This window comes from Rhipicephalus microplus, chromosome 1 (genome assembly GCF_043290135.1).
Source record: "Rhipicephalus microplus isolate Deutch F79 chromosome 1, USDA_Rmic, whole genome shotgun sequence".
In the NCBI taxonomy this organism is placed as follows: domain Eukaryota; kingdom Metazoa; phylum Arthropoda; class Arachnida; order Ixodida; family Ixodidae; genus Rhipicephalus; species Rhipicephalus microplus.
Genome location: NC_134700.1, coordinates 266,690,279 through 266,751,226, shown reverse-complemented (window position 1 = coordinate 266,751,226; position 60,948 = coordinate 266,690,279). Strand labels below are relative to the sequence as shown.

The 60,948-nt window shown below is 46.2% G+C and overlaps 1 protein-coding gene across 1 annotated transcript; it reads right to left on the bottom strand.

The window, feature by feature from the left end:
- Positions 1-2,213: 2,213 nt before the first annotated feature.
- Positions 2,214-33,367, bottom strand: LOC119187694 (transcriptional repressor NF-X1-like). Its single transcript, XM_037435775.2, has 12 exons — positions 31,580-33,367; positions 30,634-30,795; positions 29,186-29,442; positions 26,363-26,498; positions 22,946-23,248; positions 21,552-21,875; positions 19,562-19,761; positions 15,853-16,095; positions 14,900-15,084; positions 13,116-13,317; positions 3,632-3,777; positions 2,214-2,691 (listed from the first exon to the last, which is right to left on the bottom strand). Exons 1-12 carry the CDS (start codon positions 32,859-32,861, stop codon positions 2,448-2,450), a joined length of 3,684 nt encoding a protein of 1,227 aa, XP_037291672.2. The 5' UTR covers positions 32,862-33,367; the 3' UTR covers positions 2,214-2,447.
- Between the last annotated feature and the right edge of the window lie 27,581 nt (positions 33,368-60,948).

Here is a 60,948-nt window from a genome sequence, read left to right as displayed (position 1 = left end):
TTACTTTTTTTCCATTTCAGGCCTTTCCTACTAAGCTGGGCAACTACCCATGTCAATATTGACTTATTTGCTATTCCAGAAGTACCACATGTCAGTCTAATATACTTCCATTTCTCTCTTGAGCTGCTTTTGGTGGTGTTCACAGTAGTTTAGAAATCTCAATGCATTGCCATACAATCAAATCCATCATGTGGTTCCATTCAGTGAATGCTTCATGAATTTTGCTCACCAAATAACTTACCAACTATGCAGCTTCAGATAAGCTTACAAATCCATTTCTTGGAATGGGAACATAGTAGTGGCAATATGATACAACTTGGACAAGTGTCACGGAGACATTTTCAATCGCAGTAGGGCCCATTCCTAATTTATACTGCTAAATTGTGCCTTTCTATCGCTATCACAATCCGGCCGACATCTGCACCCTCTAAAATGTTTCTACAAGATCAACAAACAATAGTTATTGGCTTCCAATGACTCGCAATGACCAATTAAACATCTCCCACGAAAAAAAAAGGTGAGGTTTTATAACATTATTTACAGAGCATATAAGACAACTTCAATAGGTGTTTAGGAGTGAGTTTGAGCTCAACAGAACTTGGTCTTAATCAGTCGACCAAGTATGAGCAGTAATCGTCAAACACAATAAATATATTAAATTTGCATTTAGTCAGATTTAGCTGTTTTTGCAATGCCAGTATAATATTAGAGCTGTGTGAGTGGCAAGTTTTTGGGTGCGAAGCGAAATTGAATATTTTATTGCGAGCACAAATCAAATAAATATGTTTTTTAATATTTCTAGAATATTCTTTGTATACTTCGAAGCTAAATCGCAGCAAAAAAAAAGTCAGGAGAGGACTTCCAAGCATATTCTTACGAGACAAAAACACGTAGGTGTTTCTTTTCACCAGGTCAATGAAGGACTGGCAGGTTGGTGTTTCAATGTTGTCTTATCAAGGCGGATGCAATACAGAGACTGAATTGTATTTATGTATACGATTTGGTGCAACCAGTGTTGCCAAGAACACTTTTGAATGAAAAGCGAAGACGCCAGTTCCTCAGCTTCTCCTTTTCTTTCAACTTCTGTGGAAGCCCAACTGTTGTGGTAAGCAAGGGTGTGCTCCCTTTAAGCCCACAGTTACAAATCTGATTTCTAAACGTCATTATATAAAAACATCGGAAATTTTGAATGCTAGAAATCTTCGGTGTCCAATTTTTCCGACTTCCCGCCTAAACTCAGGTTCAAAATAGCATTTACCTCTGCCACGTCTATATTCTCCACATTGAAACCAGAGTTTTTTACAGTAATTATATTTGTGACCGTAGCACAGCATAAAAGATAGCTCTGCCGCAATACGATAGTATGATGAGGTGGAGCATATTAAAAATCTGAAGAAGCCACTTTTAATTTGACGTTGACAGTCTTCGAAAAATTGATTGATTGATTTTGTGGAGTTTAACGTCCAAAAACCATTATTTGATTATGAGAGACGCCGTAGTGGAGGACTCCGGAAATTTCGACCACCCGGGGTTCTTTAACGTGCACCCAAATCTGAGTACACGGGCCTACAACATTTCCGCCTCCATCGGAAATGCAGCCGCCGCAGCCGGAAGTCGAACCCACGCCCTGCGGGTCAGCAGCCGAGTACCTTAGCCACTAGACCACCGCGGCGAGGCGCGTCTTTGAAAAATTCAGCCGTAGCAGAGACTCAGAGTGTGCTTTGCCACAGTACGAGACTGTAACGAGGTGAAGCATACCAAAAATTTTGAAATTTTTTTTTTTTGTCAGACCATGACTGTTTTTGTTTGCGAGAAGTTCGAACGGATTCGAATAGCAAAATTGGAGTGCGCATTGAATAGCAAATACTATCTGAAAAATATTTGAAATTTTGAATATTCGCACACTCCCACATAATATATGTCAGTAGTACAAGTGTATAACGGACAACCTTTCTCAATGTTAGCAGTAGTATTTTTTCTCTGACTTACAATGAACAATTATCAGCTTGCTAGGGTACAATTAAATTCAGTTACTAAACATTATTGGCAGTTAGCAATTGCACATTTCGTCTCTTTCTTTGTAGTGTACATTCTGCATTAAAACTCATAGTTGTGGATTATCAACTAGCCTAAACCTTGCTCAGTTACAAAACACCTAGCCTAAAGAAACCGTGCTTATGGAGGTATCTGCATCAGAGTAAGACCACAGAAACTAACAAAAACAGTTTATTACAAGTTTTCCCAACATAAATAAGCTTCACCGGAAGAACACTGTTCAAAGTATGAAAAATGATGCATCTCAAAACAGCACGTGAACTTGGCAGTGAGCATGAAGATATGCAGCTGAAGCTGCCCGGCATCACAGTAGGCATCGGGTTCTTTGTTTCGTTGTAAGCTTGTGGAGCGGCACTGTGTTTCCTCCTTTCTGCACACATCAAAAACTGTAGCTAAGATCCGGAGGTGAAGTTGAAGTAGTCAAATGTAGTCGCAGCCGGTGCTGCCTCTGGCTGTGCAATGGATGTAGAATGTCCTTGGCTGGAATTCAGTGGCAACAGCATGCTCGAGCTAGCGACCGGGTCGATGCGCTTGCGGCTCTGCGGCAACGGTGCGGGCCCTTTCCTTTGTGGAGTGGGTGCGGCCTCTCTTTGAACGACTGCGACTACACTGCCACTTGGAATGCGGCAACGATCCCTGCAATAAAGCGATACAACTGACTGTTTCACTCAATTTCTTTCATGATTTAATTTTAGTCACATTTCAGTCGGAGTTTATTTATTCTGTACTATTCATACTTTGGCAACATTCAGGTTGCCTTCTATTAAAGGCCAGTATACATACTTCCATGTCGCCTACGAATGAATGTCTAGCTTGAAAAAAAAAAGGAGAAAGAAGCTAGAACGATGTTATTAAAAGCAAGGCTAACTCAGTTACAAAAAGTCATATCATACATCGCAGTACAGTTGTACATCACTTCGCATCAGTGCCTCACACAAAGTGCTTGTGAATGACGTTTCAGATGATTTACGAATCATATTCAATTTTTCAGATGTCACATGCTCGCTGTGTTGTAAAACATAAAATGTCTGTATGATTTCAAAGTAAACTTGTTTAGCAGCTCTCCAGTTGTAATACTCGCTATTGTACCATTCTGGGCAACGCCACAGATTAATGTTGGTCGACCGTAATGGCACAATTGGCATGAGAGCTTCACGATATTGATCAATGCAGTGCTATGGCCCTACATTTTTTTTATGGCTTTCAGCAAACTGTACGACTCCTTTGAAATGAACTTAAACGGTGCAGCATCAAACTATAAGTGGTCGCTAGCTGTAAAGTTCCACTGTATTCATTTTTAGGGATTTTTTTCTAAGTGGAAGGCGTTTTCACAAACTGCAAAATTATTTAGACATTTGGAAGAAAACTTTCCTTTATCTGTGGAAAAAAATAAAAAGATTCACGACGGTACTTCGTAAAAAATGCCTAATTTAAATATAATGGAAATTCTGTGTGACAAAGCAAAGTGTAAATTTTACCGACTAGTCATCCAAGAGGTTACTGGCACATCTCTTTTCAATGTGCCTTTACGAAGTCAAACAAATGAACAAATAAACAAAGTAAGCACAACACTCACTTGTAGGCCGTTACGACCACATTACGGAAAGGTTCCTGGTCGTAGCTTTGGGTGTCGCAGCCAAAGAACTCGGCAAGCTCGTGCACTGCTCTGCGCTGCTCTCGGTTCATAGACGGGAAGCAATGGCTCCGGAACTTTTGCTTCGACTAATAGCAATGAAAAGAAAGGATGAACGACAATCAGCACCCTTTCAAAAAGATCGCGCTGACAAGTATGCAATGCATGCTTAGACGCAAGTCCTCTTCAAGTGTCTCATGGAGCACTAAAACTACAACAGCTGTGCTTCTTGCTTGTTTTAAATGCGAATGCATTTCTTAGTCGGACTATGTCAGGTGTCTATTGGGACCTGTCCACCCTTAGCAACGGCTGCAGGCGCGCCTGCTTATCCTCCCCCCTAGCAACCGAAGCATGTGGTGCGAGAGTGTAGGAGAGAGTAGGTGCAGTGCTTCCCCGCTCCTTCTCTCATCGTTCACTCTCTCTCCTCCCTGAACCCCATTTTTCCCTTCCACTCGCGCCTCACTTCCGTTTGCTGGCTGGGCGCCTCTCAAGAACATCCGGAAATGTGCGCTAGAGACGCCGCTGTGAAACCCCAACGCCGAGCCGAGTACGCTAGTGCCCCACTCTCTCGTCCGCTGGCTCCTCACTTTCGACCGTTCGCTGGCTGCGCGCCTCTCAAGAACATTCAGAAATGTGTGCTCAAGACGCCGCTGTGAAACGCCGAGCCGAGAACGCTGTTTGTTTTGTTCACTTCGTAGTATTTTTTAACCATGCACGCTGGCTACTAGAGCTAAAGATGCATACCGCAATTCTCATGACAAAAAACGCCACGTGCGGCGAACAGCGGTATTGGCTGCACAATGTAAGAAAAAAAAAAAGAAAAACATTATTTTTTTAACGCTGAGTTCTCATGTTCCGAATGCCGTTATGGACGCTGCGCAATGCATTCGCATTTCCTCACAATTCCCTTCGGGGAGGTGGGGGAATTTTTGAAAAATAATAAATAGTTGGCCGTACATGATGGCTTCTTGGATGTGACATCCATGTTGTTGCATGATGTCCTTTCTGGTGCCACATACATATAGTCACGGGCTCGTCCAATGAGGAAGAACACTTCAAGTGAATGTTGCGACGATTACAAACACCTCTTTTTCTTTTTTTTTTGAGAATATTACCATGCTCATAAGCATGCGCAGAGTTGCCCATCAGAGTGGGCGAAGTTTCATCACTGTGCTCCTCCTTTATACCAAGTCAATGCATGGGGCGATTTAGTTTCATGGGGGCGAAAGAGAGGATGCAAGTACCCATAGTACATTTCTTCAAACCAAGAGCTTGCATCATGCAGAAATGCATTCCATACATGCCTGGACGGCTGAGTTTGTTTGAATGCAGCTTATGTGAGCTAGGATGGCTGAATTTTTAAGATACAGTCGACTGCCGATTCGAAGTCGCTTAATTGGAATTTTCAATTAATTAAAAGTCAACAAGCAGTCTTATCAATTTTGCATGCATGCCTATACAAAAAAATGCTTGATAATTTGAAGTTAATACCCCGTAATGTTGGGTAATCAGAAGTTATTTTTCAGTCGAGAGCCTCCAGGCGACTGTCATTTTTCAATAAAGTGGAAAATCTTTCATGTGCCAAGACCGCGAGGAGAGCTGTCGAACCGCGCTGTTGTCGCCATTGCCACTGCCCGCAGTGCCACGCATCATGAAGCGGCATCGCATTAATCACATCGGCTAGCTAGGTCTTTCGTTGTGATGTGTTGAGTGCTTCAGCCGCGCCCTGGGTTGAAGTCTGGTTGAAGTTAGAATAGCGTGACTGGACGCTGGCAAAAAATAACGATCACACAGACATAGAGCTTTGTGTATGGTTGTGTGTTATGCTCCATTCGTGTCAAGTTGCACTCTTCAAACATAGCGTGATAAACCAACTGGCCTGCCAATGCACTGTGGATCGATTCTGCACGTGTTTCTACAACTTACTTTGGGTGTTGTGGTGGAGATGTTCGATAATGGCAACTCGCGACCCCTCCCAAATGTTTGACCTGTGCACGAAAGTCAAAAGTCTTGAAAGAAGTTCATCAGGGAGGCACTGCCAAGCAAGACATCGCACGAAAGTATGGAATTAAGCCTAACTCACTCTCGAATTTCATCAAGTGCAAACAGGTGATCTCGACAACGGTAGTTTTGAGGCCGTTCTTAGTGGTGTCCGTTTTGAAAATTGTGGCGGTGCAGACACCTCCTGTAATGTTGTTTGCGCTGCGTGGCGCATGTGTCTCACCCAAAAGCCGCATTTTGCGTTACAACCAGCGGGCAATAGATGGCGTTGTGTTCGCATTGAGCACCACTATTATCATCATGGTTGGTAGAGTGGTAGTGCCGGCGGTGACCCCTGGCGGAAGGCAAGCCTTGGTGGCAGGCGAGAGTTGAGCAAGTCTTCTCTGCACGTGGCGGTTGTCGCGAACGGTTGTCTCTAGCGTGGGTCCCCGGTGCTCGGCACCGTGGGCCGCGCTTCGGGGGGCCCTCGTGGTAAGTCAAGCGTTGGCGACGCCACGCCGCCTTGGGTGTGTTATTGTGTTTGTCATGTTATTGTATGTTTGTCGTGTTATTGTGTTTGTCATGGAGTGTATGGTAATATACAGTCGAACCCGGGTATATCGAACTCGCCAAAAAACGTTTATTAGTTCGATATATGGCATAATTTGATATAGGCCCGGTATAGGTTTTGACACAAAGGCACATAACAAACTAGAAGAAAAGTACTTTATTAATATGGTAGCTTACTTGCGTGCCCTACTGTGAAACAAAATGGTCCCGGATTTTTTTCTGTGTCAACGACTCCGCTGCCTGCGACAGCACGCACGCCTCCACGTTGTCCAACGAGTCGAAGCAGCTGAGGCCGCAACCTTCCACATTCAAGCAATAGCGCCGGACCAACGCAAGTGCACTAATCACTTAGGAGGATGTAGGCAATGGGCCGTCGTCGATTTCCATATTGCTGTCGCTTTGGCTTGTGGTCGGCACGACATCTGCAATGTAATCCTCATCCTGTGATTGACCCATGATGGGGACATCATCGTCCGCACTGACGAACTCGTCGAATGTCGATCCGTCGATAGCACCCAAGAACTCTGCCAGCTCATTCCAAACTTCGGGGGAAACACCTGCGGTGTCTTCAGTGCTGTCAGAATTTGGGGTGTCATCACCAGGCATGCGGATGCCGGCATGCCTAAAGCAGTTCTGGATCATCTCCTTCTTGACATCTGCCCACGATCTACTCAACATAGAAATAGCTCCGAGCAAGTCGATCTTGAGCTCCCTGCCGACACGAAAGTTCTGCAGCAGCCTCTCCACCAGGCGCATCCGATAGCCGGCTTTCATTGCGTGTATAACGCCCTGATCCAGTGGTTGCAGTACAGACGTAGTGTTCGGGGGCAAAAAACGCAGCTCGATGTTGCTGAAGGTCGTACTGCAGTGGTGCGATGAACAATTGTCCACGAGCAGGCACACCTTGCGATTTTCGCCTACCAAATCATCATTCCACGACGATAGCCATCTGCTGAAAAGCTCCCCGGTCTTCCACGCTTTTGAGTTCGCTTGGTAGGTAACTGGAAGCGACAGCGCATTGCGAAAAAACCACAGTGCCGTGCTTTTCCCGATAACCAGAGGTCGAAGCTCTTTCGATCCGTCTAAATTAGCTGCCAACAGCACGGACACACGAGCTTTGATTGCCTTGCCGCCGCTTGTCTTGTCCTCATGACACGCAAGTGTCTTGTTTGGCAACATTTGCCGAAATAGAGCGATTTCATGCGCATTGAAGATATCTTGGACTCTATATCTTGCTGCGATATCTCGCCAGTTTTTCTCGAGCCATTTTTCTACGCTGTCCAGGTCCGCCGCTCTGCTTTCACCTGTAACAGCTTTGCCAACGATGTCGTGCCGTTCTTTGAACCGCTGAAGCCAGCCTGAACCGCCTTGGAAATCATTCCTGCCAAGCAGAAAAGCAAGGTCCTTGGCTTTCTGCTCGATCATAGGGCTGGACACTGGGATGTTTCGCGACCGAAGGTCCACAAACCACGTGTAAATGGCCGCTTCAACATCCTCGTACACAGCAGCGCGCACACGTCGGGCGCCACGGGCACCTGGCTTTTTGTCCGACTTGACCCTGATGTCTGCCTTGTTATTCAGGATAGTACTCAAGGTGCTCCTTGGAATTTTGTATGCGGCGGCGACGTCAGACTTCTTTTCACCGCGCTCAACCTGATTGATGAGTTCGAGTTTCGCGGCGAACGGCAAATTTTGCCTCTTTGCGCAAGCCATGATGACAGTGCGCCAATACAGTTCACAGAGCACCAACAGGCAACATCACAGACCACGCTGAATCGGCAGCAGCAGGCACACAAGCATAAAGAAAGAAAAAATGGCACTCACTTCTACCACCTCCACGCCTCGGAGAAAGCACGACGGCCTCTGATTGGCTGTAAGCGCTGCGAGCGGGCCAAGATCATTTCTTGAAGGGGGGTGTTCGCCCGCGCACAACCGGGTCTAACCAACTTTTTCTAGGGTGGTGCCAGCAGTTTTCCCCGCCATCACGAGGGAAATCCAACTTGCTGGGGCACTTTTGAGACACATGGAGTTTGATATATCAGTTGTCGTTGCTGTTTTCGTTCGATAAAACAGTAACTTTTGCTATATATTCTCAATGTAAACTTACCGTGTTTAAGAATTGTTCGATATACAGGATAATTTGATATAAACGGGTTCGATATAGTCTGGCTCGACTGTAATGTGTACGGATGTCCTAGCATGTTAATTACAATTGATGTATAATAATTCGGCAGATGATATCATCGTTCAAAAGTAGTTAAATAATAGTATGTTGTTTTTTTGCTTTGTACCGACCGCGTCTGCTGTGTCCTTTCATTCCAATAGCGTGGCGTGTCGCTCGCCAATTCGAGACCCCACACCATTGACAGCAACGTCGATGAAGGCAGTCCACTAACGAACAGGAAAATTGTGCAGGTCGTTCGGCTAGTGGATGATGACATAGAAATGAACCGCCACTGAGAACTACCAATGTTGCTGCGGGTCTTGCTCTTGCGCTGTGATGTTTATTGAAAAAGACAATGCTGAAGAAGCACATCGAAATGTGTAGTGCTTGGAAAACTTGCTAGCCGCAGCGAGGTTCGAAAAGAGAAGATGACAAACTATTTTCTTAGTGAACTGCTAGGTGTGAAGCAAGTGCAGTTTTTTGTGCCTCTTGCTTAATTAGAAGTTTGTTTAAAGTGATGTTTTTTGAGTTACAGTCAAACCTTGTTACTGTGTACCCACTTTAAGCGTACTAACGATTAAAACGTAGTTGTGAGGAATCCCCGACGAAGTCTCATAGACTAATGCATTCGCGGACCGCTTAAATTAAGCCATAGTGTTCGGCCCCTGCCTTCCGGTTAGTGCGTACTAACTGCATATTGCGATAACACTTTGCATGACAAAATTTTACTGCTCCGCTGAACTTGCAGACACAGCCATGTGCCGTGAACGGTTTTCAGTCACATTGATAAGTGCGGAGATCAGCCAATAAGTTAATACGAGTTGCGTGCGATTGCGGCGATGACACTGCGAGTAACCATCGGAAAAAAAAAAACTAAGGCAAGGTGGCAACCACCGACAAATGCGCTGGTATGACTTATCGTTGGCGAAAAGCCTTATCACAGTAAGCATCCATGGTTATCTCCTCAGGCCATGCTTCAGGCACGCGTGTGGCGTAGCATCGTAGCATCACTTAAGGCCTACTGCACGCGCTGGGCCGCCGATCGCTCCCGCTTCGTTTTGAGAGATTGTGTTCAAGCGCGCACCGCTTTACAGAAATTAAAGCAGCTTGCTGTCACGAAGTTTAGCGTTGTGGATCGCGGGCACCGAGAAACCTTGCTGTATTATGCCAACACACGCACCATACATCGGGTGTAGTGCTGTTGTTACCATGCTGCACACTTTTATTTAGTGACAGCCAGAATGCGCCTCCATCCGCTGCCAGGACTGCTAGAGCGTCGCGGAGAACACATTGCTTGAAAAGCTCTTCAGTGCCGCGTTAACCCAGCAGGCTACTTGCCAAATCTATGCAGCAAGCAAATCGGCAGTCACGGTGCACGCAGAGTGAGCGAAGCGATGCACGCAACTAGTCATGCAGTAAACGATTTCGCTCTCTGCGACTGTACAGCGTTTTAACTCTCTAACTTGCAGATCACGAATATTGTAGACCCAAAGAAAAACTGCTCCTGTTCAAAAGGCACGCATAAGATGAGTTGGTTTCGCTAAATTTAGCAGCAAAAGGACATATTCTCTTGATTCTAGTTGGTAAAGAAGAAGACAAAGAGCGCCAGTTGATGCTTCGTTCACAACAATGTAGCACGTGCGGTTCGCTGACTTCTCCACCCACGACAGAATTCTGCCTCACGTTCCAAAAGCTTCAAGAAGGTAAGCAAATCGATATTTTTTAAACACGTAGAAGGAGGTATCAGGAACCTGCGGTATGATTTTTGTGGTGCTGTTTAGCTGAGACACCGAGAAAGCAACCCGCTATCCAGGTCCACAAAATTGTTGAGCTGCCAGGCAAGGGTTGCGGAACACCGCGTGCGCGTTGTAGACTGGTATGATTGCTGCACGCTTTGGTTCGTGCACTTTTAGCATTGTAATTATTAACTGCTGCAACATTTTTATTAAAAATAAAGCCAGAGAAGCTATTGCATATGCAGTCAGAGCCATGAATACTTAGTAGTTTTTCACCATCAAAGCTTCGTGCCACAAATACAGTATGTTTCAAAAAGGAACGATACGAGTGTATTTTCATAGAACTCACTGATCGTATTCATTGCAGGAATGGATAAAGCCATCTTCTATGGAAAGTGGGGCATGAAAAAGAGTTGTGCTCTTGTTCCACTGCGTCCAAGTTGGTTCAAGTGATGAGGACACCAGGGATGAAATTGTGCACGCTAATATTACAGAAGCGCGACCAAGCCAGGACTCACTCAGGAGGTGCAAACAGATGGACGGACTGACAGACGCGCGGGCGGACAGACAAATAGACAGACAGATGGAGAGACAGACAGACGGACGGACAGATAGACGAACGGACTGACACTCGGACGGACAGACGCTTCGCCCCACTCACCATCATTCCTTCCCTAGGTATGCTGTGATTTTTTTTTTTTTTTTGAGCCCCGCCTTTTCACCGCTAACTGGCAGATCAACAAAATTCTTGACCTCCTCTTTTTTAATTTTTTATGAAACATAATGAAACTTGTTTTGGTGATTCTGTGGTGGTTCTAGAGAAAAGTAAACCAGCAGAATACATTTCCACTGTTTTTTCTTATCTTGCCAGTTAAAGGTTTAAAAAAAAACTGCGTCAGTTTTTGCTTAGAAGCAGACCGCGGAACAACTGTATCACGGACAGCCGATTGTGTCCTCTCTGTCCACGCAGGAAGAAAAGTTGTTTCTTTCCTCCATGGTTCTGTCGCTGTACCACGCTGCATATCCCGAAACCCGCGGTGGTTTCGAAATACTCATCGGCGTCTTGATCGCGTGCTATTGAGCGGTTCTTCGAGAGTCAGAAACTTTTCTGTACCTTGGCAAAAAGAAAGAAATGGCTTTGCGGTGGGCATCTTGGGCAAAATTTCCCGTGGCACTGTGTTTCTACTTTTGTTGGCGGCGATGACGCATGTCAGGGGATGCAAATTTGTAGCTGGTGGTTAATGCGTAGTACGTACGTGCGTAGTTATGCCACCTTCCCGGCAGGTGCGTATTATCGGGGTTTCAATTTACCGTGAGATTCGTATTAACGGAAGTTGACTGTACCAAGTATGAATCTCATGCACATAAAAATGGTACAAAAAGGCCATTCAAATTATTCACTGTCTAACAAAATTAGTCCGAAAATACTGCTAAGACATTCCGGCAACCACTGTCCCAAAAGACAGAGCCTCTCTAACAGCTTCTCCAGCTTTATATACCTTACTGAGCTTGACAGGAAGGCTACACCTAAATGGAAGTACCGTATTTACTCGATTCTACCGCGCCCTCGATTGTAACGCGCACCCGATTTCCACCGCGAAAAAAAAAAAAAAAAACCGTAAGACATCGATTGCAACGCGCACCCGTTTTTTCTCGCTGGCCCGCATGATCACACCACTCGAAAAAACGACTCCTTTCGGGAGCGTCTTCCATTTAAATATGAGGTACGGGCGAAGCTTGTGCCCATCTGACGTGTAACAGAGCATTGCCGTCACTGTAGTTTTACCGTGGACCGATGTCAGCACGCGAACTTGCTTCGCCCCCTTCTTCTCGACGGTTGTGGTGCCAGGCATGTCGAAGTAAAGAGGCGTCTGATCGGCATTCCCGATTTGCCCAAGCAGGTAGTCGTTGTTGCGCCGCAAGTTTAGGACGAACCTCTGAAAACTGTGAAGCTTTTCATCGTACTCCTCCACAAAACTTTTCGCATATGCATGTTCCCCTTCGGAGGGAAAAGCCTTTTCTCTTCATGAAGTTAGTTAGCCAGCACCTGCTCGCTTTAAACTGGCTCCGCATTAGACCTTTTTCTAAGACTAATTGCATAGCCCGCACTTGGAGCAGTTCTGCCGTCACGGGCCGCTGTGCTGCTCGCTGCTAAAGCACATACTCGCCGAGCAGCTCTTTAATTTGCGGAAACCCACCCTGCTGTGGTCCACTGAAGCCTTTGCGTAAAGTTTTGCTGTCGAAAATCTTCTGCTTTTGTTTCCGCCGGTCCTGCACGCACGTTTCGGGAACTCCGAACAACCGCGATGCGGCCCGATTTCCGTCCGTTTCTGCACACGCGATGACTTTTCTTTTAAAAGCGGCATCGTGGTGCACTCGAGTTTTTGGAGTCGGCCATTCCACGCCGTCGATGCTAATGCACTACTAGATGACGAACTCCTCGGCACACGTACGAAGTGCCACACATGAGAAACACATAGGCAGAAATGGACGACACGCCATGCCGACGCACGTAGGGGGCGGCCATTTTAGGTTTGCCGATGGCAATAGATTGGCCGTAATTTTTTTGTTCGTACTCGATTCTAACGTGCATGCGATTTATGAACTCGCTTAACCGGAAAAAAGGTGCGCGTTAGATTCGAGTAATTACGGTATTCATCATCCTCACTGTGTATGTTGCATTTTAGTGTCGAGCTATGCCGAATAGAGGTAGTATGACGTCGATGCGCTGTCACAAGCTGGTGCACGATATGCATCGTAACTGATGAGACATTGCATTCCGTGGCATTCCATATGCTGTGGAATAATTATATGCTACAAAATGGCATATTAAGAGAAAATGCACCAGCAAGGTGAATGCATGTTGCAAGAGCCAGAAGCATGGGTCTGGTCCAACATCTCAATGCTACTGGTTAAGCCAGTTCAAAGCTGCAGACCTCTGCATGGGGACAGTATCATGAGCAAGAGCCGGTATTACCTGTCGTGCCATTTGCACCAGCTGCGTCAGAGTTTGGTGCACCGAAAGCATAAAAGATGGGTTCTTGCGGGCTTCGTCCTTCAGGAACTCAGAGTAGCATGGAGGACCTACTCGGTTTGACACATCTGCATTCTGTATGTGCAGGGCATTTGCCAATCGTCGATTTCGCTCCAATACGGCACACTCTTCGTTGCAGTCCAGCCTGGGCCAAAAAGAAATCAAAACAGTCTTTCATTAGGTTCACTTCTGATCATCTCTCACAAAGAGCTCAAGCTAGTCAATCGCCAAGTGAATTCAGGACAGGCGACCAACATGATCGCAACACAATGAAAAAGACATACAGTAGACTCTCAGTAAACGGGAATCTGTTAAACGAAACTACTGCCTAAACAGAACTATTGCCTCTGCAATGCTTGGTTCCGGGCTTATATTCTGCACCCATTTTGACCTCTCAGTAAACGGAACTCCTGTTAAATTAAACATATTTTCCCAGCCCCTTCAGGTTCCGTTTATTGAGTCTACTGTACATGTATGCAGTACTTTTCTCCGTTTTGCTTGTCTGAGATAGAGTGCAGTAATAATGCAGTATTTTGCACTTGTTGCTACAGCATCAGGATGCTTATAGCGCACAGAAAGACTACAAAAAACACTGAATGAGTGTCCAACCTTCTCCACCCTCATCTTTCCATGTGCTATAATCCTTCCGAGATGGGCAAAAACCTTGACAGAAAACATCAGATTCACACAAGGTGCTCATTTCACTTCAACAAAATTACCTAATCCAACAAACAATGAGATTCATTTTAGTTGTTTCAAGCAAAGAATAAAGCCTCTCAAACAGTTCCTCTTTCTTTGCCACTATGCTTTATGTGTCGTATGCACTCGTGTAAGGGCTTAATTTTTTTGTTTTCCGTGGTTTTGACAGGGTGTGACCCTTCTATGAATTTGCGAAATTTTTGATTAGTTTTCTCTACACGTACGGAAAAACCTATTTAATTGTGCCCTATATACCTCACAGTGAGATATCTGGCGTCTAGCTGCGGACATCCTCGCTAGATGTCTTCATCCATTTGGCTGCTTGGGCTCGGCTGCTAGGGCTTATTCCCCGGGTACCTCATTCGAGCCCTATGAACTGGACCCCGCAACCCACTGCTCACGTACAAGGAAATTGTGCAATAGGGTACTATTGCTCTCAGCATCACTGGTATCCACCCCCTGCCCAGGGTCTGGATAAAGCGGGAGAAAGAATTCTAAGCCAGCTCAGAAACAAACACGTTGCTGTGCCCGGTGATATTACAATATTTTGGCCCCCCAGTCACCGGCAGGTGCAAGCACTGTGGGTAGGCATCTACCACATGGTGCAGGCCTGTCAGCTAAACACAGCCATTTCTCTCCTCCATGACCCTACGTGAGAAGACTGGGAGGGGACGCTGCTTAGCCGCTCCGACCTTGGGGCCGAACAGGCACTGATTTCCCAAGAAAATGACGCCCCGGACTGAGGATGTCACCAAGTCTGTAAGGCCCTTTCGGGGGCTCATACGCTCTTTTTTATAATAATGTTTTTCACCACCACCAGCACCAGATGGTGCCGTGTGATTGAAGCTCACAGAGAGTGCCACCTGATGAAGCTGCAGAGCAGCTATTGCCATCTGGTGGCTCTCACGAAATGCGCCGTGGCAAGTGAAAGCACCATCACTGCAGAATATGGAGCATCTTAAGAGAATTCTGTCCAGCTTTTGTTATGATTCCCACATCCCAGCAGACAAACAAGCGATGTTACATGCCTGGAAGGCCTGCTTCGGGCTAGGCTGACTGTGCGACTGATGTCGACGCTCTCTCCAAGCTGGATGTCCTTGATCTTGGAGGCCAGCAGAGATGCCGACAGCTGGTGAAAGCTTGACTGCTGAGCCTCCGAGCTGCCGCAGGGAAGCTTCTCCAATCGTCGACCACATTCACACGAGATGCTCACCTGTGAATGTGAATACGACACTTTGCTAAAGCCAGTAATTGCTAGCTCCAAGTTAATGGCCAAGAGGAATGTTTCACAGACCCTCACAGTTGCACTAGAATTCACTGCCACTGTGTTTTGATAACTTCCTTCTCAACTGTCCAATTTGTAGGAGAATGTCTAGCATTTGCCAAGCAAGCCTTGCCACAAGTGCTACATTGTTACTGATTAAAAGTTCTGATGCTTGGTGCAAACACTGAAAAGATATCTTCTCTATCCTGCAGTGGTTCAAAGCCAATGACTGCTTGTACTGCATCATTGGTTGCACCAAATATTGTAAATAAATGCACTTGCCCTCTGCACTGCCTCATTTTGGATAAAACAACACGGGGAACACAAAATTGTGGTGACCCTTCAGCGCTTCACCAACCTAGCCAAAAAAAAAAAGTTTTCATGTTTTTATCTCATAAGAATATGCTCAGGAATCTTCTGCAGCTTTCTTTCCGTAATGCGACTTCCAAGTATAAGAAATACATTTGAAAAATATTCATTTCGCACTCAAGCTTCAGCACTTAAACTGGCTACTCACCCAAACTTTTGCTATTCACACAGCTCTAGTGCAGACACTATCGTTTAATTAAGTAGCAACTGTGGCTATGCTACCACAGCTTGTGACATTTCTGCTGTCAGTTTTTAATAACTATTTAAGCAACTGTGGCACTGCTGCCACAGTTGCTACATACTTATTACAAAGCGATGGCCGCCTCTAGCTGTAAATCCAATTCTCACCAATGTTTTGCAAGTAGAAGCCACTGAGCATGGGGTGCCTGGATGGCAGGGCTCCCCACAAGGGTGACCACATGATGGCCGCGGTGTCACGCAAGGCTGGGTGCACGCCTGCGCAGAACCCTGAGGACGGCACTCGCCATCGTGGCAGGTCTGTTGGCACTGGTGCTGGCCGCAGGGCAAGTCACGTTGACACGGCCGCCCACATGACAGGCCTTCCAGAAAACAGGGCACAGCCCGGCGTTTCTGCAACCGAGCCACAAAAAAAAAGAACAATGCCTGATGGCTACTGGTGGTCAGTGGATCCACGGTTTCTAAAATTAGTGCAAGCATTGCAATAAGGAAGGGACAACTGCAAATTTACAACTTTGTTAGAGCTGTAATTTGATGCGCATAGCCACTGGTAACCTTATTTAAAAGTATGAACAAGCTCTTCTGTCAGTTGCAGAGTCTCAATCACAAGTGGTTTAGTCAATGTGCCACAGCACTTTTCAAGAAAGGGCAATCTATTTGTTAGCACAAGCATAGCTGTTGTATTCTCTATGCCGAGAGTCACATAATACTCACTGGCTGTTCGCCCTTCTTGTGGCTGGTAGACTATCGTGCACATGATGTTACATCTCTGCCCTTTACATATATGCACATTCTTTCTATCTGCACACCCCATTGAAAATAACCTCTTCCAAAGAAAAAAATATAATTGTAAACAACTACAAGAGAATCTGCAATAGTGTGAAAACACTATCTTAAACCATCACACTTATGCAGAAAACTCCAAAAATTTTTTTTTTTGAGAGGGTGACTGAGAGGCAAAAATCACAATTATGAAAAGAAGATGCAGAGAGGGTGAGTGCTAGTCCTGTTTATGTGTTCTTTTCGTGGTCTTGTTTTTTTGGCATTAAGTCTACCACTGATACAGAAGGACCACCAACAGACCAACCGCAAGCACTACTTATTATAACTAGGCTTGTGCAAATATTCAGGCACTTTGCATATTTGAATGAATATTACAGTATTTGGTTTGGTTTTAATCTAAGTTTAAACTATTTGAAATGAACAAATGGGCACACATTAATATGCATGTAACTCTCCTGTAAAGGTGGTCTCATTGAAGTGGACGGATGCTATGCTGTAAATCCCCCTACCCTGAAAAAAGTCTGCACTGCCGAGAATCCCTACTTGAAGTCTAAATGAACACGTACTAACGCCCCATCGATTCATTTTTTAAGTTTAAAAGCTTGTGTACTGACTTACATGCTGTAAGTCCACTAAACTTTCAAATTTTACAGGTTGTCGCTTGCATTCTACCGACAGTAAAATCCTGCTACTATTCAAAGTTGCTTCCACTACTTTTGAGCCAAGATGATTAACATTTTCACACAACTTGTTTCAATCAAAAAGATATATGTATTGTGCAGGTTATTTGGGTTGTGACAAATATTGTTATGTTGCTTTATAACATAAGATGCCCATCATTTAAATTCAATCCAAAATTATTTAATAAATTAACTACTTCCAAGTCACTCATTATAACCTTTTAATTTTTGCTGAGCTTGTGTTTTCGCCATTTTTCGCCATCGCTGGCATATTCATTACTGTGCAGAGCTTGGCACACCAAGCCTTTGACCCAACACACGACATTATGAACTGGCCAAGACACGGACGAACAGTTACTAGGGAGGTCGTAGTTGCAGAATGCTTGCACATAAAAGGCCAGAAAACAACCCCAAGGTTGTAAAGAGAAATATGTGCACTTTTAGTTCGTGAACAAGCTGCCGCAAGAATTTTGCGAATACGTGCTATATTAAGGAAGTTACAGGGGCTAGAACATTGCGTTCAGCTCGTTTCAAGTTTTTCGCGCGGTCTCGCCACGCTTCTCCTTCAGCAGAAGGGGAAGGCGCGGCCCGTCCTCGTGACTCCGCCCACTTCAGCAATGTGACAAGACGTCAGCGATTGACGTCATCGACGAACTCGATCAGTCGCAACGCACTTTCACTTGCTGCGATGCATGGTTGTTTTCCCTTTACCCGGTGCCAACTACAGTAAAACCTCATTAATTCGAAGTCACTAGGGCCGCGAGAAATCTTCCAATTAAGCGGGTTTTCGAATTAACAGAACATACAAAAAGTGGGATGCAAGAAACTTCAAAGTAGTCGGTGCTCGTTGTTTGCTGTGCCGGCTAGCTAGCGGCTCCAAAGGTTATGTTTGCCAGCAATACCTGGTCTTAATTTTGCCGCGAACATGAAGGAATGGTGGGCCACGCTGCTGCCACCGAAAAAAAAAAACAAAAAAAAACGGCCTTGATCGATTAAAATGTGCGCCTGCAGAAAACAAGACATCTTCACTGCAATACAGTAGTGACACGCGGCCAGCATGTCGCCTGCTCCTTGCTGTGTCAGCACGTCATGATGCGACCATTTGCACATTCTTTCTATTATAATTATGAATTTAATTATGGCCAGTATGACAAAGCTCACAATGTGTTTTGGCTGGAAAAAATGATCTTTGAAACTTCCGAACATAGTTTTCGAAGTAGGTGTTGCTGGCAAGAACTCCGCCAGCAGTACAAAGGCGTAAATAGCCGGAGCAACCGGCAATCGGAGGTTCGCATACATCGCGACTTCCGCTAAACTGCTTTTTATTCATTTCTTTACAATCCCAGAAAGAATGGGTAAACCATGACCCGCTGACGTTGCGAGAAACATGCGATAAGCTGCCCGCGTGTCACTGCTGTGTTGCAGTGAAGCACAGCTCATTTTCCACAACCGCACGTTTTAGCTGACCACGAGGCCGTTTTTTTTTTTTCTTTTTTTGTGCTATAAGTAGCAAGACTGGGGTGCTTCGGCTGCCAGTGATTGGTATCGATACGTTGCATTGTCTTGTGGCAATTAATGGCCGTCGCTTCCGCGGATTCACGGCGAAATCGGGATCTGGCACATGGCACCCAAAGTTTTCGAATTAACCGGACTGGAGCCGGCCACCGCTTCAAATTATCCACCCAAAGTTGCATTGGAAAATACAGGACCCCAGAAATCCTTCGAATTGAGCGGGACTTCGAAATAACTGAGTTCGAATTAACAAGGTTTTACTGTATTTGCAGCACAAAATTGCGTTCCAAACCCCAGACATGAAGTTGGCCCTATTTTTCTGGTGTTCAATTTTTTGGGAGCAGACTGCCACGCCATCTGGGAGTAGCAACACAAAACACAAATAATGCACTTAATAGTGAGTGTGCCTATCAACAGGTGGTGCGACAATATGCTCACTCCCAAAGACTGGGTCAGTGAAATTTCCTAATTTTAATGCATAGAGCCTATGGGGAGTTTCGCAGCTCGTATGATTGAATAGCTTTGTCGTAGCTGTGAGTGGGAACAGGAACTCTCGTTGACCTCACTACTGGTAGTTGAGACCTGGTCTAGATGAACCGATGAGCTGCGTGCTGCGTCGTGTGGCCGAGTTGTCGTCACTGCGCGTGCAAGGAGATCGGTCAGGCGTAGGAAAAGAGTGCGGGAATTGTTTTTCAAAATGGGGGCTTGGCGCGGCACGCAGCTCTGTAATATTCAAAAAGTGTGATCACTGCGGTCTACTCTACGAATTACCGAGCTTGTTTGAGGGGTGTAAAAAAAAATGTCGGAGCCTGTTCACTGGCCCTTTAAAACTGTTGCGACAAACCCTGCAATGTAGTGAAGAGGTTTAGTGATTTGATGCTAACCTCATGATGACCGAAGCACCATTTTTCAGTGAGCGTGGCGCAGGGAGGACAGTCTGGGTCACTATGGCACGTGTGGGTGACAGGGTGTCCACAAGGGTGTTCCCGGGCACATGGCTGACCACATTCGGGAGGTCTTGTCCCGCACGCTATGGGGGGACTTAGCGTGACACTGCCACAGTGGCAGCTCAGGTCCTCAAAGCCTGTTGAGAGTAATATGGAAAGCATTTCCTCATTTGCACGCGAGATTATGTGTGAAAATAATTGACCCCCCGGCCACGTGACATTTATTCTTTTCTTTCTATTCTCACAAAGGCTCCAAGTACAGGCAAACCTCATTATAACATACTTGTACCTTACATGAAATCGAGTTCGTTATATAAAAAAAATTGTTATAAAGGCACATTCTTAACACTGTATCTATTGCCAAATTATTCTTCATTCACTTCTTTATAACTGCATTAGATCTGGGTTCGCTATATTGAGGTTTCAGTGTACATGCAATACATATCGACACGGCGTTTTTTACTGGTGGATATGTAGCAGGAATTTTGCTTCGTGGCGACACATCTGAATTTCCCTGGTCTATTTGGAGTGGGCTCATGCTTTTCAGTGGACATTTCAGATCAGCTTGAATCATACCAGATCGATCTCGCATGCTCTAGTATTGAGGCACAGATTCATGTGGAAAACAGCCTGCATCACATCCATCGTCTTGTCTTGTGTCCGGCGTAGCTTTCAGTACCTGTCTGTTATGCTCGAAAAGTTCCTGTACACTTTTTCACATAGTGTTTCTACTTTCAGAATGAAATACACGGAATTTTCACACCTGCTCCAGGATTGTGGCAACCACTTATCAAGATCGACCAGTAAAAAAATGCCGACAGTTATATTACTATAAACTGCCAAATAAATTACTTTGCTATATCACAAGAAGAAAATCTCATTACTTTCAATGAAACAGGCATCAAAGGGGGACACAAAAGGCAATTATTAGGTCGATATGCATTGCTGAAACACCAGTTCAAAAGCCTCCTAGTGTTTGTTTTATGCCAAGAAAAAAAAGCCCAGTTTTATCGGTTGAAAAGCTGAACAGATATTTGTTGGGCAATTTTATATCTAAATAATATAAGAATAGAAAGCTTCCGATTTCTTCACTACACACTAACGATGCTCCTCTCGTGTATCACTGACTTGCTTTGAAATGTCAAATAGTAACTCTCTATTATTTAAACGGAGAACTAATGATGGCACGTTGATTGAAATATACTCTTTAGTATCATTTCAGAATTCTTTGCTTGTAGGTGTAAAGAAGAAATCCCTTGATGTATATTAAAAAAACATTGCAGTCACACTTGTCAAACTCATGCATACTTTACGATGTTCATGGCAACTGCTTTTGTATTTCATTTTGTTTCTTGGCTGCTAACCTTAACAATTGGTGCTTATTTTTCTACGTTTGACCATAGTTCGCCAGAATGTCGTTCTCTGATGTATGATTTTATAGAAGGTCCCACACTATCTCTCGAGTTTGAGACCTCCATCTGTATTTATATATCTCTAATGGAACTTATCAAGCATACTTCAATAATAAAATCTTGAAACTTGTGTAAGTCCACATAACAGATACCTACTAACTTCACAGAACAGAAATCTCTTAAGAATGTCGTTTAAGTGGAATAAATCTTGTAGTTGACGGGAGGTACAATTCTTTCTGAATAATAGTTGGAATCAGCACTGTGGTAGAGTGGCGTAGATTTGACACCGCTTGTGCCTAGACATTTGTCTCAACGAACGCTGAGTTTCACACTTCGCACACAATGTTGCTGGAAGCTATGCAAGTCTTGCCGTATTTTCTACATTTAGCTTTGCAAAAATGGCCCCACAAATAGAGCCACTTGCGAATACCTGCCAAGCACCTACTAATGCTGTTTCACTGTTCACTATGGAATGACAGACGAAAAGCATTCCACCAGCAAGGGCTTGCACTCACTGACATTCCAGCAGGAAGGGCAATTTCCCCTGTGGCAGGGCTCCTCGCATACATGCTGACCACACGAAAGACGTTTGCCGCATACAAGCGGGCAGCGGTGCTCGACGTCCACACAACACAGGGCCAGGCACTTGTGGCGGCCACACTGGCGCCGCTTCTGACAACGACGTTGACACAGTTCGGGCTCCTGCCGCTCCGGAGAGCCAAGCTCGACACAAGGAAGCTCGCGCGACGTTGCACCACATCGGCATCGCACGGCACTTGATCGTGTGCATGGGGGGCAAGCTCCCTCGTGGCATTGGGCAGCGCATCGGTGCCAATTGCCTGCGAGTAGAGCTCTACATTGCAGATTACAAACATTTTTTTAAATATTTTAGAAAATATTTAGCAACAGATATTTAAAAAGACATTTGTGGCTATGTGGCTATACTCAAACTTGTTTAATCATAGTTTCAAAAATTAGTAAAGCATAACTTAACTCAGGAACTGTTAAAGAATTAACATTTCGGTGAGTTACAACTTTCGATGAGTTGCAACTGGTTAGTCATCTTAAATGGGCTGTGCAGAAGACATATTGCGACAGAGACTGTTTACAATATCCGACATTATGAAGAATCAGCATCCACAGTCTTGTGCGCACTCTTGCTTGGGGCCGCACGACTCATGCCTCTTGTTCACAGGCACAAGTCAGTGTGGGTTGGAGCTGCGGAGAAGAAGAAGGTGCGTTGGCAGATGAACAGTTTTTGTTTTGGAACGCTCTAGCGGACTCTTTCATTTTTTCGCACATAATTTTCAGGGCACAAGTTCGCCCATAATAAACTAGTTTTTGACGTTTCGTCTCTTGCACCCGTTACAATATCAGCTTACTAAAGAGATTATTAAAGCTTACAACATAAACAAAAAAGGCACTCAATGTGTAAGCGCACCTTCAGTATTACTCAATAACAACGGCATTTCATTTCTGAATATCTAATGTAGTAAAATAATGGACATATGATCACCTTTTTTCTTTGCTCGTAAGTGCATAAAACTGTTGTCATCGATGCGAGGACATGTAGGTGAAGGTTACAGTTTAGTCATGTATGTGCTTTTTATTCTTGTTTGCAAAACAGCACTGTCATGTGTTCCTCAATGCCTTGTGTACTCGTTTCTTGTGCTACCTATTCAAGACGCCGTAGTGGATGGCTCAGAAAATTTCGACCACCTGGGGTTCTCTAATGTGCACCTAAATCTAAGCAGATGGGACTCAAGTTGCCATGACGGGAATCCGATCCCGCGACCTGTTGTGTCAGCATCCGAAAGCTTTAATAACTAGACAACCGTGGCGGTTAATGGTAACCGTAAATTCAGGATATGCAAAAAAAAGAAAAGAAAAAATTAACAGTGAGCTTTACCTTTTGGACCACACTGGAGCAGCTTCCCACAAGTATTTCCGCATGTAGGCACAGGGTCTGAGCATGAGAGCCTGGGTTTGGCTCCCTCTATGCTAGCTAATCGGCTCTTGCCGCATGGGCAGTGTGTTACTGAGTCCGGCAGGAGAGGGCAGGGGCCACACTCGCCAAAGTGGCACTCCTCCTCGCACATGTGGAGTCCACAATGCAGGGACCGGCCACAGGGATCACCGCACGAGAACTCGCTAGATGCGTTTGATTCCAGTGTACAGAGGGATTCCCGCTTCTGCTTGCCGCAGAAGCACTCTGCGACAGCACAATCAGGGTTATCACGTGAGAATCCAATAGCATGTTTCAGATAACTAAGTGGAGATATTGCTAAAAGCCTTTCAGGTAGGGTAAAACAATGAATATAAGTAATAAAATGTGCCCACTACAGAAGAAAATAAAGAAAAAACATTTCGGCTACCAAAATAACAAACAAAACCACACTGTAGCGAAAGTTCAGTCGCACTTGCAATTTTTTAATACGGTCAGACCCACTGATAACGATCCCAGATATAAAAAACCTGTTGGTTATAATGACCATATTTCGGTGCTCTAATTATTTTCCTAAGCTACCTTTTGAATCTTAGTCCACATACAGCGAACAGTTTTTAAAGCCCCCTATTTTTACAATGAGCACTTCCAGCAAGGTCGTGGTAAAAATATGGCGCAAACGAACCGAAAAAAAAAAAAACAAGTTAGAACAGACACTTTAAACCATGTGACAGATGCGTGCTTGCGCGTACTAGGCTGCAGTTTACTTGCGACGAATATATCGTAGACCCGTGACGAAAACCGCACGCAGATTTCGGACGCTGCGAGCAAGGTCGCTCACTTTCCATGTGTTTCTTCTTCACAGGCAGAACGAAAGTGAGAGAGAAAAAAAGAAAAAGAAATAGGAGGCAGCATGAAGACTTGCAGCCAGCTTCCGCACAGAAAACTTTTTTGGCGTAGTTCTCAGCATCTACGACTGCCGATGATTGAACAACAACGTCTTCAAATGCAAGAAGCAGAAAATTCCAGAAGCGATAACTTTATCGCATAAAAGTTCACTGCGATGCTCAGCTCGCCAACATGACAATGTGCTACAAAAGGTTTTCCGCATTTTGGTAATGGCGGAGACCGGTCAATAAGTAACAACGACTTCCATGCGGTCGCGGTGGTGCCTTAATCAATAGGCATGAGCAAGAGCAATGGTGAGGTGGCCGGTGGCGATGAGTGGGCCATTTTGACATTATCACAGTCATCTGCAGATATCTGCTCGGGGGAGTGACGGCGGTACAAGCGCATCATGCCAATGCTCAAAAGTTCACCGCCACCGCGTCGTGCAAGGCCACTTGCACGCGCTGCCTACAAAATTCGTCTTTGTTGTGTTAAACGAACAGGCTACTTGCCGCACCCGAGCACGATCTTGAGTTAAGCCTGCATGAACAATGCACAAATGTGCATATGCATTGGACTTATTACAATACGGCATACGACGGCAAAAGCAAAGTAAGCGTCGCGCTGTACGTAACTAGGCAGCAGGTATAATTGGTTCAATGTGGCGGTACCACGCTTCATTAGAAAGGCGTGAGTTCATTGCGAACGTGGTTTAATTCCCTCGTGAGCAAACAGGTGTCGCTTAACACGCGGAAAGGCCTAACTTGTCAGCGGAAGAGTTGCTAGCACTTTTCAATAAAAATACCAAAAAAAAGAAGGGTTTGGTCGCTAAGTGCACGTTTTTATGGGCAAGTTCATCTACATCGAACTACTAATATAACAACTACTTATCACAGTACTTTCTAGTTCTTATAAATGGGTTAGACTGTACTGAATTATTGTTTTCATTGGTTTCTACAACATTTTAATTGCTAGCATGTTTCACAGGTTGCACCATGCATCAAACATAAAGATCTTTGACTGAATGCATGGCTGAAGACTGCAGCATAGTTTTCCCGTTTGGCTGGAGAGGTGGAGAGGGGAAGAAAAGAAGGCTAGATAGTAAGGACTAACAGTGCGTTGAGAAAATGCAGTAAACAAAAAGACGAATGTGGCATTGCTGTGATCACAATTTTAAAGTATGTCGGTACGAGGATGGATTGATATGTGGAGTTTAACATCCCAAAGTCAGTACAAGTATCATTCCAGCATTATCCACATGCCTAGAACAAAAAAATGCGGCTACCAATTAGGGCTGCTAAGGTGTGTTCCCCCTTCCCACCATGACTGACACCTTTGGCTATATGCAAAAATCAACAGTTATCAGCTAATGTTAGATAGCTTATACACTTCAGGCCACAGGGGTAAACAAAAATTAAGAATAGCTTCACATGTGGTCATTAATTACTCTGTGGCAGGTTATCCTAACGAGACAGTATACAGTAAACTCTCAGTAAACGAAAGTCTCTTGAATGAAAGTGCTTTTTAAACAGAACTCTCACTTATATTATTGGTTCCATACTTGTATTTTGCAACTCTGTTTCTGTCTCAGTGAATTGGATCCGTTAAATGTAACATATTTTGCTGGTCCCTTCAGGTTGCAAATAATGGGAGTCTCCTGCATAGTATATTCTTTTTATTGATCTGTATCTAGATTGTATAACATTACTGTCAAAATTATCTGACAGTTTCTTTTGTTTGTCATCGTTGCAAGCAAAGTCACAGTGACGTGTATAAGAATAAGAAAGGTACAACTGTTTGAAGCAAGATGTACATGTTCAGCTAAGAGCACAAGAGTAAGGTAAAATTAAAGATGGTAAGGCAATTTGAAATTATACACTGATCAAGACTACAGAAGTAAAAAGGGAACCTCGACAACTACAGTGACAAAATTTCCTATAGACAAAAAACAATGATCTCATCAAGATGCTTTGCGGAAACAAGAGCAAATTTTTCCCTCTAGCAAGTGTAAAATATGTCTGGCCTTCAGACCAATTACTTGAAGATGGTCATAATGGCACTTATAAACCAGTCCATAAAAGCGTGCTGTGCGTTTCTTTCAGTGCCATTCAAATGTGTATTCCAGCAAACTATCCAAAGTATCAGTGATTAGTGTTAGGAAAGGCACCATACTTCCCCGTGAAACTCTATTCAAGCGGAGAGAAGCATGGTATGTCCACAAAAGCAACTCCAGCATGCAAGTTATGCCATCATTTCTGGTGTGTCCTTGCTGGGACAGTGGTTCCCGACTATGAAGCTCGGCAAATGCAGCTTTAAAAGTGCGAGTTCGGAAGCACACTGACGTGTGCAATCACCACTTCCTCCAGTAATCACAACGAATTCTAAGTATTTCGATATTTTCACGAGATACAGCGGTTTATGCTTCATGTGAGGAAAGACACTGCCGCGTTATGAAAAGATTATATAGCAGCAAAAACGCAGTCACACACTTACTTTGTTGCACTGTGCGGGCACAGGGATCACAGGAACCTGTATGGCATTGTGCCTGGCAAGTGTGGATCTCACAGTTCAGCAGACGGCCACAGGGCTCACCACAGCTAGCCTCGTGCTCCTGGCTGCACCGCACGTGCTGTGGTACATGAATGGAAAGTGATCATAAATTAGGAGGCACAGAAAATTGATTATTAGGCTGACTTTATAACTATCACAATATAAAACATCACCACAAATGAAGCAAGATTAGCTACCATCATGATACTCCCAAGGAAATTTTCCATAAGAAAAAGGGACTTGCTTTTTATGTTAACACCAACCACTGACATACACGTATACAGTGGAACTTTGATTATACGTCTCCCAGTCTCAAAACTACTCGCATTTTACAACGAATCGGTTTGCTCCCGGAAAAATCCCCATAGAAAATAAAGTATTAAGAACCTTGATTCCACGCCGACCCCACCATCTTATGACAATTTCAGATTCCACCCGAAATAACCCACCTTCACTCAAATCAAACGTCAACCGAATATTCACGACTGCGAAATATGAATTTGCGCTCCCCTAGGTTGACAATTGGAAAAGTAGAATGAGACAGGATGTCCTCTTAGATTGGAAAATTTATTCTCCTGGAAGTTTACGCACTTCTACATATGCCTTGATTGTGTGCATAAGTACGGGGTCATTAACTAGTCAAGCTCTATCCACAGAGTCACTTCAGTCGACCAAAAAGCTGATATGTCACGTTTTCGGTTGGTGGAAACTTTCCATGGTCGACATACAGATGATCTCCTGCCTTTGGCGCACTCGAAGTCACAGGCTTGCGCACGCATTATGGCGCGACGCAGTCGTTTTCACCGAGCAAAGTTACTTTCACTTGACCTCAACATTTATAGTAAAAGCTGGACGCCACCAGTTGCACATTACAAGGCAATAAATCGCAACCCTCAGTTGAGCACGAAGGCATTCAGGCAAACTCGTGGTCCGTCACCATCATGTGATAAGCGATGAAACCGCATCCGACTCTTTTGACGAGAGGCTGTTGGCAACGTGGTTTCGCTTTCACGCTCAGGCAATTTTCGGACTCAGTTAATCGGTAGAAAGATGGGTGTTGGATTCGATTTTTTTTTTAATGTGGAGAATAAAGATTGGCTCACATCCCCTTCAACTAAGCAATGCTGCCATAAGCTGCCACTGGTAAGAATAATTTAATATACCTTCCTTGTAGAGGCCCAAAGTCATGCGTGGGCTTATTCAGGCAGTGAGTACACGTTTCTTAGGCAAGGCTTTTTGGGCAAGGCTAAACATCACTGCCTATAATCTTAGTTTTTCTATTATGCGATGCTTAGATTATACAACAGTTTTGCCTGGTGCCCTCAAATTCGTATACTGGGTTACACTGTACCGCTTCCCATCCCAGCAACCAGTGTACTAGACTTACCGAAAAAGATGGTGCAGAAAAGCAAGCATAGCCACAATCGGAGCCAAAACCATTTTGCAGCTTCTGGAAGAGGCGTGCAATATAATTTTGCATGTTTTTTTTTCAGTCTCAGCCCCACTTGCTTATGAGGGCGCCTCAGAATATGGCCGCCATCCACGAGAAAAAGCGTGTGAATAGTGTGGTTCTTTGCGCAATTCAAGTAATTCATATCATGCGAGCTGACTGATGTCCTCTTGAAACAATGCTGCAAAAAGGTAGCTTTTGTAACCAGTGCCTTGATCGCAACGCGAGAATGTTATAGGTCCGGTGCACTGGACACCAGGACGCAATTAGATCGCATCGTGCCAGACATGCAGGAAAAAAGAAAACTAGCAGTGAGCGTCAGGCGCAAACGTCAAGCCCAGCCATCAAAAATAAAACAGGAGCATCCCAGAAATTCTACCAAAAGCATGGAGCACGAGCAGAAAGTGGCGTCAGAGGAAGTTGGCTTATGTCCGCTACACATGGTTCCTCCTAGGTTTTTTACCTTCATGACGCTATGTGCGACTGTTAACCATGACAATTTTTTTTCTTCTCGGATCAAAACAAACAGTTTCCGTGTTTTGTAAGCCTCCTATATTTTTTTGCATGCTTTTCAATAGCCTCTTAGCAAGAAATGAACACAAACAAGTTTTGTCCTACCCTACGAAAAATTCAAGTTAAATTAGAAACAAAACCAACAGTCTGTGGAAAAACTGAGTTGGTGAGAGCAGAGTATTGGGTACTTTTCATGAGGTTTTTCCTTCGTGTGCAACTTCTTTTTCTTTTTTTGATGCAAATGCCATTCACAATCTGTAAGAACCATCAATACACACTCCGTTCAGTTATATTCCCAAAAGGCCTCTTCCACAGATTGCAGAATGGTACAATTGGAATGCTAATTTACTTCGCAGCACCAATCTTGCAGAAGGACATCTGTAAAGTCTTGCTAGTCTTATAATCCGTTCAAATAAGTACATACGACCTTTTACCTGTTCAATGCACACGGGTACTCAAAATTTTCATTGGTGGAGCTTTATGAATGAGCTAGGTATAAATGGTGCTATTTGTTGACAATCTATTTCACAGCAAATTATTACTATTGGTTTTTGCCAAGTTAAGAGGAGTGGTTATTAAAGCTAATTACACTGCTGCTTCTTTCCAAGTGGGTATGCCTTTTTTACTCAAGACGACCCAGTCGGCTGACAAGTTTTTGACAAGTTCCTGCCTTTAGCCATGGCTTTATGGTAAATATATCATTGCCTGAAGCAATAGGCATCAAAAGTCTTGAGAAATCATGAGAACAGGTGGCATACAGAAAAAAGGGGTGAAATTCCTTGAGCACCCTTGCTCTACCGTACCCTAACGAGCTTTCCACATGGGCACGGCCTTCTCACAGTGGCACTACAGGGAGGGCACTGGCCAGGATGGCATTGGAGATTGCAGCGGTGCACGCACATGGAAGACACACCCCGTGACCGGCCACACATCTCGCCACAGCTGTGCGGCACTCCATACCGGTTCCATTCCGGGTTCGCTCGCTTCCCACAGAAGCAGATGTAGCGGTCGGGCACCGCCAGCACAGTGCCTTGGCAGCCCGGACACCGCCACCCACCTTCTGCAGCCACACACCAGAAAGAATGGTCACTCACCAAAACACTGAAAGCTCTGCAAATATCACACACTATATCGCAGACTCAAAAGGATCTGCGGTAAATTTGTGGAAGCTTGCACAGCTGCTCGTAGAGCTTTCTAGGCTTGGCAGCATGTATTTACATCAGTAGAGAAATTATTTCAGTTTTATTTGTATGAAGCTAGAGAATATATAACAGCCTAGAGTGCATGCATGCTTGCTGCTAGCAAACAGGCTTGAATTTAAGCTAAACATACCCCATATATACTTGTGTTCCTCGCAGTAAGTTTAGCTACATTTTCATATTCTGCCTCCATCGTGAGCACAGTGTTGTGCACATACATTTTCGAACCTTGTTTATCCGGGAAAAGCGTAGGCACGTTGCAACGATGTGTTTCTAATATTGTGTATTTATTACTGTAAGATATAATTTTTGCTCTTAGCAATCAGCAATGGTCTGACCTCACTGCGATGCCGCAACCTTTCAGTGAACCGAGGTTTGTAAAAGAGAATCTGAGATTGTGTGAATTTTTTTTTATAGTGCATGCTAGCCATAGAAAAGTCACCCGACAAATAAACAGGTCACATTAACGAGAGAAGTTCACTTTCTTCTTATGTAAACTAGATCAATGCACCTTTATCAAGCAATAGTATTTCTGCAAAGAAACCTTGCTATACATTTGACATGGTAAGCGAGCCTGCACACAAGACTCTCAACAAAGAATCTCGGCCAAACACTGGTTTTGCATGCAAGGCCTGGAACCCATGACTCCAAGAAAGTGTCCTATCTTTCCTTGATCCCTGAAACTCGTCATACCGTCCAGCGAGCGTGGGCTCGCAGATGTTGCCTGCATCGGCACTGCGAGGCAAGAGAGGTGCAGCGTAGGAGAGGAGAGAAGGGGAAAGCGTTTGGCCTGGTAAGGGTGGTCACGCCGCACACTGGATTGAGCTCGGCCATAAGATACTTCGCACTGAATTTATTTTACGAGTGGTGTACAGTTGCTAGTAAATGGGGATCAAGTAACACAGCTGCAGCAGCATTTATCTGACATATTAGGCGCCTCCAAAGACTAGTTCGAAAAGGCAAGAAAAAAAAAAGTTACCCAACACATTGAACATTTCACTTCGAAATCTGGCAAGACGACTAAAAAGAAAATGTTGACACGCATGACTAACCTTTCACAAGAGCTGCAGGTGAAAGTGCCCACTTGCGGACACATGACAGATGAAAGATGTGGTAGCAGCTAGAGCAACTCCAAATGGCGTCAGTACCCCTAACTCGTTCGCAGCACACCATGCATTCATACTCTCCAGACAGCAGCTGATCCGTCAGACGATCTGTAGGCATGGAAATGAACATGTAAGCATTGGTACTGTTGGCGATGTCACTCATGTGTTTGAACAGGTAACAAAATGTCATGCTCGTGTTGCCTCATCCTTTGTGCTGCTTCATTACTGAGCACATGGAGACATACGGATCTTACTTAAGTTGGGGAGAGGGATCAGTCGTCACTATATGCGTGTGCATGAGTATGAGTGCATACAGATACATATGCACACAAGCTGAAAATTTCTTGGGACTTCAGCCCTATGGCATGACACGAATAAAAGCCAAAGAAAAGGTGTGGCATAGGCAACTGCATCCCACATAAAATACTATGTCCCAATGAGCCGATTCCCAAGCTACCTGCTTCAAGATCCTCATTATCACTTTGTATAAGTTTTTGTAGAATTATCAGTAGAATGTAGAATTACCAGTGGCTTGTGTGGGGAGACTTGCGATCGACACTTGAAGAATGAAACTATCCTCAATATCATTGTCATCTTGGGAAAGAATTTGACAGCAGCCATACCAGCCCAGAATCGGGAAGAAAATGTAGGAACAAATGAAAGCAGCCCTCGAACTTGTGTCAACCATTTGAAAAGACAGATTAGCTTAAGCTTAAATCAATGAACCTCCACAGATTTGCAGGATGCTATAATTTTCATACAAAATTCAATGCAACAGCAGTTAATTTTCTTCCTGATACGGTTTCTTAGATGAATATTTAAAAAAATAATCAGGAAATCCTTGCTTGTGTCACTCTAAAAACAACTTGCAGAACATTAGACATTTTCTGACCTTTCTGCGGTGCATCTTCTGGTCTTGGCATTTGGGGGTAGCTTCGAGATGAGGAGCCTTGTTTTCGACTTGGGTATTGCTGCCTCGATGAGCTCGGGTGGTGCCTCCGGTTTGCTTCTTGAGGATCACAACTAGAAAAATTGTTGTGTTTATGATCGTGAGCACGATACTTAGCCTTGCCACTTCTCTCACTATTTTGAATACTCTGCTGGGCTTCCCTAACATCGGCATCAACAATCTGTTCTGTTTGTGAATGTTCGCTGTGGCGACTATTTGGCCTGTTTCTGTTGTCTCTCCTGTCATTTTTCCTTTGCTGGTAACGACCCTTCTGTGAAGGACCTGCTCCCTCTCCATAATCTCGGTACTTTTGTTGCCAATCCGTGTTTGAGCTGAAATCCTGGCTTCTTCCAGCTTGATGACTGGTCTTCGAGTTTCGGTTCCTCACACGAGGCGACCCCCTACCGTCGTCTGCTAATTTCCTGCAAGGCCCACCATCGCTCTTTTGCTGCTGGAAGGATTTTCTTTCGTGGCCGTCTCTTACTTGCTCTTGCAGCTGGTCGGCTGCAGGTGATGCACCTCTCAACTGAGATTCACCCGTGCCTGCAGCTGATCGACCATTGCCCGGTTCATATGGTTCATGATGTCTCTGTGTTCTCTTCCATTGCGAGTCTTTCCTGGCCCCAACATTGCGCTTCACGGGTCCCTGTCTTTGCACTTCGTCACGAGCTGACGACTCGGAAAAGGCAACAGAATTCGCACAAGAGTTCTTCTTGCCACGTTTCCCACGCGGGGGTTGAGCACACTGACCTGATGCGTTCTCGGCAGCATTCTCCTGAGGGCGAATTCTGTCAGAGGCCACAGAGTACGCATTCACTTGAGGAGGGACATCCTCCCATCCTCGCTCATCAGCTACGCGGTCGTTAGGAGCAACACGGGCTCTATTTCGCGGTCTCCGGTCGAACCTGAATGGTTCGCCTTTCCGACGACTGCGATCTTGAGTAGTTCGCCGCGGTGCCTCGGCCGCAGTGTGGGACTCGGATTTCTGTTTTGAGCGCTCTGAGCGTTGCTCGCTGCGAGAACCGCTTTGGTGGACGGCGTGGCGTTCACGAGGTCTCTCGGAGTCCCGGCCCCATGGCGGTGAATCAACGGGCTGGCTACTGTTCACGTCATAATAGTACGTTCCCGCAAAGTCGACGCCACCGTTGTGCAAGCTGCGTCTACGGTGGTCCCCGTCCCACCCACCACAAGCACCGTGAGCTTCGTAAGCGCTGCGATCCTCCATCCTGAACGGCTTAATCGGGGCTAATTCAACGAAGTCCTCCGACTCAAGTACGTTGCGTTTAAAACGCGAGTCGATTCACCAAAAAAGTACAGCAGACAGCCGTCCTTACCTACTTCCTGCTGAGCGGTAATGTCCCTAGCTTAATTCTCGCCGCACACAACGAAGAAAATTCTCACCGGTCCAATACGACGTTTGTACAAAAACGGTATCTGATGTAGCACAGGGCTTCAACGCGTCCGCACGCAGGGCATCACTTCACACGCTCACTGATCATTTGCGATGAGGATGTCACGCCGAACGCGCCGACGACCCCTAAATACGTCCAAAACGTTGTGTTCTTGTGCATGCGCAAGAACACACTAAATGCAAGTCGAAACTATGCGGTGGTCTTTCACCACAAAACACTTACTACCATTTCTTTCACCGCATGGAAGGTGTTCTGTGGCATTGGTACGTAACTGCACACGAAATAACCTCAATTACACACACGGAAAGAGGATGGACAACGTTGTGGAAGCAGAGCGCCAGTTGCGCCCCCTAGACGAGCGCTCGTTTCATGCTTTTCGTACCCCATCCCCGCTATTTTCACAAGTTCATAGATTCAAATGTAAATGATCAGAAAAATGTTTGTTTGGCGACGTCGCATAGGTAGCTACAACAGTCACACCTAAAGTAAGACATTGAGCAGTCCCCGAAACGTCCCTTTGACTTCGAAAAGTGCGGCTGGAGCTATCGGTACTGAAAGTGCGATTAAACACGGCCGCAACGGCACTTTAGGGTGCGGGCGGGAATCGCTAGGTCATAGAGTAGGGCTTGAAGTAACTCTAGAGAGGGGGGCGGGGTCCTGACAATTGTTTTTAGTAGCACAAGAACATCATCCATAGCGTAAATAGTGTATAGTGCTCCCCTCATATGTCCTCATCGGTGAATGAGGCGGCAAGAACAAAAGAGTGGGGTGAGGGGCATCGAGGAAGTGATCACCTCTACCACCTCCACCTCTAGATCCGCCACTCTCGTTGCAAACACGGAATAAAAATTAAAAAAACGAACATTTGTAACTGCTGCATAATTGCGCTTGCACTTTTTGGACGATTTCGTCATTCACGAGCGCTGGACAGTCGTGCGCAGGCCCGAGCACTGTCAAAACTTCCTGTTTCGTACGATTGAATACAATTACTGGGCGCCAATCAACGTTCGCCTCACTACAAAACTTCAAACTTATAACGCACTCAATTTCCGGTCGCTTGATTTCAAGTGCAACAGGAAATTCACGAAGCGAGCGCAATCGAGCAGCAATGGCCGCGCGTAGCTTGTCATGAAAAAACGCTGGTTTCCTTTCTCCTCGCGCTGTCAAATAACCGCACTATCCGTTACACACATTCACAACTGTCAATACCACAACGATCACGACAAGTGAAATTTCGACAGCAGGTGTAGCACGGAGCTTGGAAGCGTTCTGCATGATAACATATATCGTACAGTATATTTCAAAACTTGAAAAATGGAAGGAAATAAGAACGAGATGAAAGAGAGACAGGTGCTATCTTCCTCTCCTCTCCTTCTGTTTCCTTTTATTTTACAACTAATCAATGGCGATAACTTAAACCCACCAGCGTTTCTTATCAATCTCTTTCAGTGAGAACAATATTAGTGAGCATTGCTCGCAGGAATGAAAACACCACATAGCTTGCCACGGGACTCCGGTTTTGGGAGTAACAAATAAATCACAGCACATAAACGGAGTGAATGATAATGAGTGGGGCGAAGCGGTCATCCATCCGTCCGTGCGTCAGGGCCCAGTTAACAGCTAGTGCGAAGGGCCCAGTTCAAAAGATAAGGGGGGTCCCTCGCTCTGCCCTCTTACTTTCCCGCTTTGTCATCTCATGCTTGAGACTTGACGCTTTTAAGTGTGAATACACTTTATAAGCGACCCCAAACCATCCACCGCCGTCGGCGGCGTCCGCAGCCTTCTCTCTATCTTTAAAAGAAAGAGAACTTGGCGGGCCGCAGCGCAACGCTCTACCGAATAAGCCACGGACGCGACGCTGATAGTCCCCCTCCCCCTTCGCTCGCTCCTCCGCTCTCCTCACTCGCTGCAGCTGCGCGCGCACCCCTCTCTCTCGCGCGCCCGCCTTCTCTCTCAGTCTCCCGTCGAGAGCGGGTCGCGCGATGGATTCCCGGAGGCAACGCTACCACCTGGATATAAGGCGCGTTACTGACACCGATATCAGCGTCGCCAACGGATTTTAACTTTACTCCCCCTCATAGCATCACCCCGTGCATTCGCACTTAACCATGTTCACCATCGGGGAAATGCTTGGGAGTTTTTAGATTTAGCTGCAAAGAACACAAGTCATATTTATTTTAAGCCTCTAGGCGTTTTCTTTCTTGCAGTGTGTGCACACGAAACTTTTTTTACCGAAGAATGCGTCATGAGAGCTGTGCTGCCTAGTGGATTGATGAGCGCGGCTGCGGTGCTATGTCAGCTCGGAAAAAGCAAATTGTTCACCTGAGCCGCCCGTGGTTGCTATGCCAGTCGTTGCGAGTTCATAAGTGATGGTCGATTGAGGACCCCCGCCACAATGCTCAAGCAATAGCAGTGAGGGTCTGCTGACAACCAGATAGTGGATATATGTTGTAGATATTTCCTGTGTACAAAATCTACCGAGTGATTTAACCACCAAGCAGGAATTAATACCGAACGGCAATGCCAGAAGCTCTACGAATCAAACCATTACTCCGTCGGAGTCTTCATAATCAGAAAGTCCCGTACCATGCAAATATCTCATGGTGCGTTGTTTACATTACAATGAAAGCATACTATAGCATACCTATGAGTCAGTTTCATACCGGTTATTTGCTTTCAGCGCACTAAACGATATTCCAGACAGGAACTACTCTCAAGCACCTTGATTCGCATTGCGTTTTGGACCGTAGATGCTGAAATTCTTGTCAGGCTGCTATATGCATGTGTCAATCCGCTGGATCAGCTTCTTCCCTCTACACGATCCATAGTATTGGCGAGTGAAAGGTTTTTACCACAGACAGCAGATCTGTGAGCTGACTTCAAGATTATGCACGTTATGTAACGACCAACCTCTTAAAGAAGCAAGAATGTTGGTTATTGAAATAGATAGTCTGTTTTTATCAGCGGAATTCAGCAGGATGATTAAACTTTTTCTAACAAAACAACGAAGTCGGCCATTTTTTGTGGCCCTTGGGGCCCCCTTAAAACAGAAGGGCCCGGTTCATTTGAACCCTGGATAATCCGCCCCAGCCATCCGTCCATCTGTCCGTCCGTATGTCCGTGCGTTCATCCATCCGTACGTCCGTCCGTTGCTAGTCTGCCTGTTCGTCCGTGCACATGTATGTCTAGTGAACACTCCAATTGTACCGCCATCTCGCATATTTTCATCATATAATTATCATATACAAGTACCGCCATGCAGCGGACATTCCAAGGACTAAATGAGAGGTGGCTACCTACTACTACTACTACTACTACTACTACTACTACTACTACTACTACTACTACTACTACTACTACTACTACTACTACAAACATCGCGGATGCACGACCCACGGCATAAGGAGCATCGGCCCTCAAAGACAACATTTGCGAAGTGAATTTGGCACGTCAGCGTTTGCAGCGCGAGGAAGTAACGCTATCGACGCTAAACTAAATGCAGTGGCGAATCGCGATGGGCCGGGCATCTAGTTTTTATTGGCTTCGAGATCTTGGAGTGGCGCCCTCATCGCGTATGACGTCAGCGCGGGGACTTCACTCTCATGCCTCTCTCAACCGCGCTGCAGCAGCCGCTGCTGCTGTGCGCGAATCGTCGGCTTCTGGCGGGAACTTTAGTCGACCCAGAGAACACCTGGTCGAACGAACAGCCCCGCGAGGGTCAACTAATGCCTGCAACAGATGTTTTCGAGTGCAGCTATAAAACTTGTTTTAGTTGCGGCCCAATCGACAGGGCCAAGAAATCTCCCATATGGCCGACGAGTACGCCACCGACCGCATTGCTGGTAAGAAAGTGAAATTATGGGCAAGTGTTGATCTAGTTTTATTAACTAATGTTCGGGTGTTTCTTTCGACATGTCAATAAACGTGCCATCCTCCAGCATCCCCAAGTATCTACAAGCTTCAGCACCTACATCTAAAGCTTGCGAAACGTCGTGACCTCATCGACGGCGCGGCGGTGCACGACAGAAGTCACGTTGAATGTGCTGTCGAGGCCGTCAACGGAGATCACATAGCGAACCCGCCACACAACGTCTTCGTGGCGATTGAGTTCGTGGTGACGAATAATCCTCATTGAGTTTTTTTAAATACAGTGTGTTACACACACACACACACACACACACACACACACACACACACACACACACACACACACACACACACACACACACATATATATATATATATATATATATATATATATATATATATATATATATATATATATATATATATATATATATATATATATATATATATATGAGATCAAACAGACAGTAATGCCAAGGAATGTACAGGGGAAGTTATTAGAACCAATGGAATGTAAATAAGAAGAAGGTTGTATAAGGTTGTATAAGAGGGACAATTAATCAGCTGCCCGCTCATAATAAGTTCACGTGCTACGTGACGCCAAACATGCGCATAAGAGTGTTTTCACACTCGTCGTTTGGCTTATAGATGGCGCTAACTGTCACTCCTACTTCTAAATTCACATATTAACCCCAAAAAAGTAGATGGAGGGAAAGCCGCTGTGGTAGCTCAGTTGTTAAAGCATCGAACGCGTTATTCGCAGGTCGTAGGTTCGATTCCTGCTCACGGCTGGTTATTTTTTCATCCACTTTTCTTTCTTCTTATTTACATTCCATCGGTTCTAATAACTTCCCCTGTACATTCTTTGGCATTACTGTCTGTTTGATCTCATTAATATTGTGTTAAAACACTGAAAAACGAGCCCTTAGGTATGCACTTCTTTCCCATATATATATATATATATATATATATATATATATATAATCACGAGTACTGCACATCTCCAATCAGTGCAGTATTGTTTTGAGCCATATAGATCATGTCAGAGTATTTTTTTACCTGTCAAGCATGGAAATTAACAACAATTGCTTAATGAACTTTTTAAATAGGGACTATAGAGAAAAATCTCCAATTCAGAACATATACCACTTAATCAGATATAATAAAATTATCAATTTGCGGTAAGATAACTGTGCTGTTTTTTTTTTTTGCAGCTTTTGTTTAAAGCGCACGAAATTGAAAACATATATACCACGTGATTGCCGCCTATCGCGCGACGTTTTAGTGCCCTCACATGTAAGCTCAAGGAATTATCAAAAACTGCTCACGCACGAAGGTCGCTTCAACAGGCTATCAGTGAATACGATGGATTGTCATCAAGTATTTAGACAACAAACTATCAAGCAAGTATTTAGACAACAGCAGAATACCAAGCCGAAAGGAATCATCGGTTAAGAAGAAGATGAAGGAAACGGAGAGGGACATGTGGAAGATGGGAATGCTTACGAAATCGTCACTGGAGAGCTACCAAACTTTTAAGCAGGAAATTGCAAGGGAAAAGATCTATATACGACAATTCTCGGGGTAGTTCTCTGCTCTTCGAGGCTAGAACGGGAGTATTGCGATTCAGGACGTACCGAGCAAAATACGAAGGCACAGACACGGTATGCAGTGCGTGTGGAGAGGAGGAGGAAATGGCTGAACACTCGATAATGTTTTGTAAAGGGCTCCACCTGATATTCGAAGATAAGGGCGCCGAATTTTTCAAAGCATTGGGGTTGAGGGACAGTGAAGGCAAAAAAGACCTTAAACGGGTAGAAATAACCATGAGGAGGCTAACTGATTGATGGCTACAATCGAGGCGCGAGCGAAATTCAATCCTTCAACACACAGTGATAGTACTTATCTTTATGGCTAGGTGGCGTGAGCCATCGCCCGATCTAAAGGGCACAGCCGGATACATCCATCCATCCATCCGTATACGCGCGCCAGTGGTTTTGTCACCTGGTATTTTCTTTTATTTCGCGGACACTTGTAGTTAGCGTAAAGACACTAATAAATAACAGATATAAAGTTAATATGTAAAATTGTAAAATAATATGTAAACAATATCAAATGAATATGCATGTACCCACTCCTGCTTACGACTTCGCAAAGAAGTCGGCAGCATTAAATAAATAAATAAATAAATAAATAAATAAATAAATAAATAAATAAATAAATAAATAAATAAAGTGGCACATACCCAGGGGCGGGTATGTGCCACAGGGGATAGACATTTTACGTCTACGCAGGAATGGCGAGAACACACACGGGTAATTTTAGCACTTGATAGAAAAAGCTGCCATAGGCAGGTGGAGGAGAAAAACTTTACTTGAACAGAGGAGTTTGGAGCACGCACGCTCCTAGGCCCCCGCAAGATCCTGCTGCGCTCAAGCGTTCATTTGGTGGTGCTCTATGAGCTATTGCCTGCTCAACTGGGTCCTCTGAACGCAATAGGATCTCCCAATCCTTCCAGGTTTTGAGACGTTCTAGGGCCCGTAGGGGAGGATCCGCCGGGCAGTGAGAGAGAATTTGTATAGCAGAAGCATGCGATTCAGGGCAGAGAGCAGGCTGGTGTTAGGAAAATGGAGTGATAGTGCTATAGAAGGAGAAGGAAGAGTGTGAGTCCGTAGCTAGCGCCAGTGGGTGGCCTGTCGTAAAGCCTTCGACTTTAGCCTGTCGGTTGCTGAGGTACTTGTGTGGTGGAGGATAAAGCTGATACTCAGTCCTATAGGCCTGAGCCAGCTCGTCGAAAGTGTGCGCACGCTCCTTCGTGAATCCGAGATCGGAGGCCACCAGTGGCCTGTTCAGAGAACCTCGGTCTAAGAGATTGGCGGCCTCGTTTCCAGGATTCCCGGAGTGAGTGGGAACCCCGATCAACTCCACATGACGGGGGAAGGGGGCGGGGGCAGCGGGCGAGTCCAGTATGCAAAAAGCAGGGACGTTAACTCGACCTCGCGCAAAATTAAGAATTGTGGTTTTGGAATCGGATAAAACATATATAGCGTGCTTCAGTGTTAACAATTGCTAAGGCAATGGCAGCTTCCTCTGCAGCTTCGGGGGAGGTGTCCGGAGGAAGTGTGTGTGTACCTATATGGGAGAGTGTGTGATCCACCATGGCGGCGACCACTTCATCACCCACGCAGGCGGCGTCCACCCATACGCCGTCCGGTTTGGAGCCATAACACCTGTGTAGAGTTCTAGCACGAGCTCAGCGGCGTTTATTGGTGGCTGGGGTGCATGTTACGGGGAAGAGGTGTAATGAGGAGTTCTTGGTGCAAGGGTCTTGGTATGGGGAGTAATGCCGGATCATTGGCCGGTATCTGGATTCCAAGAGAATGCAAGATATACCGTCCGGTGTCAGTTTGTGTGAGGCGAAGGTATTGCGCTTGGCAGTGCGCGTGTATGGGTTCCCCGACGTTGTTGTGAAGGCCCAGCTTGAGGAGTCGATCGGCGGGTGTAGTTATGGGAAGGTGGAGGGCTACTTCGTATGCCTGACGGATGAGAGCATTGAACGGATGAATGCAAACAATAAATTTCAATGTTCTAGCAGGAATAGAACCCTAGCATTCTGCGTAGCAATGAACTATCTTATCACAGAGCCCACGCCAGGCCTCGGATATAGTTTTCAAATGAACCCTAATCGTTCATGTAACGTCAATTGGGGTTGCAGTACTGGCTATCCAATTTTATAGGCAGTGGATATGTACTCCTAGCCGTCATGTCGGGTTAACGTGAATTGCAGTTAGGCGCCATCCGCTGAAGTTCATTTGTGTAGCGGTGTAGAGGGCTACCATACTCGGGCGCTCCAACGCAAACACCAGCGCTTCGTACCAGGTTACCACTTCTGGTGTAGCTAACATCCACGTTGCGTTTGGCATCGTTACGCATCAGTAAACAACTGCTAATATGAAACACATGCGGTTGTTTAACGTATGTGTGCGCGTGGCTTTGTGCATATATTTAGCGCCACTTCATAACGCCTCGCTCAATAAAAACAATAAAATACATTCACCTCCCATCCGCATGCTCCGAATAACGCCGATTGCCAAGATACGTGGGATCTGCCATTTCGATTTTCAAATACCTCCGAGATGGTCACCAGAATGGCTGGAACGTTTGGCGTGGAACTAGGGACCCCATACTGATGCTACAGTACCAGCTCAAATGACGGCGAATATCCCCGAGAACCTTGCGCCAGCTTTTTTATTAGCCATGGCCCTCCAACAATATTTTGTGGGTGGGGGAAAATCCTCTTTTTGCCTGGTTATCATAAAAACACGCATGCTCCCAGACAATGACATCCCCATTTATTTATCTCTACTTAATAAAAATATATGGTGTTTTACGGCCCCAAACAACGATGCGATCACTAGAGACGACGTAATGGACGGCTCTGGATATTACGTCCGCCTCGTGTTTAACGTACAGTGACATCGCACAGCGCAGGACCCTCCGGCATTTCGACTCTACCGAAGCGCGACCGCCGCTGCTGGGATCGAACTCGCGACCTTCAGCAGCCGGTCACCTTAACCGCTTCACCGAAGAGGGGGACATTTATTTGTACATACTGCGTTCCTGAAGGGTTACAGAAGGAGTGGGAACAAGCAAACTGACACAAGTGTTCCTATTATTCAATGAGAATAATTTTAAAAAAGGAGAACGAGACCCAGGCAATAAATTCCAGTTCTGAGATATATAATGAAAAAGCTGTATTTGAAAGTGTGCGGGAAAATAAGGCGCGATGTTTAGCTGATGGTCGCTTCATACAGCAGGAGTTAGGCAACGGACCTAATGGCAGCCTCTATTAGAGAAGTTAACTACGCAATGTGAGAACTGCAAGTATTTGGTGTGCCCGCCATCTTAGTGCGGTTGTAGAGCTGTGGAGGGTAAAATATCTTTAATAAACCTGTTGCGTACATATGAAGCGAATACAACACCTCTCTTTTTTGTTGGTCTTTATGAACTCCATTCAATTAATCTCGCGCGTACTAACACACACTGGAGAGCTGCTAACACTCTTCTAAAGTAGTTTTCGCCTTGTGGCGCACGTGCTTTGCGCTAAAGCCGCATTTCAGGCTCACAACTACCGAGCAGTAGGTGGCGTTGTGCTCGCGAGCGTTTGTTATCACCACCACCACCACCATCACCATCATCATGGTTAGATCGGTAGCGCTGGTGGTGACACCTGGCGGCAGGCCTTGGTGGCGGTGGGAGAGAGATCAGGCGTTGACGGCACCACCTTGTTTGTTATGCCGTTGAGTGTTGTGGATCACAATTGCGCGTGGATCACAATTGATGTATATTAATTCGGCTGACGATATCATCGATCTACAGCAGTTAAATGAATATGTGTGTTGTTCTTTGGTTTGTTCCAACCGTGTCTACTGTGTCCACTCAATCCAAGAGCGTAATAATGCTCTCGGCCTCGAGCCCCCCCCCCCCCCCCTCCACATACACGGACACGAAAACATTAAAGCCGATACTGTAATACGACGTATAGTTGGAACATATAACGGATTCGCGCAAGAACATGGAGAAAAATAAGAGATACACAAGAACGAGCGCAATCTAACAAGCATATGTGTTCTAGCTTGTGCCACCCCTGTGGGCTTCACGAGCTTGTTTTCCTTGTTTTTTTACTAGATCACGCAGATCAGACGGTTGTCGTGAATGTTAAAAAATAATAATAAACCAATTTTTAGCTTTTCTTTGTCTCCGGATGCTTGCACGATTACGTTAAGATCAATAAAGCTAGTCAACGTCATTGGAAACGTGAAGCGAGAAAACCATCCATGGATCACGAAGCGTCGAATGCGGAATAACAACATAAATACTACATACGTTCTGCAGCCTGCCGCTCTTTATACAATAATGCTTTGTGCGAAGTATGAAAAACGAACATTAATTTACTTATTTATTCAGTTTCACCTTCCCTTTCTCCTGAAGAAGAAGCAATTGTAGAGAAGGAATCGCAGGGAGGTTGAACATTCCGGGAAAGCCGGTTTGCTACCCTGCATGTGTGGACGGGAAAGGGGAGATCGAAAGAGGGAGAGGAAAATGAGATAAAGATGGCACATGACAGCACACACACAAACATACAGTCAAATTAATGTCATTCACGCTCGCATGCTAATAGACATCGCTGTCACAGCCGCTTGTCCGAGTTGGTTTTTCTTGGGAACTTCAGGAGTTGGTCGCCTTCAGCTGTGATGTCCTCTGTGGAAGAAATACAAGAATAGACACAACAGACATTCGTCTATTGTACCGGTGCACTAGAACGGATGCCAGTGACTTGTCTCTGAGCATCATATGCCGGACAGTCACACAGGATGTGGCGTATAGTGTCTCCTCGCATCGACAGGCATCGCAGGGAGCGTTGTCGCCCATCCCAACGCGGAAAGAAGATTCCATGAATGCCACACCTAACCACAAACGATAAAGCAGTGCGGCATCGCTTTGACGGAGTTCATTTGGCACATAAAGATTCGCCAAAGAACACAGATTTCTCGTGAAATTATGTTGCACGGCTACTCTCTGGTGCAGCACACGTCAACGTAGATGAATGACTGTGAAGCATACATCATTGCTGGGCTCAAAAAAAAAAAGAAAGAAAGAAAACGCGGGTGTTCAGTTCTCCGCTTCAAGTCAAATCAAGTCGACAGAAACCAAGATTTCGGAGTAGCACGATATGAATATCACATAAAGAAATATCAAAGTTCTGAAAAAAAAAACTATAGGGACGACTTATTCCATTGCATGAATAACTCTAATATACAAAAAAAATCAAGAGAAGTCTGTATGAGTGAATCAGTACAAACAATAGTTAGGTAAACTTAGTTATCTGTATGAGCAGAGATTGGGTACATACGTTAATGGTAACATTTATTTAAAATGTCAAAAAAAAACAACAAACAAACAAACAAGCCGTTCAGTTTAGTCCAACTGTAACGGTAGAGGAAACGCCGTTCTTTCTGAAAACATTTCACGGCACTGAAGAGACGTGACACCGAGCATTGTCGATCGGACTTTTTAACTTATCGCATCATTTTGCCCCAGGATCACCCAACGATGTTCGCCCCGTGATTGGGCTATTGGGCTAAAGATGGCAGCACCGTCCCCGCGCTAGTGTGGATAGGTGGCCGGCAGCACGCATACAAATGTACGTGGCGGCGCTTTCTTGTGAGCGGTGTGAGCCGACATCGGTGAATAAAATGCGTTGACTGCACCCTACTCGCATTATGTACGTCGTCCATTACAGAATGAAAGTACGACGCTCGCATAAAGTTACTATTACTTCGATATAAATGCTCCGCCGTGGTGGTCTAGTGGCTAAGGTACTTGGCTGCTGACCCGAAAGTCGCGGGCTCGATTTCCGGCTGCGCCGGCTGCATTTACGATGGAGACGGAAATGTTGTAGGCCCGTGTACTCAGATTTGGGTGCACGTTAAAGAACCCCAGGTGGTCAAAATTTCCGGAGCCCTCCACTACGGCGTCTCTCATAATGAAATGGTGGTTTTGGGATGTTAAACCCCGCAAATCAATCAATCAATTACTTAGATATAAATATACGTTACTGCGTCCAGCGTGTTCGTCTGTGACATTTTAGAGAGTTGAAAACGCGCAGATGCTGTGAGTCCGGTCATAACGGCCGTGGCCCAGCAGTAGGCTCGGTGCTTAGTCGGCGTTTGTGTCGTCCATTAAATTCGGGGGCTGTCCTAAAAAAAAAAGAAAAAAAAAAGACACGTTCACCCATGTTCCACCGTTAGACCGCACAAGGCGCGCTTCAGTCAGTATGGCCATCAGCCCCGCCACGGTGATCTAGCGGCTAAGTATACTCGGCTGCTGGCCCGCAGGTCGCGGGATCGAATCCCGGCGGCTGCGTTTCCGATGGAGGCGTAAATGTTGTAGGCCCGTGTGCTCAGATTTGGGTGCACGTTAAAGAACCCCAGGTGGACGAAATTTTCGGAGCCCTCCACTATACGGCGACTCTCATAATCATATGGTGGTTTTGGGACGTTGAACCCCACAGATCAATCAATCAATGAGTATGGCTACCAGGCGGCGACTTCGCTCGATCTTGTGGTGAATAATAATAATAATAATAATAATAATAATAATAATAATAATAATAATAATAATAATAATAATAATAATAATAATAATAATAATAATAATAATAATAATAATAATAATAATAATAATAATAATAATAATAATAATAATAATAATAATAATAGTAATAGCAATAATAATAATAATAATAATAATAATAATCGCTCATAAGAGAAACATAAGAAAAAGAACCTTCACTACTGGAACAAATCATTTCAGAGCACATACCACAAATATATCATAATGGCTAAGCATATAGTTTACAGAGAAGATAGTGAAAAATAAAAAAAGAGAGCATCACTACCGAAATACACATCATATTTTGCGCATAATAAAACTCTTATGCACATTTCTGTTTTATATGAGTCAACTCCACTCCTGTAATAGCCCGCAAAGGGCTGACAGTATCAATAAATGAAATGAAATGAAATAACCGCTCAAAACTGGAAAGAATACCGAAACCAGAAACAGACCTATTGATAAGTTTTGCTGGTAATGCCAAGCTTTCGCTAGAAATTCTAATTACGTTCCGGCTTGTCTATTCTTCTCCGGTTTCGGTCGGTTCCTCCCGCTATACGCATGCGTCACGTGGTTTTGGCGGGAGTATTTCATGTCATTAGTCACGTGCGTTACGTCATTTTGTGACAAGTGACTAGATGTTTTGATGCTTTTGGCGGAAACATGTCACGTGATTAGTTGTTCAGGGGCGGCGCCAGCAGGGGGGTATGAGGCGGCTGGAGCCCCCCCCCCCCCCAGAATTTCTGCCTGGCCCCCCAAGAGAGATATCATAAAAAACACAAGGTATATTAGAAGGACGGAAGCTTGGGCGAGTTTGTACGAAATTAAGGAACAAAATTTGAAGCGCAAAAAAACAAGGACCGATGAGAAGGTATATATTCGCAGCCTCCCTGCTCTACTGTAGGAACTCACCAATCTTAACTGCTCCCTCAAAACACACACACACACACACACACACACACACACACACACACACACACACACACACACACACACACACACACACACACACACACACACACACACACACACACACACACACACACACACACACACACCTGCCGCCGTCCTTGTAATTGTGTGATGTTGCGTGATTTTAGTCCCCTGACTAGTTGTTACATGGTTTACAACGATAACATGCCTAGCTGTTATGGAATTTTAGTCGGGCCACCAAATCACGTGACTAATTATAGTCACGTGACTAGCTATTGCGTAAGTTTTGGCGGAAACTGGTCACGTGGCTTAGTATTGTTGCTACACGTACGAGTGTTGTCGCGTGACTGATTGCTGCGTGATTTATGGCGGCAACATGCGACGGGGTCACCAGCTGTTATGCGATGCTGTGTGATTTCAGTCCGTGACTTGACTATATTTTTTACATGTCGTCACGAAATGTTCAGTCTGTGACTATATGCCGCGTTGTTACGCGAACTTTATTCACTTGGGTATAGTTGTTACGGGCTGCTACGCGATTTTAAGTCACGGTACTATATATGTTATATGACGTCACGTGACTTCTTTAGTCCCTCAGCAAACTCGCCTATCATAGTTGCATTCCATGCCGAAACAATCTGCCCACGCGTAAAAAACGTAGCCAGCGCAGCGGTTCACGATGATGAAAACTGCTGTTTGCACTCCAGTGCGCAACGAAAAACTTGAAGAGCTCCGTTTTTAAAAATAAAATGTAATGATAGTAAATTAGAGTGGGAACTGGTTTTTTTCAAGATTGGGAAGGAACGACGAACGTAGTGCGCTCTTTACGCTATAGTCTGTCGTCCTTTCAAGTTGTGCGTGCGTTACATGCATCGAATGCGTAGAACACCGAGTATAGTACCAAGTAACATAACTGTACGGCGTTGTGCGCTTTAATGTTACAGTGCACTTGTCGAGCATCTCTGTGTAACGTTTCGTCTCGACATAGGAGCTGGACAATAGATCCAGACACCAGAAACCAGAAACCAACGCACGCGCAAACTATGTGCAAACTCGTACGATGTGCAACGCACGCGAAAACTCGTACGATGGGTGCGAAAAAATTCCGGTCTGTTGAATGAAAATAGTGAATGACCCCCCCACTGCCCTAGCTGTATACGGATGCGACGGCGGAGCTCTTCGACAGCCGTGAACTGTTTTCCTCGCGCAAACGGCCAGTATGTTCGAGCAGGTCGACCTAACGTAGCCCACGTACATTGTCGGGGCCACACACGATGTGTCTACCTCGGAATCGCGGTGTACATACGATGCCGTGCGGATTGCCAGCCGCAAGTAAACCCCGTCGAGTCACCACAGGGTGAGACGCAATTGTCCCCCTGCGATGGCTGGAACGCGCACCATCGGAGGTACTCGGGTTGACAGGAACCTTCGAAGGAGGAGGGCCCATTGCGGTGCGGTTCGTCTGAAGACGTCTGGGGTGTCGAGCGGGGTCGCGATTTATGGTATTTAGACTGGCCGCGCAGACGTGAGCCGTCGAGTGCTCGTAAAAAAAAACTACGCCCGCACCCCGGGGGCCCCACGTGCGACGCACGCGAGCAGGGGTGCGGCACAGCTCTTGTTGCCATTGGCGACCCGAGACTGAGCTGCGAGCGTTCACGTGGATGGCGTCGTGGGTGAGCCCAGACAGGGTGCCTGCACGCAAACACACCTGCGAGGTCTTTCTTCTCGCGCGCTCCGCGGGATGCGTCGACGACTGTGGCATTGATCCAGTTAACCCCCGTGGAGCAGACGTCACGTGATGGGCGATCCGGAGCTGACTCTCAAAAACGCTCCTCAATGAGGGATACATGGAAGCTGCAGAGATGCCCGGTTTGCTAAACTTAGGCGTGATTGATTGATTTGTGGGGTTTAACGTCCCAAAACCACCATATGATTATGAGAGACGCCGTAGTGGAGGGCTCCGGAAATTTTGACCACCTGGGGTTCTTTAACGTGCACCCAAATCTGAGCACACGGGCCTCGACATTTCCGCCTCCATCGGAAATGCAGCCGCCGCAGCCGGGATTTGAACCCGCGACCTGCGGGTCAGCAGCCGAGTACCTTAGCCACTAGACCACCGCGGCGGGGCAAACTTCGGCGTGTAAGAAGGGAAATAGAAGAGAGAGGACAAGAAACAGGGGCGTATAGTTGAAAAATTTTTTTTGAAAGGAGGCGATATCAAGAATACTTTATGTACGTTCGTGCGTGCATTCGTATGCGTGCGGGCATATATACGCGCGCGAAATTAAAAAATTCAGTGAGCAGGGAAGGGGTTGATCCCCCTCTCCTCTCCCTTCGGCTCGCCCTTGGATGGCACTTATCCACCCTAGCCAGTCGGTTGTCTTCTGTCATCTGGCCTTCTCTCGGGACACCGTACGTATTCACCAACCAAGTGAGTAACACGGGAGCTCATACCTACCAGTCACACCTTTTAATGTAAAAGCTTCGCGAACTCGGGGTGTTGGTAATGCCAACGATCGAGATGCGTACTTGTCCTCAAAGGCTTGAAGAAGAGCCTCCTCCCCTCCCCTTTATTCTTGCTTTCATCACTGACACCACCACTTCGTACCAGTTTACTATGTACTAGCACTATTTTTCGGAGACCTTTTCTGAATATTTTGAAAACCAGAAAGTAGGTAAGCCAAAGCTGTTGAAAGTTCAGAAGAACGACATCGGCGTAGCCAGGGGGCCAAGAGGGGGGAGGGGGGAAGGGGGTATTGTAATTGCTAAGCATGCATGTGCTCACCGATTTTCAGGGAGGTTAAGATATTGGGTAGGGGTGATGATACCCCAAACCACGAACTGATAGAGGCATTTTACATGCCTGCAAGAGGCAAAGCTTGTGTTAGGGATGCGTCTGTATTGTTATTCGAGCGTAGTTTTTTATAATATATAGGCCGAATTATTCGAGCGTAATTTTTTTTGTCACATCCGGAGTGCCTCAAGGTAGTGTTCTGGGGCCGTTGCTTTTTCTGGTATACATTAATGATATCGTCACTGTAGTTACACCCACCACTCATGTCCGGCTGTTTGCAGATGACTGTATTTTATTCCGTGAAATCTCCAGCATGCAAGATCAAATAGAACTTAACACAAACCTGGACAATATATACAGTTGGTGCAGGGATTGGGGCATGGTTGTCAACGCAGAGAAAACTGTTTCCCTCCGCATAACGCGCAAAAAATCTCCATTCCAATTTCAGTACACACTGGGATCATGCACGGTGAACCAAGTCAACAGCTTCAAATACTTAGGCGTAACGTTCACTAGTAATCTTTCCTGGAACTTGCACATAGAAAACATCTGCTCCTCCGCTTTTCGAAAACTGTGTTTCTTGAGACACAAACTTCGTAATTCGCCTCCAAGTGTTAAACTTCTTTGCTACCATTCATACGTTAGACCAAAACTTGAGTATGCTGCTGTAGTATGGGACCCGTATACCAAAAATAACATCGATAAATTGGAAAAGATTCAGAGGAAAGCTGTCAGGTTCATTTTTTCAAAATTTCGTCGCACGGATTCTCCCTCTGAATTAATGATTGCCAATAACATTCCCAAGCTTCAGTTAAGAAGACAAAAATTTCGTCTCGATTTCCTCTGCTCACTTACTAAACATGAATTGGCTATCGACCCCTCCCTGTATATATCCGCCCTGACCACAAAACACACGCGGCACTATAACCCTAGATCGCTAACACCATACCAAGCGCATACCGATACTTTTAAATTTTCATTTTTCCCGCGTACCGTCGCTGAATGGAATTCCATTGCTGAGCCATACTTATTAGATACTGTATAGCCCCATTTTTTGTTAGTGTTGTTAATTGTGTGTTGGATTGACAATGCAATGTCCGCCGTTTCATTTTTGTCCCTTTTGCTATTTTTGTATTATTGTGCTATTCAAGTGCTCGTCCTGCCAGGACCACAACTGTGGTCTGCAGTATGTATTAAATAAATAAATAATAAACAGAATTCGACTAGACCAGTTCATTTCGTTCTTGAGTACAGTTATGTATACTATCTCGTACAGATATCTTGAAAGGGCGGAAGGCAGAAAAAAAAAAGAGTTATATTCAAGACCACCAGGCCGAATGTTCCTCGGCCTGGTGGTCTTGTATGGTGTCAGAGCGGAGTTCGGACGCTGTAGAAAAACTGGCATGCATGTAGGTACACAGCGTTTGCGTCGTCCATGTGATCCTCGTTGCAATACCGTTCAATCATTTTTTGGTGAGGAATGATGATCAACTAAAGACAGCGATGAAGGACGTACAAAATATATCAGTGCAAAATGCGCTGATGTGTTTCATACGTGTTTCGTCGCTGTGTTCAGCCCCGCCGCGGTGGTCTAAGGTGCAGGCCACGGGATCGAATCCCTGCTGCGGCGGCTGCATTGTCGATGGAGGCGAAAATGCTGTAGACCCGTTTGCTCAGATTTGGGTGCCCGTTAGAGAACCCCAGGTGGTCGAAATCATCTGGAGTCATCCACTACGGCGTCTCTCATAATCATATGGTGGTTTTGGGACGTTAAACCCCACATATCAATCAATCGTCGCTGTATTCAGGCCTTTTTCAGGGGCGAAGCTCCTTAAGGCGTGCGTCGTGCGTCTCCTGTATGCAGTATAGCTACCTCTCATTTTAGTTTTTGGAAGGTCCACTGGACGAAGGTACTTGTATATGAAGAATATATGATGAATATATATTGAAAAGATGCGGGATGGCGGCACTTGGAGTGTTCACTATAGATGGACGAAAGGACGGACGGACAGACAGACAGACAGACAGACAGACAGACAGACAGACAGACAGACAGACAGACAGACAGACGGACGGACGGATGGATGGATGGATGGATGGATGGATGGATGGATGGATGGATGGATGGATGGATGGATGGATGGATGGATGGAGACGGGCGGACAGGCAGACGCACGGATTGACGGACAGACAGGCAGACAGACGGACGCGGCCAGCGGATGGTTCACGGTTTGCCGATAAAACTCTTCGAAGCTTCGCCCCATTCATCATCATTCACGGAGTGAATAAATTCATTCCGTGCGTATGCTGTGATGTTTTGTAAAGTTTTCGCAAGAAAGTTTGATCATATCTAACCAGCTTGTCCGCTAAGTTTTCCTTTAGGAATCATGTGTGAACAAGGTCTACATATCGTGTTCCCCTTGCTTGTAGCGCCCTTCTCATTCAAATTCAGGCCATTGTTTGCATTTATTGTCGTGACCAAATGTTATTTCTTAAACACACACATTGATTAGTGTTGCTTGTCGGCATACACCACCATCGATCAAAGGAAAAAAAAAACCTCTTGCGGTCGATGAGATTCAATGTTCTCAACAACTATGAAATAAATAAATAAATAAATAAATAAATAAATCACACGGTCCGTGCATTTGCGAAAGACGTCTGGACGACAAAAGCCATGCATCTTCTTCTCAGTTGATTGAGTTGACCTCCCTTCACCTCCACTCCTCCTGAAACTTTTTTCACGAAACGTGACGTCACGATGATGTCACGATATTTAGCGACCTGTGACGCTATCTCAGTATAACTTTTTGCAACTTTCGCGTTGACGTCCAGATGGAGCCGACGCCGATGGCGCCTTTCCGAGTTTGTGCAGACATCTAAGGCTTTTTCGCCTTAGTGTAACTAAAATCACGCAGAAACTCAAGATCGCGCTGAAAATCGGGACATCGCATGCATACTCGCGGGTGTTTCCGCTAGACGGGGGTGAGCTGTTAGGCCTAACATTAAACACATTTTTATCGTGGTGGGGTCCGAGGGTTACTACGGAACGTCTGCGGCGAACGCCGCGGGGAACAGGAACACAGAGGAGCCCGATTGAGTCCGTGCGTAGTCAGGCAAACATCATCGAAGCTCGCTGCAGGCAGCCGAGGCGTGCAGCTGCGACTGACCTCCCAGACAGCGGTGGTGTAACAGGCACAGTTGTTCTGCGCCGGCATCGCACGTTTCCGCGTCGACGGAAGCATACGTCAGACAAGGTCCATGAACCGGAGCTTCGGGAAAAGACCGATCTCGAATGACCGACTAGCGGCGCGAACTCTGCGAACACAAACATTCCAGACGACGGGAACTAGTGGGCGGCGGCAGCGCGCGGCGTCAAACACGGCTGCTGCTTTTGCGGCAGAAGAGAAAGAGAGAGCCGATACGAGGCCGCGGCAATGAATAACACATTAATGGGGGCGCAGAGCGGCTTCCCGAAAGTTTGCCTTAAGTAATCGCCGAGGACGCGGTGGAGCTGCAGCGCGAGGCCTAATTCGAGCAGCAACAAAAGCGGCATGCACACAGACCGCCACTCGAGCCGCACACAGTCATTCGGCGCGTAAAAACACTACAGTTTCTTGGCGGACAGGCAGCCACCAGTCAGCGGTGCGTTTCATGTGTCCTCAGTGGCCGTTCATCCTGCCTTGCCGGGCGGCGGCGTTCGGCCGCTCAAACCGCAGCGTCCCCCCCCCCCCCCTTTACCCCCCCCCCCCCTTTTTTTTTTCCTTTTGGGACGCCGTGCTTGCCAAACAAGAGAGCGGCCCGGCGAACTATTGGCGGGCACGTCCCTCTTCCTGGCAAGCGACGCCGAATTTGAAGAAAGGTGGTTTCGCGCCAGGGGCGGGGCCATTCGGCATGCGTTAAACCTCGCGCCGCTGCCGAACGGTGGCAGAAATGGTTGCAAAATGCCGTCTAGACGCTGTTTCCCTCGCGGTGCGGGAGCGACACGCTTGTTCTCTACGCGGGGAAACCACCCGGCTTCCTAAGTGTGACGCACAGACGGAGCTCCGTAGCCATGCTCCATCATACAATTAAGGAGCAGATGGTCCGCTCCATCAGATGGGCGCACCTGTAGGATGCAAGATTGTTGCTGTCTCCGTCATAGAATTAAAGAATATGGAGCATGTGGGGTGAACCTTTGAGTTGCAAGATTGTAGCCTTCTCCGAAGAGCGTCGCAGTCGGTTCCAGTAACGATGGATGGGGAAGATCGTCAGTATAATGTAACACATGCGAAGTACACTCGGGTTACACCCAGCCGGAGTTCGCAACGCCTCTCTGAACCGCGCGGAAAGAAGCGTCTGCCGAGGAAAGCACATGTCGTCTGAAGAATGCACCGCGAAATCGGCGATGGCGCAGGTCTGAAGAATGCTCGTCTGGTAGGCCCGGACTATCGCACAGGGTGCCTTAAGAGTCCCCGAACACGGACTCTCCCCGTTTCCTTTCTTCTTAAATAAACAAATGTTTTCATGTGTTTTAATCTTCCGCCTCGTCTGCGCCCATGTTGTGCTTAACTTATAACTTAAAAGTGAGAACGCAGTCCCGCAAGTGATGAACATCCCAAACTCAGTGCTGGAACTGCACGATAGACATTGGACTTTCATTCAAGACTAACACCGAGACTCAAAACGCAAGCGTTCGTGATTGAATGACAATTAAACCTGTAATCGCACCATGCGCGCACGTATAGCTTCAGATCCTTGTTGGCAAACGCACTTTCACGAACATAGAGTTTCCTAATATACACTAGAGAGAACTCTGGCGCTAGTGTCTACGGGAGCTGCAACGCACGGCGCTTCAGTGAGCATGGGAATGATGATTATGAGTACACACATTTGTCTAAACTTCGTACTTCTGGCCTGCTTTTGGCTCCGTGTGTGTTCGTGTGGCTTGAAGCTGTTTTCTCACGAAACAAAAATCAGCAAATGTTCAGCGATTGCGCTTCGCCCAATTTTTTTCAACTTACCTTTCGAAATTGGGTCACGAAGTTCAAAAGGGTCGAATCTTTCAAAACAAAACCGAGACACAGCAATAAACGAAGCCACAACTACGATTCGCCGCCTGCAAGTACGAATAATAGGCAAATGTGTGTACTACCCATCATTACCATGATCGCTGAACGATCGCAGCGCCAGATTCCCCTCTAGATAATTTTAGGAAACTCTAACGTGGGAGCGGCCCGCGATCCTACCCCTATAAAACGGGGGTGGAATCCTTCAGGACCCCAATAAAAGTTTTTCATCCATTCATCCATCTATGTTCACGAATATTAAGACGCAAGGCGCGCTCGGGTACAGACTAAAGTTGCATGCAGTACAGCATGCTGGTAGCGGCGTGTCTCTGCGACGCGTAACAAGCGAACGCAGTCGATCAGATGCCCCTCCCCCCCTTTTCCCTTAGTGTAACGAAGCAAGCAAATAAACACAAAAACGGGCGTGCAAGAAGAGTAAGATAGCGTCAGTCTGTTTAAATTAAGGTCCAGCAGGTCGCCTCGGCGGCTCTTTGAAAGGCTATAACCAATGGCTCATTACTCAATAGAAAGGCCCCATTTCTCAAGGCACTGTGTCCGGAGTTGGGATCCTGCATGGTCGTTGAACTCGTGTTTACCGGCGTCGCATTCCGCGCCGGATGATGCACTCCGTGGGTCCGCCATTGTTATTAGGCGAACGCGAAGGGCGGTAGCCGCCGTCATTAATCAGTTTGGGCCGCACAAATTCGCAGAACGGTTTCGCAAAAGAATTCCCGATCGTCGGGCTGCAGCCGCGAAAAGCCGCGCATTTTTTTTTCATAGTTCCGCGACCAAGAACTGCTTCTCTGTGCGCGTGGACGATAGATCTTCGTGGTTCGGAGGTCTCCACGAGGTTAGCTCTGACTCACACCAGGAAGCGAGCCTCCAGTGGAGAGCGAGAACCGTCTGTAGTAAGAAAAAAAGTGTGCTCGGCTAGTCGCACATATATGTAGATTGTCGTTTTCTCACCGATTGATTAATATGTGGGGTTTAACGTCCCAAAGCCACCAAATGATTATGAAAGACGCTGTATAGTAGAGGGCTCCGGAAATTTTGACCACCCGGGGTTCTTTAACGTGCACCCCAATATGAGCACACGGGCCTACAACATTTCTGCCTCGATCGGAAATGCAGCCACCGCAGCCGGGATTCGATACCGCGACCTGCGGGTCAGCAGCCGAGTACCCTAGCCACTAGACCACCGTGGCGGGGCGTTTTCTCACCGAGCGTTCGCCGTTGTGACACACGTTCCTGACTGCGCTCTGTGCTTGCTCATTCGCTGATCCTTTTTTGTAGATAGCTGTTCGCGTTAATATGTAATGATAAATGTTCATGAAAAAGAAAATTCACTGGCGAAGTGAATCATCCTTTGTAATGTGGTGACTCTGCGCGTATATGCGCCAACGACCGACAGAAAATAGGAAAGGACAACAGGTGCGCAAAAGGTCCAGTCCCGTCTGTCGTTTGTGCGTTACACTCCAAGGGGTTTTCAAAAAAAAATTGCTGGAGTAGAAATTATTGGCCAGTAGTGAAGCCATATCCACCGTAAGATGGCGGCTTCGGCAGCCATCTTACGGGGCATGATGAGCTGTTGGCACTCGGCCGAATGAGAAGGAGCGTTTTCCTCAGACGCCCAACGAGTTCAATGTGGCATCCTTTTCGGGTCAGATAGTGCTCAAATTACGTCATTGCGTTACTATAGTTTTCTTTAGTAAGCCTCAAATTCAAGGAAAATTCTTTTGGAGATTAAACCACCGATAATCGTCTCTGGGGGTTATTTCATCGGAAACGACTACCTTTTAATTTATGGTTAACGCAGCCTTTAGGTCAACAGATCAAAGCCACTAGATAACTAAGTGGGCACCACCAGAAAATAGCATGTTTCTGAGATCCTTGGAGGACAAAAGCTGGCTTCGCAATTGCTGGCAAAGCGCCCCGCCGCGGCGGTCTAGTGGCTAAGGTACTCGGCTGTTGACCAGTAGGTAGCGGGATCGAGTCCCGACTGAGGCGGCTGCATCTGAGCTCGTGTGCTCAGATTTGGGTGCACGTTAAATTTAGAACCCCAGGTGGTCGAAATTTTCGGAGCCCTCCACTACGGCGTCTTTCATAATCACGTGGCGGTTTTGGGACGTTAAACAACACGTACCAATCAATCAATCAATCAATCAATCAATCAATCAATCAATCAATCAATCAATCAATCAATCAATCAATCAATCAATCAAAATCGTTCGCAGGCAAAAATCATTCTTTGGCCAAGTTAATTGGACATGCTAAAGTCTAGCAGTGCGTAAACGACGAGGACGAAGGAGAGAAACAGCACGACAGACAAAATGCTATCATCTCCTCCTTTCTTACAGCCGTTTCATCGCAGTCACAGTTTATCAGACTGTTCGAGAAATTTAATATAAACATATAGGTTTTGGGGCTAAGTAAAAGTATATTTCCGTCAGACACAGAAAAACATCGACAATGCCTTCTTTTTTATAATCCCTTTTATCAAGATAAAGATTATCGAGTCATTCTGGTGGCTTGTTCATTTTTTCGTTTTTTTTGGTTACCTTTCTTGACCTGCTGAAGATGGACTGGTGCTGCAACAGTCTGAACGAATGTACGTCTACCGGTAAATAGTTAAGTAGCAGTTAATACGGTTAAAGTTTGCGAAGTGTTCGTGGTGAGTTACCGGTGCGTTCCTGCGGACAACCACTGCACAGATGTGCAGCTGCTATCGGGGCAAAACAAGGTCTGGCCCGGCGCAGAAAAGTGCGCGGCCGTCGAGAGCGCGCCATGGGAATTCATTCGTAGAAAACTGTCTGCAGCGTGCACGCATCCCGCAGAACGCCAAGTCTCAAAACCCGGCGTAACTCGCGCGTATCAAGGCACACGCACGCACACACACACACAACACGACGAGTGCTAAGTTGAGCGCAGCAGGACTCGACTTTTCAGGACAGCTACCAGAGTCGTATGCCGAGGAGAGAGGGTGTCACATCCGAGGATCTCCAGTGGGGATTTTGGGAGGGCGGAGCGAAGGGGAGTGAGAGTCGTGGCCGCGGTGCGCTGGTCTGCTAACAAGAATTCCCAGACGACAGCAGAAGGATCCGCCAAAGCGAACTGGGCCTTTTCACCGGAAAAGAAATTCCTCTTGTCGCCCTTTGGCACGCACGCCTGGCTTGCGGCGGGGGAAGCGATGATGTTGCGTCACGCTGCCACGACTGCGTTCCACGCGGACCGCAGCGGTTTTGTCCGCTGACGCTTGCGGGCCCGCCAGGACTGGCCCACATACTCCCCCCCAGGCGACCTTGTGCCCCTCGAGCCAGCGTCTGGCGCGCGACGCCGTCGAAGAGCCACGTGACGCTGTCGTGACAGCGGGCAACCGGAAGAAGTCTCTTTTGGGGCGTCCGTCAAGGCTTCCCATGCCTCCGCTTCCCGGAGTTGTCTCCTCTTACGTAAGGACGGAGGGGGGGGGGGGGACTTATAGTAGAGGACAAGGTTGAACGGCGACAGGCAAGAAAGCCCGTTTCCAAATATGCGAAGAGAGAGAGAGGAAGGCATCCCCTTACGCTGTTTTCACTTGCGTCGGTGAGCAGGTCTTTTACAGAACTGCGGCCGGGTTTTGTGAAAAGTGCTGAGTTTTTTCAGCAATAGTGCTACGTCTCACCTTCGCGTGTTTTCTGCACAGCTACATGGTTTGACGCGCACCGTACATTCTGGTCGGCACTGTACGCATCCATCCATTCATTCACTCAAGTTTTCTGATTATCCGTTATGCATGTGATTGGTGTAAGCATACCAGTGGCGTGGCCAAGTGGAACATCGGACGCGTGCACCTCTCCCTCCGAAACGATTTTTTCTGCATACGACATACCACCTCAGGCCGGTACCTCCACAAATCGTTTCCAGATACGGAACCGTACTAGGGTGGTTAACTGCACATTGCTAAGAGAAACACATAGAAAACAAACGCCGAGTACGTTTGGATTAGATTATAATCGGTTATTTGTCACGCGGTTGCAGCAGCACGCACCTTTCTTCACGACACTGCACCCAGAAGTAAACAGACGAGGGACCGACTGATAGGACAGGAAAACGACGAGGCCAGACCGACCGACAGGACAAACAAAGTTGATTGATTTGTGGGGTTTAACGTCCCAAAACCACCATATGATTATGAGAGACGCCGTAGTGGAGGGCTCCGGAAATTTAGACCACCTGGGGTTCTTTAACGGGCGCCCAAATCTGAGCACACGGGCCTACAACATTTCCGCCTCCATCGGAAATGCAGCCGCCGCAGCCGGGAATCGAACCCGCGACCTGCGGGTCAGCAGCCGAGTACCTTAGCCACTAGACCACCGCGGCGGGGCAGGACAAACAAAGTTATACACGCGTTAATATCAACACGACGCATTTTTTTTTTTTTGCTGAGGATACAAACGTGCATAGTTGCGCAGTGTGCAAAATACACGCATGTGGCAACTGCGAACCGTCAGAAACGAGGCTATAGTCAACAAGTTTTGAGTGATGTTCAACGTAATTCTTATGCAGCACCAGTAAAACTGCAACTAGTGAAAAAAAAAAGGAAAAACTGTCAGAGACTCGATTAGCGTATCACTTTCTCGCGCTTTCGACATCTTTCACTCAGTGACATGACACTGCAATTGCATGATGCGCATCAAAAAAGAAAGAGAGAGAGAGAAAATGGCAACATGACACCATTATGAGCCACACCGCGCAGGTGTCCAATGGCGACAGCACCATGGTGCAAGGCTGCTAAAATCTTTGCTTCTTGCAGGGAGCACGGTCCAAAAACAGTTCTTAGGCTGTGCGCCAAACAACGCGGAACAGTGTATACGGGGCATCCTGCTTGTGCGAAAAAACGGCAAGAAGTGACAGTCAGCATGTTGTTGCTGTGTGCATGCGTGAAAACAAAGATGTGCCACGCTATATTTTTAAATCGCGGGCTGTTTTGGAGCCAATTAAGCCTGTTACTACCATATTTTCAAAATATGAAGCGGAACTGACGCCAGCGCATGGCTGAATATTTCTGAGGCACACACGAATTATAAAGATCACCAAAAAAAGAAAAAAAGAAAAGGGCGCGGCTGTTAAAGTCAAGCAGTGCACATGTGTGGTATCGGGCAACTCTATTCGTGGAATATAATGCATCACTGACAGTGGTGGTGCAAACGGCCCTCGAACATCGGTGGCGTGAGCAAGAAGTATAAAGTTTCATTACATGAAAGTACTGTGGCGACATCTTCACACTCGCACCTCATGCCCTCTCGTCATCTTCTTCCTGTAAACCATTGCTCCCCAATGATGGAAAATTTTAATTATATAACCTCCCTCCCCCCGCCTATCCGAAAAGTTTTGATCATTGATTGATTGATATGTGGGGTTTAACGTCTCAAAACCACCATATTATTACGTTTGAAAGAGACTGGTAGACGTTGAAAGGGGCCGTTTATTAGGTCGTGAGGAACAGCTCAGAAGCGGCCGACTGGTTAAAGATCCTCCTGATCCTATTCTTTCTCTCTCGCTCTGGGCGACAAGTGCGTTCCCCGTATACGCTACTTTGTCTTCGTGCATGTACGCAACATTCCTCTCTGCGCAGACGAAGGCCGCCGGACGAGTCAGTCGAGTTGTCGTGGCGTGTACAGTTTCAGGCGCGCAACATGAACCACTTGAGTTTTGGCAGCTCGTCGACCACTCGCCGTGAGACGAGCTATTACATAGTTGACCTCTGTACGTCTGTCGACGATGACAAAAGGTCCATCGTAAGTGGCCAAAAACTTTTGGCATAACCCGCGCTTGCGCATCGGAGTCCACAACCACACCAGATCACCACGGCCATAAATCACTGGTCGATGGTGAATGTCATAGCGTGCCTTCGCTTTGTCTTGCGATGCCAATGTGCGTAGTTGAGCTATGCGACGCGCCTCTTCGACGAGGCAGAGAGTCTCGGCGACAGTGACGTTGTCGTGGTCACAGAAAGGCAATATTGTGTCGATTGTGTGCCGGGGCAAACGTGCATAAAGCAAAAAGAAAGGGCAATAGCCTGTAATCTCATGCTTCGCGGTGTTGAACGCGTAAGTAATGAACGGGAGTACGTCATCCCAGCTCTTGTGGTCGCATGAGACATTCATAGGCAACATGTTGATAATGGTGCGGTCGGTACGCTCCATCAGCCCATTAGTTTGGGGGTGGTATGGTGTCGAGTGACGCAGGCGGGATTCGCATAAACGGAGCAGCTCCTCCACGACATCCGCTGTGAATTGTCGTCCACGATCACTGATAATTAGGCGAGGTGGGCCATGTCGGAGGATGACGTACAGTAACAAAAACGACGAGACTTCACTGGCAGTTGCGGAGGGGACGGCTGCCGTCTCGCAGTAGCGTGTGTGGTAGTCGACGCAAACAATTATCCATCGGTTGTTCTTAGCCGATTTTGAGAAGGGGCCCAGAAAGTCAATGCCCACTTGTTCGAAAGGTGCGCTTGGAGTAGGCATCGGCTGTAGAAGACCAGCTGGACCAGTTGATGGACGTTTGTGACGCTGACATTGCATGCAGCTTGCCACATAACTCTCAACAGACTTCTGCATACCAGGCCAATAAAAGCGCTCTTTAGTCCGGTGAAGCGTCCGCGCCAAACCTAAATGTCCAGATGTAGGGTCGTCGTGCATGACACTCATAATAACTGTTCGCAGGCTCTCTGGGACCACTAGAAGGAAACGCGCGCCACTGCTGGAGAGGTTCCTTTTGAACAACAGTCCATCACGCATACAGAAACGGCGTGCACTAGTGGAAGCGGATGCAGCGGTGAATAGTGGTGCTAGTTTAGCATCTTTCCGCTGTTCTACTCTGAAACTGGGATAGTCCGGGAACGTAGGCGACACAGACGCTACAAGCTGGTCAAGGTAATCGGATTCACAGTCTGTTGTGCTAAGTGGCATACGTGAAAGAGACTCCGCGTCAGCATGTCGACGACCACTCTTGTAAGCGACGGTAAAACTGTATTCTTGTAGCCGGAGTGCCCAGCGTGCAAGGCGGCCACAAGGGTCACGAAGGTTGACAAACCAACACAAC

Bases quoted from the DNA above. Each gene is read 5' to 3' on its own strand.
- LOC119187694 (XM_037435775.2), bottom strand. From the start codon at position 32,861: ATGGAGGATCGCAGCGCTTACGAAGCTCACGGTGCTTGTGGTGGGTGG. The intron at 23,249-26,362 runs GTAAGTGTGTGA...GTGCTGTCGCAG, and splicing joins TGCCCGCACAGTGCAACAAA to AGTGCTTCTGCGGCAAGCAG. The intron at 21,876-22,945 runs GTAAAGCTCACT...CTCTACTCGCAG, and splicing joins GCTCCAGTGTGGTCCAAAAG to GCAATTGGCACCGATGCGCT.